The sequence below is a fragment of the Panthera pardus genome, unplaced genomic scaffold (genome assembly GCF_024362965.1).
Source record: "Panthera pardus isolate Hobbes unplaced genomic scaffold, ASM2436296v1 HiC_scaffold_1, whole genome shotgun sequence".
Classification (NCBI taxonomy): domain Eukaryota; kingdom Metazoa; phylum Chordata; class Mammalia; order Carnivora; family Felidae; genus Panthera; species Panthera pardus.
Window position 1 is genome coordinate 53,827,702 of NW_026526654.1, and position 72,089 is coordinate 53,899,790.

Consider the following 72,089-nt stretch of genomic DNA (forward strand, 5'->3'; position numbering starts at 1 on the left):
TCTGTGTCTCCTTCTCTCTCTGTCCTTCCCCCACTCATGCTCTCTCTCTCTCTCTCAAAAATAAATAAACATTATTTTTTAAAAAAATAAGTCAATTGCAATTTGATAAACAACAAACATTCGAAATACTCTAATATCAGTTTGCCTTTGGTAGTGTAGGAGAAAGCATTTGGCCAATGGCCCCCATTTGCCTGGCCTCTTTGTGAAGTGCTCTGGCCCATGTCATTGTGAATCAGAATGCTTAAGCAAAAATCAAACCGTTAAGTGACAAAGGCTTCTATATCTTTACGCTCCTTCCATATCTCACTAAGACAGATAGATACCCTGGAATCAAATTGTCAGGTCTCCTGTTTTGAGTCTTTTGAACCTAAAGTTCTCCCTAACTGTATCAGCAGTAACTGAGTTAAATGTTGTTCGCTCTCCTCTGAGCCGTACCCTGTCATCTGACTCCCAAAGAAAAGCCTCACCCGATGAAAGTGAGAGAGAAAGAAACAGAAAAAGACGGAGGTGGAAGTCCTCAGAAAACCAAATATCTTCACTCAAAGTATCCAAATTAGTGGAAAAAATGGCCACTCAATTTTTACCAGGATATAATATAGGAAACTTGTGTTTATAAAACCTTTGCAATACAGGCTACAAAATAAAAAACCTCTAGATCAGGTCTCCAGAATACATTCCGGTACCTAGCAGAAATGAACATCCAGAGAGCTCACACCACTGGAACAATGAGAAAGGGATATGAGGTCACTGCCATCACAGTAACATAAATAAAATAGTAAATAAATAATAAAATAATAAAATGAACTACCATAGAGACATCTGTAAGTATTCTTTTAAAAAAACTCTAGCTTCTAAGAAGAACACAGGCAGAAATCTCTTTGACATCAGTTGCCACAACTTCTTTCTAGATATGTCTCCTGAGGCAAGGAAAACAAAAGCAAAAATAAACTATTGGGACTTCATCAAAATAAAAAGCTTCTACAGGCGCCTGCGTGACTCAGTCAGTTAAGTGTCCAACTTGGGCTCAGGTCATGATCTTGCAGTTTGTGAGTTCGAGCCCTGCGTGGGGCTCTGTGCTGACGTCTCGGAGCCTGGGGTCTGCTTCAGATTCTGTGTCTCCCTCTCTCTCTGCCCCTCCACCACTCACACTCTCTCTTTCAAAAATAAATAAACATTAAAAAAAAAAAAAACAAACTTCTGCACAGTGAAGGAAATCATCAACAAAACTAAAAGGCAGCCTAAGGAATAGGAGAAGATATATGTGAATGACATATATGATAAAGCATTGATATCCAAAATATATAAAGAAATTATAAAACTCAACACCCAAAAAGCAAATAATCCAATTAATAAATGGGCAGAAGACATGATTAGATATTTTTCCAAGAAGACATACAGATGGCCAACAGACAGATGAAAAGATGTTCAACATCACTCATTATCAAGGAAATACAAGTTTCCCTGGAGAAAGGGACTCTCTTGCACTGTTGATTGGAATGCAAACTGGCACAGCCATTCTATGAAATTGCATGGGGTTTCCTCAAAAACTTAAAACCAGAACTAACCTACAATCCAGCAATTGCACTACAAAATATTTACCTAAGTGATGCAAAAACACCAACTGAAAGGGATACACACACCCCAATGTTAATACGGCATTATCTACAATAGCCAAATTATGAAAACAGCACAAGTGTCCTTTGGCTGAGGAATGGATAAAGAAGAACTATATACAATGGAGTATTACTCAGCCATAAAAAAGAATGAAATCTTGCAATGACATGGGTAGCTGCAGAGAGTAAGTGAAATCAGTCAGGGAAAGATAAATACCATATGACTTCACTCACGTATGGAATTTAAGAACAAAACAAATGAGCAAAGGGGAAAAGAGAGAGAGAGAGAGTGAGAGAGAGAAATCAAGAAACAGACTCTTAACTATAGAGAACAAACTGATGGTTACCAGAGGGGAGGTAGGTGGGGGGATGGGTGAAATAGGTGATGGGGATTAAGGAGGGCACTTTTTGTGATGAGCACCTGGTGTCGTATAGAAGTGTTGAATCACTATATTGTACACCAGAAACTAATATCACACTATATGTTAACTGAAATTTAAATAAAAACTTAAAAAAAATAAAAAGCTCCAACTAGCCTCCTGAGATTCTTTGTATATCCTAAGAATTAGATTTATAGCTTTTCTCTGGATAATGGTTTAGATCTAAACAGGTAATTGAAGATTTTAGTTCTCTGAGAGTTGTAAATGGTTATAGCTCTGACTAGGTCTCTAGGTTATGGCCCAGGATGAAGTGCTATCAGTCTAAGGTATTCAGGCTCCTGTTGCATTTCCTTTCAGGAGAGCAGGACAGCTGCCTCTCTCCTTTCATAAGCTGGAAGAGATCATGTTTCTTTGCCCTTCACCTACAGAATGTCTGGATCCTTGTGTAGGAAAATCTCTACTGGCTCTCATCACGTCACCCTAGGGATAGGAACCAGTGCAAAAAGGGAACCAACACACTTATTTATCATGAAGTGATAAATAAGATATCTGTCTCTGACCCAGAAGGCCTCCTGTGTGCATTCAGAATAAAATAAATAAAGATGAATATTACAAACCCATAATCACCAAAGTAACAATAAGCAATTCAGGGATCCAGAAGCTAAAATACCACAAAACGGGAGACTAGACATTGAAACACTTTTGAAGAAAAACCCTACATCATCATAACTTTCAGTGCCAGAAGAAAAAAATCACCTAGAACAGCAGAAAATTGGGTTCCGACTCAGGTGCATTACCCTAATGTCATATGAAGGAATCCATATTATAATATCTAACTGGCATCCAGAATTCCAGCTATCATGCAGCCTAAAAACATAGTTACGGTTCTTTACTTTCATACCACAAAACACATGAGTGAATGCTGAGTATGTATGCATATACAAACACCTGGTAAAACTGAATTATAAAATGAAAAATCAAATAGACTCCTGTGTTCTTCAGGATCTGAAAATACTGTTAAAGTAACTGGAAGATATTTGGCAGTTGCAATATGGGAAGGAGTTGTTAGCTACTTCAAGTTCAAAATTTTCAACAGATCCTTAGGAAGCTGAGAAAAAATGTTCTTCTATTCTGGAAGATATAATTTATATACGTCTTAATGTATTTATAAACCTGATAAAAATGATACTCAGAGAATAATCATTGGCCAGGTAAATCCTGTATTACACACGTACACAACCATCCTCCAACTATGGGTACACGTAGAATGTTCTGATCAGAAATAAATATCTTTAAACATGTTTTCAGTTGCCATATTTTTATGTTTTATATTTGTTAATTAGTATAATATGAATTTTTCTGTAACAAAAAGGAAAGAGGAAAATGCCTCACCTAGATTCCCTGTAAAAAAACATACATAAGAGATGCTATAATAAGGAAAGAAGAACATGAAATAGGAAAATACCTCAGGAAATGGAAAAAAAAACAATAGAAAATTCATTAATGGCAATAAAGAACAGACATGTAATTAATAAAATCTAGGGCCCATTTAAGAAAAAGACCCAGATTAAAAAAAAAAAGACACTCCCATAACATTCTGAAAAATGGACTATTAAAGTTCTAAGATTTGAATCTGTGAACCAAATTTTGAAGAGGATTTAATGCTCTTGTTGAAAAATGATGATGGATTTATTGAAGAAAGTAGAGATGGAACCACAGACATGGCCAGGAAAGCATTTGGGCTAGAGTTCCAGAATCACACATGAAGACACGTTCCCCTCTTCTTCCCTCCCATTCTACCAACTGAGCACCAATGAATCAAATGTTCTACAATCCACTTTTTTCTAGTCCAAACAATTGTATCTCAACCGTTAAATGCTTGTGGGAGCAACGATTAGGCCTGGCCTAGAAACTCTTTAAGCAGCATGGAGAAGAGATGTTTGAGTTTCAATCTCAGGGGTCAAAGAGTAAAATGAACCTCCAATATGACTTTTCACCCCTGCATCTAAAGAGAAGAAAGAGACGGTAATCAAGCAATGAATGAAAACAAATATCAGCATGAATTTGATAGATTTTATTTTCAAATTTTAAATCACTGGATCAGTTATTTCAAGCATCAAATCAATTTTCTTCAAATGTAGGAAAAAATAATTAAAATATTCTGAAGATTCTGTTGTTCTTCTGTGAAGGACAAACAACAGTTTGCAAGTTCAGCACATCTTGAAACCAGCAGAAAAAATGTCAGATTTCAGTAAAATATGTTGATAATTTCAGAAGAAATATCTTGAGCACTTGGCTTCCTTCAGTCCTCCAGTTAAATGGTAAGAAAAAAATATTTATTAAAAACTAGTCTCTTGGTCAAAACAGGATAAAGCAACTTTACATGGTCATTAATATTTTCTGCCTTCTTAGGGAACATAATTTCTGATGTAGTAAAATGAATCCCCTCACTATTTATCACTTTTTCAAGGAGCCCAAGTAAATAATTTTCAGACTGCACAGAGTTAAGGAAAAAAACAAACTAACTAATTTTCATTAGCAATTAGAAGTCGTCATAATCATAGCTATGTCCAGATTAAATATGCACATTTGGATACCAACCACGATGATTAATATTTCACCTTTGCCAGTGTTACCATGGCAATATTACAATTAAAATTATCCAACTTAAAACTAATAATCTCAATATGCAATTAACTAACAGTGTGCAAATGTAAGAGAATGCACGGATTCAGAAAACTGCAAAAATGTACAGATTTTTCCCCTCCTTTCTCCTCATTCCTCCAGGAAGAGACAAAGAGCAAAATTTAGACAAAAAGGGAAATTATTGATCATTGTTAAGCATTCTATTAGTAAACACTTTTATGATCAGTTAACGACAAACTTTAAAGCAACCTTTCTTTTCACTCCTTCCCTTATGTTCCCTTTTTATTCACTGTGGATTTCTTCTTTAGTCCTGAGCAGAAGTCTGCTTTAGTTAAGCACCCCTTTGTGTTATTTTACATACATTCCTTGCCTCTCCCTCTCCCATTTATAACTGAAGTTCTAATGCTGGCCTCTCTCATAGGAAGTACTGAAGGAGTACTAGCGACAGTAATAACAACAGTTTCGTTGTTTAAGTACCATCATATCTACTGCCTTGGTTGGATGCCTCCTTAGCATAGATCCTAAGGCAAGGATGTAAGTCCAGGTATTTTAACTGAGAAATATAAGTGAAGAATTAGGGAAAGTGAAATAAACCATAAAGTGTATGCCAAAGTTCATTTCCAATATGGGCAATTGGGACTGAATTTCATCATGCACTCTCTAAGATAATGTGTGAACATGCTTCAGAATCAGCCTAATCAGGGACAGAAGGCTAAATCATTTATGTTCTGATTCCATCATCCACTGGTTGAAGACTGCCTCAACCACATGATCTTCTTTTCTGTCCTTTGGTTGTGCCTGCACATAGCCCAGCAAGCCCACTCTGTGCTAGAGAAAACCTCTTGGCAGAGAAGAAAGACATACATAAGCCCTCGTTATTGGCAGCCATCAGATGGCTGTGAACTGTCAGTAACTTCAGATAAACTTAAGTGAACTAATGAGATATAGAGCAGACATCAGAAGGGTCAGCTCTTTTACTTCATGCAAAGCTGCAAGCCAGATTCTGGAATGAAAATAGTTCATAAGACAAACATTGATTCCTCATGAAGTGTATGGAATTTATAATAGCAGACAAGTCTAAACAATTCTGAACATCAACAATTTGATTACATTTGGTACATTTATGCAACACCTGACATTTGTCTTATCCCTGTAATTTTTCAGCTTAGGGGAATCATGCTGCTCTGGCTTCTCTTCTCCACCAAACTATGTAGGAAACTCCATACTGTGACTCCACAACCTACACAGCCATTTATGCTTCATGATTCTACAAACCACTTGAACTCTATCTGGGAAGAGAGATTCTCCCTGTGCTTTATGTTATAGAATTGTTCATTACCCTCAATTTCACAGTCCTCAGCCCAAGGTAGAACAGCAATGAACAAACACAAAACTTCCCTCTTAGTTTATTTCACTGCCTAATTTTTTGTTATACATTTTCTAGTTATTGGGGAGTTAATGTAGGTCCTTTTTGGTCACATCATCTCTTATGCTCTGATTTGTTAAAGACACAGGATTCTCATAAAATGAAAGTCCATTTAAATACACACGCATCAAAAGAGTATTTTTAGCAACTCAGAAGCTCCCTGATGCCTTCTAGTACCTACTAAGCTCATAAGTAGCCACATTCCTGATATTTGTCACCATAAATTTTGTCTGCTTTTGAACATAATATAAATGGAATCAAATAGTATGTACTATTCTATGTAGGGGCCTCTCTTCTTCAATAAAATACACATTATTGTAGGTAGCAAGAGATAATTCTTTATAACTTTCAGATAGTCTATTTTATACATGCATCACAATATATTTCTTCTACAGTGTGTGGATATTTGGTTTATTACTAATTATTAGCTACTGCAAATAGTGCTTCTATGAAAATTATTACGTATTTGGTAAATGTATGTATACATTTCTGTTGTATGCATGCATAAAAGTGGAATGCTGAACCCAAGGTTGTATGTATTTGTTCAGCTTTATTGGATACTGTTAAGATTTTTCCAAAGTAATTTTATCAGTTTTATTTTTCAATTGTTTGTTCTCATACTTATTTGCTGCTAGATACAATTATGTCTGATTGCTTTATAGTGACATTGCTGGATACACGTATCTATTTTAATAGAATGCCAGTCAAATATTTTGGACTTTCTATGTACACAATCATTTTAAGAGCAAATGCTTATAATTTATTTCTTCTATTCTAATTCTCATTTTTAAAATTATTATTTCACTTGCTAGGACAACCAATTTAATGTTGGATAAAAATGTTGACTAAAAATTGTTTTAACAAGCAATTTGAATCAATACTGACTTTGGAATAAAGCATTCAATATTTTATTACTAAATATATTGCTTGCTGAAGGATTCTTGTAGATACTCATCAAAAAGAGATTGACTGTTTTCCTAGTGCTCTGTGCACTTATTTGGGTCATAAATTGGTGTTAAATTTTATCAGATGTTGTTTTTGTCTCTGCAAAGACTATTATTTTCCCAGGGCTGTCATACTAAATTTCCACAAACTCTGCAGCTTAAAACAATAGAAGTTTACTGTCTCACAGTTCTGGAGACTGGAAGTCCTAAAAAACCAAGCTGTCATCAGAGTTATACAAAAGCTCTGAAGGAGAATCTCTCCTTGCCAATTCCAGGTCCTGGGGCTCCAGGCATTCTGTGACTTGTGGCTTTATTACTCCAGTCCCTGCCTCCTTCTTCACATGATCTTCTCCTCTGGGTGTCTTTCATAAATCTCCCCCTCCCTGTGTTTTATAAGAATGCATGTGATTGGGGGAGTCTGAGTGGCTCAGCTGGCTAAGCGTCCAACTCTTGGTTTTAGCTCAGGTCATTATCCTGTGGTTTCATGAATTCAAGCCCCATATTGGGCTCTGAGCTGGCAGCGTGGAGCCTGTTTGGGATTCTCTGCCTCCCCCTGCCTCTCGCATACCCATGTTGTCTGCTGTCTTCTCAAAATTAACAACAACAACAACAACAAAAAGAAAGAATGCATGTGATTGGATTCAGAGCTTACCTAGATAATCCAGGATAAGCTCCTTCTCTCAAGATCCTAAACTTAATCTTATATTTAGCCATATCAACTAATACTCACAGATTCCATTGACCTTACATGAATAACTTTTGGTTGAATTTTTTGGCCACCACAAATTCATATGATTTGTCTCTTTTTTAATATGGTGACTTATATATATATTTTTAATATTAAACTAACCTCATACTTGAAAGATGAATCCAACTTGATCATGATACATTATACTTTTATGTGTTGTTGGATTTGATTAATAATATCTTGTTTAGTTTGTTTTGCACCTATATTCACAAAAGATATTATGCCATAATCTTGTTCTTAGAATGTTTCCTTGTCAAGTTTTGGTATAAAATTTATACCGGCATCATAAGTGAGCTTGCAGTGTTCTTTCTTTTCGTGTATCTGGGAAAGTTGTTCAAAGTTTTGTGTTACTTTTTCCTTGGACATTTGGGAATATTTGGTAAATCTATTTAATCCTGGAAAGTTATCTGCGTGAAGATATTCATTATATATTTAATACATTTAGAACTAGCTTTATTTTCAATTTCATCTTGTGTCACTTAAAATTTGTGCTTTTTCTATGAAGTTTTCCATTTAAAACATTGTCAAATATATTGGCAGAAAACAGTTAATGGTATACTTCAACATATTTTAATATCTGTATGATTTGTAATGATGACTCCTCTTTCATTCGTAATATTGCTAGTTTGCACTTTGTCTATGTTTCTTTTCATCTTGTTAAATGTCTGAAAACTGTATTAATTGCTCAAAAAGCTTGCTTCAAGATTTGGTGATTTTTTTCATTACGGCCCATTTTGTTTCTTTTTCCTTCATTTATTCTTTTATCTAAAACATGTCCTTTACTCATATTTCTTTGGTTTAATATTCTAGTCACATTCTGTCTTCTCAAGATGGATTTTCATGTATTCTCACTTTTAATATATGCATTTATCACTATATTTTTCTCTCTAGTCACTCTAAAAACAGCTTTTAATGATATTTCAAAAGTTTGTGAATTATATTTTTATTTTACTGACTTAAAAAATATTCTAATTCCCATTAGATTTCTACTTTGACCAATAGGCCATTTAAGAGTGTATTGTTTTCCTGTTATTTCTTTATTTTTTCTCTACTGTTAATTTCAACTATAATCAGAAAATATACCATAAACTATGTACATCCTTTGAGATATGCCAAGTCTTGCTTTGTGATCCAGAAAATATCACTAACAATCAGTTTTGGTAAATAATCCATATCAAGTTGAAAGAAACAAGTATTTGGTTTTTACTGAATGCTCTGTTTTATTAATCTATATCAAAAGATCAATATTCTTAATAATGCATGTGAAACCTTTCCTATCCTTATATAATTTTGTTCTGCTTTCTTCTATCATTAACTGAAAGGTTTGTGCTGATTCCATCTACTATGAATATAGAGTCTGCTTATTAATTCTTAATTTCTTAATTTGCTTCATATATATTGAAGCTATGGAATTAGGTGATACAAATATACAATTTTATATTTAGTTGTATAAGAACTTTTAATAATTGTGAGTTATTCTCTCTTCATCTCGAATAGTTTTTGCTTAAAGTCTACTTTAACTAATATTAGCTGGGGCTTCTGTAACAAAGAACTACAAACTGGTTGGCATAAACAACAGCAATTGTTTCATAGTCCCAGAGATTAGGAGTCTAAGATCTAGGTGTTGGCAGGGTGGTTTCTTCTGAGGGCTGGGAGAAAGAATCCGTTCCATGCCTCTTGCTTAGCATCTGGTGGTTTGCTGCTAGTCTTGTGTTTGTTAGCTTGTAGAAGCATAACCCCAATCTCTACCTTCCTCTTCATATGACATGCTCCCCCAGGCCATGTCTGTGTTCAATTTCCCCTTTTATAAAGACATCAGTCACACTGTATTAGGAGCCCACTCTATTCCAGTATAACCTCATGTTGATTAATAACATCTGCAATAAGCTATCTTCAAATAAGACCAGTTTATGAGGTTATGGACTGTTAGGACTTCAACATGAATTTGGGGAGGACACAATTCAACCCACAGCCTAAGATTTGCTTTGGTTGGTTTTTACATGAATAAAATGCAATGCCTGAGGTTTCAATGACTTATTATACAAATATGTTTCATAAATTCTGTGAGTCAGGTGTGATGCCATTGCTCCAGGCTCCATCCAGGCTAGGGGTAGGTCTTTCACAAGTCTTTTCATGCCAGCAATCTTGCTAGAAGAGCAGCTCCTGTGTGGTATGTGCACTTCTAATGGTGATGAGAAGGAATGTAAAATATCAAGAGAAGCCCTAAAAACATGTTAAAAGCCTCTGCCTGAATGCACCACAAGTCGTATCTATGCACCTCATATTGGTCATTGCAAGGAATATCACAAGCTCAACATCAATGAAGTAAGAAGTATAACATTCTCATAAAGTTAGGGAGAAGGAGAATAAATACCTGCTGAAAAATATTATAATCTATCCATCATTCTTTTACTTTTAATATTGCTATTGAATACTTAATACTTTTAATAATTTCTTTATACTTTAAGTTTGTCTCTTATGAGCAGCACATCTTACCTTTTTTCCTCTAGCCTAAAATTGTGTCTTTTAATTAAAGCACTTATTTCATTAAATGACAAGGGCCTATCTATTATTATGTTACATAAGCGATACCACACATGAGACTGGGAAGAACTGTGACTTTATCTTAAAAGTCTTAGGTATTTATAAGAATTGTTAATAAAATTATAAGTTCTTTAAATTTGGGGTGGTTAAGTTACTGTGTGTAGTGAATACAGAATTTTATTGCAACTTGGTTTAATTATATATAAAACAAAAATCACATATTCTCAGGGAATAGTTTGATGGATTTGACAAATTTATACAGTGATCGAACAATACCAGAACTAGATATTACAACACTTCCTTTGCCAAAAAAATATTCCTTTATGCCATTGGTCAGGTATTGTCCTCATATATACACGAATGTATTCAATTTAACATTTTGTTAAGATGCCGATAGCGGTCTTCACAAGGGATATTGGACTCAAATTTCCTTTTTATGTGATGTCTTTGGCTCTCACATCAGGGTAATGCTTTCCCATTAAAATAAGTTGAAAAGTATTCCTTTTCAAAAAATTAAATTAAGGGAGATTGATAAAAATTAAGGGATATTGATGAAATTTCTTAAAGATTTTTTAAAAAAAATCACCAGTGAGCAATTAGGACTAAATTTTACTTTGTGGGGTGAGTTTAATTTAACAATTAAACTCATTTAAATTTATTTCATTGATATAGGATTATTTATATTTTCTCATTGTCTTAAAGCAGTTGTTTTTCATAGAATGTGTTCATTTCATCTAAATTGGCATGTTTATTAGCATATAGCTGTTTATCATACTTATTTATTATCATCTTAATGTCTGTAAGTTATGCACTGAGGTCCTGGCTTTTATTTCAGAATTGGCATTTTTAAAAATTAATCATTTACCCAAAGTTTTATCCTTTGGTTCATGATTTTTTGTCGCTTTTATATATTGCTTTATCTTTTTCTATTTTATCATTTTCTGCTCTGATCTTTTTCATTTTTTTTCCTTCTGTCTGCTTACATTAGGGTTTAATATTCTCATTTTTTCTAGCTTCTCATGGCAAAATCTAGAGCACTGACATTAAATCACTGTTCTTTCATAATACAAACATTAAATGTAAATTTCCCTCTAAGCACTGCTTTAGCAGCATCCCAGAGATTTTTTTGTATGTAGTCCATTGTTAGTTAATTTGAGGTATTTTCTATTTGCTACTATGAGGCTTTCCCCTTGACTTACGATTTACTTAGAAATGTGTTAATTTCTACATATCTGTGAGTTGGCTGAATTTCTTTCTGTTACCAATTTGCAATATGAATCAACTGTGGTAAGAGATCAAATAATTCCAATCCTTTAAACTTAAGGGAACTTATTTTATGATTCATCCAGTGGTATATACTAATTGATAGACTCTGTACACATGAGCAAATACATATCTTAGAGATGTTGGATAGAGTATTCTGTAGATGCTAATTAGGTCAGGTTTGTTGACACTGTTGCCTTATTTTTCTTTTTTTAAAGTTTATTTATTTTGAGAGACAGAGACAGTATGAGTAGAGGAAGGGCAGAGAGAGAGGGAAAGAGAGAGAATCACAAGCTGGCTCCATGCTGCCAGCACAGAGCCTGAAGCATGGCTTGAACCCATGAAACTGTGGGATCATGACCTAAGCCAAAACCAAGAGTCAGACAGTTAACTGACTGAGTCACCCAGGTACCCCAATGCTTCCCTATTTTCTATATTCTTAGAGATATTTCATCTCCTTGTGCTTTCAATTACTAAAGAAAATTACCAAAATATTCGTTTATCATTATTGAATTTTCTATTTCTCCTTTCTATTCTGTAAGGTCTACTTCAAGGATTTTGGAACTCCACAATTATGTGCACATATATTTACAAATGTTATATCATCCTATTCTGTGTATTCTTCTACCATTAAGAGTGCATGTAGTTCTTTCAATAGAAGATGGCAGAGGGAGAGGAGGATCCTAGGCTTACCTTGTCTCATATATATAACCAGATAACTATCAAATCATTCTAAGTACCCCAGAAATTGACCTGGGACTGGCAGAACAAACTCCACAACTAAATGTAGAGAAAAGGCCACATCGAGAAAGGTAGAAAGTATGGAGACACAGTCTGGAAGAGAATAGAATCATGGCCACTGTGGTGTGACTGCAGCCACTGAGCAGGGTAGAGACAGACTAACAAGGGGGGAGTACATAGGGAAAGTGAATCCCCACAACAACTGGCGTGGAAAGTGAGAAGAGCTGAATTTTGGGACTTCTGGCAATCAACAGTGCTTAAAGTCTGAAGTTTTACAGTTCAACAGGCTTGACTGGGATACAGCCTGGAGGGCATTGCTCTGAATTTGGAGAGAAGGCATGCAAACTACCTGCAGTCACAGAGCATGGAATTAGCAATCTGAAGAGCACCTGGGGCACACAGTGGGGAGGTTATTTTCTCATTTTGGAGCACAACACAGAGAGGCAGTGTTCAGAGAGAGACAACTCTGAGAACAAAGGAAATGGCAAGTGTCATTTACCACTCCCACCCATCAGAATGAGCACAGGGCCATCTTCAGGAACCAGCAGGGCACCCATACTGGCTACCTCACTTACACCAAGCCCTGTCCCCTCTCCCATGCTCCAGTGGAACTGGCCTTCCAAGTCTTGCTTGATTCCTTCCTAGAACTGCAGGTGACCTCCCACAGAAGACCAGCCCAAACTTCTGCTCTCAACATGTCTCCCTACTCATGGGTTTTGCAGAGTCTTAGTTCCAACAGCAGCGGTGATAGGTCTCATGTAGCAAGCAGACCAAAGCACTCCTAGTTAAAAAGCATCACATTCAAGCCAGGGACTAAACACTGGCCACAATAGCCTATGAAGATGACTGGTCTAAAAATAAAGCAACTAAGAGAAAACAGCAGAACACACACAAAACACATTGAAGAAACTCTTGGCCCCAGGTCACAGAGAACAGAGGACACTACACAACAGGTCATTATAGGACCACTTCTTCATAAGGCCATTACCCTCAAGAACAGGAAACAAAGCTAACTTTCCTAACACAGAAAATCAGGCATGGAGACTTAGATAAAATGAGAAGGCAAATTTATCCCTGAAAGAATAAGACAAGGCCATGGCCAGAGATCTAAATGAATAGATATAATTAACATATCTGATGGAGAATTTAAAGCAAATAATCATAAGGATACTCACTGAACTTAAGAAAATGGTGGAAGACATGAGTGAAACCTTTAACACAAAGATAAGAAATAACACAGCAGAGAAAAGGGCTCAATAAATGAAGTGAGAAACACTCTTAATGGAATGAACAGCAGGCTGGAAAAAACAGAGGAAGGAATTAATGACCTAGAAGACACAGTGATGGAAAGTAATCAAGCAGAACAAAAGAGAGAAAAGAACTATGCAAAATGAGAATAGATTTAGGGAATTCAGTGACTCCATCAAACGTAATAATATCTGTATTACAGGAGTCCCAGAAAAAGGAGAAGAGAGAGAAAAGGGGCTAGGAAATTTATTTGTGGAAATAATAGCTGAAAACTTTCCTAATCTGGGTAAGGAAACATATATGCAGATTTACAAGGCACAGAGAACACCCAAGAAATCAATAAAAGAAGATCCAACCAAGTTGCTGTAATTAAACTGGTAAAATACAGTGATTAAAAAAAAAATGTAAGGCCTCACAACAAAATAAGTCAATAACATATAAGGGAAAACCCTGCTACCAGCGGATTTTTCAGCATAAATTTTCCAAGCCAGAAAGGAATGCCATGACCTATACAAAGTGCTGAATAAGAAAAATTTGCAGCCCAGAATACTCTATCCAGCAAGGCTATCATTCAAAATAGAGGAAAAGACAAAGAGTTTCCCAGTGAAATCACAACTAAAGAAGTTCATAACCACTCAACCAGACAAGCAAGAAATATTAAGAGACTGTGAGTGGAAAGGAAGAACCAAACGTGAAAGTATGAAAGTAGGAAGCACAAAAGCAGTAAAAATTAATATTTCTTTAAAAAAATCAGTCAAAGAATTCACAAAATAAAAGGATGCAGTTTTGACAACATATACCTAAAATGTGGACAGGAGAGGAGTAAGGAATGAATTTAAATGTAAACAACCATGAACTTAATATAAACTGCTATCTGCAGAAGAAGTTAGACACAAACCTAATGTTTGGTTTATATCAAAAGCCACAAATAAAGTGTAAAGAATAAAGAGAAAGAAATCCCAAATATATCACTAAATAAAATCAGCAAACCATAAAAGACAAGAAAAGATCCAGAAACAAGACAAGTAATAAAATGGCACTAAATACATTTCTATCAATAGTTACTTTGAATGTAAATGGACAAAACACTCCAATAAAAAGACATAGGATGTTAGAATGGATAACAAAAATAATAATCATTTATGTTTCCTACAAAATACCCATTTTAGACCTAAAGATACCCTCAGCCTGAAAGTGAGGGGTTATAAAAATATTTATCATGCAAATAGATGTCAAAAGAAAACCAAATTAGCAATACTTATATTGGACAAAATAGACTTGAAAACAACAAGAAACAAATGTCCAAAGAAGGACACTATATAATAATAAAGAGGGAAATGCAATAAGAATATATGACAATTGTAAGTATTTATGCACCCAACATAAAGCACCCAAATACATAAAAGAGTTAGTAAAAAATGGAAGGAACTAATTGATAATACAATAATAGTAGGGGACTTTAAAACCCAACTTAAGATCATCTAAAGAGAAAATGAACAAAGAAACAAAGGTTTTTAATGACACACTGGAACAGATGGATTTAATAGACATATACAGAACATTTAATTGTAAAAGAGAAGAATATACATTCTTTTTAAGTGCACATGGAATATTCTCCAGAAGAGATCACATACTAGCCCACAAAATAAGCCTCAACAAAATCAAGATGAAATTCATACCATGCATCTTTTCTGACCACAATGCTATGAAACTAAAAGTCAAGCACAAAAAAACAAAACAAAAGAAAAAATCTGTAAAGACCATAAATACATGGAGGTTAAATAACATGCTACTAAACAATGCATGGATCAACCAGGAAATAAAAGAATAAATTAAAAAGCCCATGGAAATGAGTGAAAATGAAAACACAACATTCCAAAACCATTGGGATGCAGAAAAGCAGTTCTAAAAGGGAAGTAGCAATACAAACCTACCTCAAGAATCTAGAAAAATCTCAAATAACCTAACCTTACACCTAAATCATCTAGAAAAAGAACAGCAAACAAAACCTAAAACCAGCAGAAGGAAGAGAATGATAAAGAATACATTAGAAAGAAATGAAATAGAAACTCAAACAAACAAACAAACAACCAATAGAACACATCAGTGAAACCAGGAGCAGGGTCTTTTAAAAACAAAATCAATAAAATCGTGGCATCTGGGTGGCTCACTCTGTTGAGCATCCAACTCTTGATTTCGGCTCAGGTCACGATCCCAGGGTTGTGAGATTGAGTCCTGTGTCAGGCTCCATGCTCAGCAAGGAGCCTATTTAAGATTCTCTCTCCCTCTCTCTGCCCCTTTCCCCCTCTCTCTCTAAAATAAAAAGATTTACTCTAAAAATTTTTCAATAAAATTGATAATCCCTACTCAGGCTTATCAAGCAAAAAAAAAAAAAAAAAAAAGAGAAAGGATTCAAACACATAAAATCACAAATGATAGAGGAGAAATAACAACCCAAACCATAGAAATACAAACTGTTATAAGAGAATATTAAAGGGGTGCCTGGGTGGCTCAGTCGGTTAAGCAGCTGACTTCAGCTCAGATCATGATCTCATGGTTCATGAGTTCAAGCCCCGTGTCAGGCTCTGCATTGACAGCCCAGAGCCTGGAGCCTGCTTCAGATTCTGTCTCTCTTTCTCTTTCTCTCTGACCCTCCCTGGCTCACACTCTTTCTCTGCCTCTCAAAACTGAATAAATGTTAAAACAAAATTTTTATAAGAGAATATTATGAAAAACTATATGCCAATAAGTTGAACAATCTAAAAACAATGTATAAATTCCTAGAAACATATATACTACCAACATTGAAACTTCCTAGAAACATATATACTACCAACATTGAAACAGGAATAGAAATTTCAAACATACTAATAACCAGTAAAGAAATGGAATCAGTAAACAAAAGACTCCCCAAAAAACAAAGGTCTAGGAACAGATGGCTTCACAGGAAAATTCTACTGAACATTTAAAGCATTAACCTATTCTTCGCAAACTATTCCAAAAAAATAGAAAAGAAAAGTAAACTTCCAAATTCATTCCATGAGGACAGCATTACCCTGATAGCAAAACCAGACAAAGACATCAATAAAAGAGACCTACAGGCCCATATCTCTGATGACTATAGAAGCAAAAATCCTCCATAAATACTAGCAAACCAAATCAAACAATACATTTAAAAAATCATTCTTTGGATCACCTGGGTGGCTTAGTTGGTTAGGCATCTGACTCTTAGTTTCAGCTCAGGTCATGAGGTCACAGTTTGAGTTCGAGCCCCACAATGGGGTCCGTACTGACAGTGTGGAGCCTGTTTGGGATTCTCTCTGTCTCTCTCCCTCTCTGCCCTGCCCTGATGACACTCTCTCTCAAAATAAATAAGTTTAATTAATTAATTAATTAAAAATATTCACCATGATCAAGAGGGATTTATTCCTAGATTGCAAGGGTGGTTGAATATTCGCATTTCAATCAATGTGCTACATCATATCAATAACAGAAAGGATAAGAACCATATGATCCCCTCAAAAGATGAAGAAAAAGCATCTGACATAATAAAGACCGTTTACAAAAAGTGCATTGCTAACATCCTCCTAAAAAAACTGAGAGATTTTCCCCTAAGGTCAGGAAAAAGACAAGGATGTCCACTGTCACCAGTTTTATTCAACATAGTACTGGAAGTCCTAGTCAGAGCAATCAAACAACAAAAAAGACCTTATAAGCATCCAAATTGATAAGGAAAAAGTTAAACCTTCACTATTTACAGATGACATGGTACTACATACAGAAAACCCAAAAGACTCCACCAAAAAAACTGCTAGAACTGATAAATTCAGTAAAATCTCAGGGTGCAAAATCAATATATGGAAATCTGTTGCGGTATAATAAATAATAATCAAACAGCAGAAAGAGAAATTAAGAAAACTCTTGCACCAAAAATAATAAGATACCTAGGAATAAACTCAGCCAAACAGGTGCAAGACCTATACTCTGAAAACTATAAAACAATGATGAAAAATATTGAAGACAACCCAAAGAAATGGAAAGACCCTCCACACTCATGGATCAGAAGAACAAATATTGTTAAAATATCTATACTACACAATGCGATCCACACATTTAATGCAATCCTCATCAAAATACCAACATTTTTCACAGAACTAGAACAATCTCAAAATTTATAAGGAATCACAAAAGACCTCAAATAACTAAAGCAATCTTGAAAAAGAAAAGCAAAGCTGGAGGCAACATAATTCCACTCTTCAAGTTATATTACAAAGCTGTATTAATCAAAACACTACTGGCACAAGAATAGACACATAGATCAATGGAGCAGAACAGAAAATCCAGAAATAAATCCGTAACATATGGCCAATTCATCTTTGACAAAGCAGGAAAGAATATCCAATGGGGGAAAAAAAACAATCTCTTCAAAAAAATGGTGTTAGGAAAACTGGACAGTGACATGGAGAAGAATGAAGCTGGACCACTTCCTTACACCAACACAAAAATAAATTCAAAATGGATTAAAGATCTAAAAGGGAGACCTGAAACCATAAAAAATCCTAGAAGAAAACACAGGCAGTAACTTCTTTGACATAGGCCATAAACTGTTTTCTAGATATGTCTCCTAAAGCAAGGGAAACAATAGCAAAAATAAATTGTTGGGACTACATGAAAATAAAAAGCTTCTACACAGTGAACTAAACAATCAACTAAATTAAAAGGTAACCTATGGAATGGGAGAAGATATTTGCAAATAACATCTCCGATAAAGGATTGGTATCCAAAATATAACAGATACAATTCAACACCTAAAAAATGAATAATCTGATTAAAAGTGGGCAGAAGACATGAACAGACATTCCTGAAAAGAAGACCTCCATATGTCCAATAGACACATGAAAAGATGCCCAACATCACTGATCATCAGAGAAACACAAATCAAAAGTAGGAGATACCTCACACCTGTCAGAATGGCTAAAATCAACAACACGAGAAGCAACAGATGTTGACAAAGATGTGCAGAAAAAGGAACCTTCGTACATCATTGGTGGGAATGCAAACTGGTGCACTTGCTATGGAAAACAGTATGGAGATTCCTCAAATAGTTAAAAATAGGGACGCCTGGGTGGCTTAGTCCATTAAGCATCCGAAACTTGACTTCGGCTCAGGTCATGATCTCCTGGTTCATGGGATTCAGCTCTGCATTGGGCTCTGTGCTGACAGTGTGCAGACTGCTTAGGATTCTCCCCTCTCTCTCTGCCTCTCCCTTAATAGCTCACGTGTGTTCATGCACATGTACTCTCTCTCTCTCTCAAAATAAATAAACACTTTTTAAAAAAAAATTAAAAATAGAACTACCCTGTGATGCAACAATCACACTACTGGGTATTTACCCAGAGAATATAAAAACACTAACTCAAAGGGATATATGCACCACTATGCTTATAGCAGCATTGTTTACAATAGCCAAATTATGGAAACAGCCCAAGCATCCATCATAAAAAGAATGCCATCTTGCCATTTTCTAGGACATGGATAGAGATAGAGAGTATAACGCTAAGCAAAGTAAGTCAGAGAAAGACAAATACCATATGATTTCACTCATATGTGGAATTTAAGAAACAAAACAAATGAGCAAAGGGAAAAGAGACAGACAAGAGGAGAGAGACAAATCAAGAAACAGATTCTTGATTATAAAGAACAAACTGTTTGCCAAACTGGTAACAACTGTTACCAAAGGGGAGGTATGTGGGTGGATGGGTTGAATAGGTGATGGACAGTAAGGAGTCCAGTGAGGGAAATCAAATAGCTATATCCTGGGTTAGGAGATTATAGAGAACGCATTGCAAAGCAGAAAACTGCTTTCTGGTCTTGCTGAAAACAGTAGTCATGGTTCACTTACCTAGTTAATGTATACCTAGGGGGCTTTGCTTATCTAGTTAATGTATATCTAGGGGTTAGGTCCTGCCTATGCTCAGAAATTCCTTAGACCATGTTATCGCATGGGATATTTTACCCTGTCTCGTTTTTCTGCACGTATCTATGCATTCTTACTGGCACGTAGCCCACTGAATATTGCGCGATGTTACCCTAAATGTATGCTCAACAAATACAGGAGCTTGAGAGCAGCTCAGGGAGACCTCCCTTAGACTCCCTTCTCACCTCCCTTGACTTGCATGGAGTCTTGAGTAATACTTACTGCCATCCCTGCCTTTGCTGGACAAAGCCGAGAGCCGAACCCACAGTGCAGTTGTCATGAGCTGAGCACTAGGTAATGTATAGAATCGTTGAATCACTATATTGTACAGCTGATACTAACAGTATGTTAACTAACCGGAATTAAAATAAAAGATTTAAAAAAAAAAAGAGTGCATGTAAGTGTGTGTTTCAGTGATTTCTCTAGGAATTGTATTACACATCTTTAATTTATTGCAACATATTTCAGGTTAGTCCTGATTTAAATTTGGTAGATATAGAAAATTTTTACTAATAGAGCTCAATTCCCTTTAACACCTTATTTGCTAATATTGGCATATGTATTATGTCTACTTATTTATATTATATATCCAACAAGATCTTTATATTCTTATTTTTAAACAAACATGTCATTTAAAGAAGTTAATAGAAAAAAACATGCATATATACACGTGCTTGTGCGTGTGTTTGTGTGTAGGTTTGTGTGTGTGCGTGTACTAACAAATTATAACTTCTGGGGTTGTTCTTTCCTTCCCATAGATCACTGTTACCATCTACTTTACTTCTGACTTTCATAGTTTGTATAATACAAGGCTGATAAAGCTGGATTATTTCCATTTTTATTTATCTTTAAATGTATTAATTTCATTTTATTTCTGAAGGATAGTTTCACTGGATATAGAATCCTTTGATAGCAGCTTTGTTCATTTGTTTGTTTTGCTTGTTATTTTCCTTTCAATTTGTCATTCAATTGTCTTCATACTTTTTTTTTTTTTGGTCATAATCAGATGTTTATCATGCTGTTGTTTCCCACTAAGGGATGTGTTGCTTTTCTTTTGGTTCTTCCATGATTTTTGTCTTTATACTTTGCTATCATCAACTTGATAGATAATATAGTGTGTGTGTGTGTGTGTGTATGTAAAATTAAAAAGTATATATGTGTATGTGTGTTTTTGTGTGATTATCCTACTTGAGCTTCTTGGATGTATAAGTAATGATTTTTTCTCATTTGAGAAATTTGACATTATGTTTTCAAATATTTTACTTCTAGCTTCTTTCTCTTCTTCTTCCAGATTCCATTTTAATATGTGACAGAATTCACTCATAGCATATCATAGGTTTTAGGTCAGTCAAAATAAAATCTCCTTTTCCTGGTGTCTACTTAAATTTTCTGGCTCACTTTGCCACAAATTACCTTTTCCTATTTTTTTTCAATATAGCTTTACTGAATGTATCTAAGTTTTTGAAAAACTGCTCTACTTTTCTCACCATCTACTCTTTGAAAGAGCTACTACTTCTTTATAAAATATTCATCCCCAACTTCCTTCACTAAAATAATAAGTATTTATCTTTCATGTGTCAGCTTAATCATTCATATCTCCAATGAAGCTATAGTTCCTGTCAAAACCATCCAAAGTAAAAGAAACCCAAAATTTCAGACAAAGTTTATCCTAACTTATGAAAAAAATACATTTGTGCATTCATAGAAGGTTCTTATTTTTTAAAATGTCCAATAGCTCAAAGTTAGATTCCTAGTGCTTAAATAACAGATACTAGCTCAAAATTTTTGAGAGGGAAAAAAAAGTACTTTGTCAAAATTCTCAGTTACATTGACTTTCCTCGTTTTTGTTGTGTAAATTAAAAACCATATATCTAAACCAAGATGATTCACTACTGAGATATCTGTCATGTTCAAGGGACAAGATACAAATAGACCACTGTGATATTTCCATTTTGATCAACCTTAAAGACATTCAACTCAAGATTCTTGCTTCTAGATAAAGTATTCTGCTGGAATTCCTGAAGTTGGAAAATATCAGTATGGGGACAGGGTGGTGACAGCAAAGATTTCAGTCATTTTGAAAAGTATTATAGATAAGCATGTTGACATAAACATGTGAACTATATATATTTTGATATATATGGAGTATATATCAAAAGTAAAATCATAGTATAGCAAAAAGATCTTGGAAGAGTATATTAAAGTAGATTAATATCAGAAAGTAAACACATAAACAGCATAGCATAGAGATCACTTCCTGAAATATAGAGTGATTTAACTCAAATGACTAACAAAAGAAAATTCTTTGCCAATTTTTTATTGATGCCACGATTATTATAGATTAAGCAAATGTGCTTTCACTGAAAGCCATACTTTATATCTGAAATAGTTGTTAAAGTTTATCTTAATTTGGAAGCTTAAGTATAAAAAAAGTGACTGCTATAAACTGAAATACACCTCTGCAGAACACTGTTACAGTCATCTCTTAAAACATCAATATTAACACGGGGGATTCAAAGATGTATATATTTTCATTCTAATATAGAAAATAAATAAAATAGGGGAACCTGGATAACTCAGTCAGTTGAGCATCTGACTCTTGATTTCGGCTTAGGTCATGATCTCACAGTTCGTGGGATCGAGCCCCGCATGGGCTCTGTGCTGACAGCACAAGCCTGCTTGGGATTCTCTCTCTCCCTCTCTCTCTGCCCTTCCGCCTCCTCAAAATAAATAAACTTAAAAAAATAATAAATAAATAAAATATAATCTTCTATTGATTAAAAAGATTTAGCCAAAGCATATTCTAATTATTAATCTTCTTTTCCTGGGTTCAATATTAATTTTAATAAAGTGATGGACTATTCCTTCTATGAGTGTGTCTCAGGAAGAAAAAATTCAAAAGAGCTAAATAAATAAGTATCCCTAATTTACAATTTAAATAGGAAAATTCTATCTTACCTACAAGTGCTATAGCACAGAACACCATAAAATGGTTGAACTGACTCAGACATTGGGGCTACTGCTTTATTCCATCAAGTCTAGAAAGGTGGAACTTCAGACTCAATTTTATTGCTGTGGTTCTAAATGTAATGATGAGGATAACAAAACTAATCCAAGGTCGAGGATGAACAATTAACATTATCTCCATTGTGAATGATGTCTATCCTTAGTGGAAGGCAATGTTTTAGAGTAATTTCTTTTTTTTTTTTTTTTTACTCTAAATTAAAGGTGGTAAGACATGGTAAAATTTGGATTCTATTTCCATTTCATCTTTTTTTTTTCCCTCATGCATTTATCCAACTGGCCTCTTGTACTGTTTCAGTACAAGGATAATTTGCTTGAATCATTGTGGTGAGCCAAGGAGAATGAAAATAGGTAGATAAATATAACTAGCCCCAAAGTCATTTTGTAACATTGTCACTCTGGTCAATTTCAAAAATTTAAGGCAAAGAATCGGTTAATTCAGGATAATGGACAATGTTAGAGGTCCCTTAAAATTTAGGAAAGCATCCATTTAATATTAAGAATAAAGTAAAGTCACTAAAATCTGGATAAAATTTCAGCTAAGATATGTACTAAGTGTAGTAGATAGAATGACTGAAAAATGTCTACGTGCTGATCCCTGGAACCTATGAATATGTAGTGTTACATGGTAAAAAGGATTTTGCAAATGTAGTTAAGTTTACACACTTAAACAATTTTTTTATGTTTATTCATTTTTGAAAGACACAGAGAGACAGAGCACAAGCAGGGGTGGGGCGGAGAGAGAGGGGGACAGAATCTGAAGCAGGCTCCAGGCTCCGAGCTGCCAGCACAGAGCCTGACACAGGGCTTGAACTCATGAACCTCGAGATCATGACCTGAGCCGAAGTCGGACGCTCAACCACTGAGGCACCCAGACGCCCCAAGTTTACATACTTTAAAATAGGGAGATTATTCTGCATTACCCATCATTCAGGCTGGCCCAATATAATCACATTAAGTCTTTAAAAGCAGAGAACTTTTTTGACTGGGGTCAGAAAGAGGTAGCAAGAGAAGTCAGAGAGATTTAACGTAAAGAGTGAGAAGGACTCAATCCACCAATTTTGGTTTGAAAATGGATGAGGCAATATGATGAGGAATGCCTTAAGAATCCGAGAAAGGCTTCTAGCTTATAGACCTCAAAGAATTGAAACTTCAGTCCTACAACTGCAAGGAGCTGAATTTGGACCATAATCTCAATGAATTTGGACGCAGATGCAGCCCCAAAGCCTCCCAAAAAGAACACAGCTCTCTTAACACTTTGATTTCATCCTTGTGAAACGGCAAGCAGAGGACCCAGCTTGTTGCTGTCTACCCTTGTTTTGTGCCCCATGAACTGAGATAACAAACGGGTGTTATTTCAAGCCACATAAGTTGTGAAGTTTGTTATATCGCCAATAGAAAACTAATACGTTAACATAATAAACTCTTCATAATAGATTCCTGAACTTTAATTTGTACTTTTGTAATAAAGATATTAATATGCTGATCTAAATAAAATGGGAAAGATACTAATCTAAAATATTTAGCAATATAAGTATTCTGTAATATATCTGTCCAATATATAAAACTTCATTTAAATATATTTTCCTGTATCATTAGATCTACTACATAAATCTGAGTATAAACAAGCTATAAAATAATAACAATCATGAGCTACCACAGTCAAAGGAATAAATATCTAATGGTGTAGCTAGGACATGCTTGGTGATGTTGAATGGAACGCTTCCTAACCTTTGCATTTCTGTTAAATGAGGCTTTCTTCCCTATCAGGAAGCTATCCTCCCTTTGAAGACAAGAGGAAGACACACTCAACATTCTGAAATAAGTGACACTGCATGGATGAGATAATTACCAAATTGAGGGTAAAGCCAGGAACACAGTCATATTAACAAAATCATCCTCTAACAATAAAGAACGTTTGCCATTTTGTGAGGACCATTACCAAAATCAAACTTGCTTTGTTAGTAAAAATGCCAAAAATACTTATGTACTTCAACTATGAACACATGGTTCAACAGAAATCGACAATGTGGAACTTGGCATTGATAAAAATATCTTTTTGCCAAACAGATGTACAAGACATGAAGAAAAACAGCTGCTAAGCAAAACAAGTGAAAAGAAAAATTGAGGTCAGAAAATAAAATGAATTTTCAGGTAGGTATATTTTTGTTTTTCTCTAAAGGTAGTAGACAGAAAATAGTTCCTGAAGCAAACACTACATCTTTTAAAGATTACATCGTATGCTTTTAAGTAAGTTCTATAGTAAAAAAAAAAGTATAATAAAAATTCCATAGTAATGTTGTTTATATTAAAAACAATCTTTTTGTTGGTTTCATAAAATTTTGAATTAGGGAATCTCCTAAGTGTTACACTGAAGTCTCAAGCCCAGATTCTTTCATTCAGATAAGGAAGGTGCTCTACAGAATCTTATTCTATTAAGCCTTAGTTCTTCTTTTTATTACATCAAATATTAAAATGCCTTTAGGGGCACCTGGGTGGCTCCGTCGGTTAAGTGTCCGACTAAGCTCAGGTCATGATCTCACAGTTCATGAGTTCTAGCCCTGCATCAGGCTCCGTGCTGACAGCTTAGAGCTTGCTTGAAGCCTGCTTCAGATTCTGTGTCTCTCTCTCTCTCTCTCTCTGTCCCTCTCCCACTCTGCTCTCTCTCTCTCAAAAGTAAATAAATAAACATTTAAAATAAAATAAAAAAAATAAAATGCCTTTAAAAATCCCATATAATGTTGACACCGATATTTGAACTTGATGGCTTTTTTTAATGCTTTCAAAATTGTATTGCCTCCATTTGAGTACAAATGTTTAAAAACTTTGAACCAGTTAAAAATACCTAATATGTATGAAAATTTTTTCTTCAATATGTTATACTTATATAGCTTTAAACAATGTTGGTGAAGAGATTTTATTAAGATACAGACTAAAAAATTTTAGAAAGTCAGAAAGTAGGCACACTTCTACAAAACATATATATCTCTAATATTTAACTTGGAGAAAACATTTTCAGCTATAAATACTGAGTAGTCCAAAGATTAACACTAAATTCTCCAACATTTTGATTCAAAAGGCTTTTTCAAACACATTATTAACAGGCCAACTAGAAGCTACATGTAGTCTTTGATAGTGTGAAAGGATAAGTTGACAATTACCCATCTTTGCTACCAGAAGGACTGACATCAGGTATTATGGAAAGCAGGCTTTCAATAAATATCATTTTATTCATACAAAAATTATTCTTGCTAAGCATATCTTAACTTATTATGAAATATAATTCAAGGAAATATCAGAAGAAATAGAAACACTAATGTCAAACCCTCCCTTCCTTTTTTAACTACTTTATAGAGGTATGATTGCTATACATACATAGGATTATCATACAAAGCTGTACATATTTAATGTATAAAACTTAATGAGTTTGGAGATAAGTATATATCCATGAAACCATTATTACAATCCATGCCATAAACATATCTATCACCTCCAAAAGTTTCCTTCCAACTTCTTAGTTATTATCACTATATTATTTTATAAGACCCCTTGGGGTGCCTGGGTGGCTCAGTCAGTTAAACCTCTGACACTTGGTTTTGGCTCAGGTCATGATCTCCCGGTTCATGGGATGGAGCCCCACATTGAGCTGCTTGCTGACAAAGCAGAGCCTGCTTGGGATTCTCTCTCTCGGTCTCTCTCTGTCCCTCCCTCCTCCATGCTCCCGCTTTCGCTCTCAAAAATAAACTTAAAAAAAAAAAAAAAAAAAGAACCTTAACATAAGATCTACCCACTTAGCAAAATTTTAAGTATACAATTCAATATAGTTGGTTTTTTTAACAGTTTATTTATTTATTGATGTTTATTTATTTTTGAGCGAGAGGGAGAAAGCACAAGTGGGGGAGGTGGGGAGGGGATCAGAGGATCTGAAGTGGGCTCTGTGCTGACAGCAGAGAGCCCGATGCAGGGCTCAAACTCAGGAATTGAACCATGAGATCACCAACTGGGCTGAAGCCGGACACTTAACCAACTGAGTAATTCAGGCACCTGCTAATTGTTTGTTTTGTTTTTTTAATGTTTATTTATTTGGGGGGGGGGAGCAACAGGAGTTGTAACGAGAGAATCCCAAGCAGGCTCCATGCTGGAGACCAACACAGCACAGAGACCAACAGGGGGCTCAATCTCACAAACCATGAGATCATGACCTGAGCCAATATCGAGAGACAGATGCTTAACCAACTGAGCCACCCAGGTGCCCCTACAATTCAGTATAGTTAACTCTAAGCATTATGCTATAACAGTAAATTTCTAGGCCTTTTCCATTTGCATAAGTGAAATGTACCTTTGACTAAAGCCACTCTTTGTTCCCCACCCTTCAGCACCTGACAGCTACCATTTTACTCTCGGTTTCTATGAATTGGACTGTTTTGGATTCCTCATCTAAGAGGTATCATGTAGTATCCCGCTGTATTTAGGTTCTTTCAGTTTTCATAATGACCTCCAGGCTCCTCCAAGTTGTGGCATATAGCAGGACTTCCTTTTTCTTTATGGCTAAATAACATTTCATATCACCTTTTCTTTATTTGTTCATCATTGGAAATTTAGATTGCTTAGCTGTTATGAATAATGCTGCACTGAACATGGGAGTACAGATATTTCTTAGAGATTCTGATTTCACTTCCATTACATATGTATTCAAATGTGGGATTGCAGGGTCACATGATAGTTCTATTTTTAATTTTTCTTTTTTAACGTTTATTTATTTTTGAGACAGAGAGAGACAGAGCATGAACGGGGGAGGGTCAGAGAGAGAGGGAGACACAGAATCGGAAGCAGGCTCCAGGCTCTGAGCTGTCAGCACAGAGCCCGACGGGGGGGCTCGAACTCACCGACTGTGAGATCATGACCTGAGCCGAAGTCGGACGCTTAACCGACCAAGCCACCCAGGCGCCCCCTATTTTTAATTTTTTGAGGAAGCTCCATGCCATGTTCCATAGGGGCTGCGTTGATTAACATCCTCACAGCATATAAGGGTTCCAATTTCTCCAAATCTTTACCAACACAGTTATCTTTGTTTTTTCAACACTAACCATCCTAATAAGTGTGATCTAATATCTCATTATGATTTTGATTTGCATTTATTTCCCTGATGATTAATGATGTTGACCACCTTTTCAAATTGTTAGCCACTTGATGTTTTCTTTGGAGAAATGTGTATTTAAGCCTTTGTTGATGTTTTAATCAGGTTTTTGGTCTTTTTTTTTTTTTTTTCTATTAGTTTGTATGAGTTCCTTGTGTATTTTTTAGATAAATTTTTATCAGGTATGTGATTTGCAAGTATTTTCTGTTTTTTTTTTATATTTGTTCTTCCTCTCTTTATTCAAACCTTCTTTCTCACCATTTCCTTGTATACATATTTCACATATTAGAATGTTTACTGCAATATGACTGCCCTTTATTCCATGCTAATGAAATCAGTAAAACTTTCAACCTGAATATTTTTGCTTCATTAATATGCACATAATGATTTTTGCCACATTTTTCCTGATGAGAAATATCAGGTGCTCAATCAATTTAAAAATAATTTTGAATTTTAAAAATTATTTTACATATTTTCATTGATAAATTTTTAATTTTTAAATGTAATTTAGAAAAATACATGAAGTTTCCTATCAGGAGATTTATATTGTGATTTGAATTCTGCTCTAATAAAATTATACAAATTTGGTGTAGGAATGAAATCTTTTAAATTTCTAGGTTATTGGCTCAGTCTGTTGAGCATCCAACTTCAGCTCAGGTCATGGTCTCACAGTCCGTGGTTTTGATTCCTGTGTCAGGCTCTGTGCTGACAGCTGAGAGCCTGGAGTCTGCTTCGGATTCTGTGTCTCCCTCTTCTGCCCTCTTCCCTGCGTGCGCTCTGTCTCTCTCTCTCAAAAATAAATAAAAAATTTTATTTTATTATTTATTAAAAATTAATAAATCTCTAGGCTATTTTTTCAAGTGTAAAAACACTTAAATTCATTTTTTAAGTCATCTTTCTATTTTAGCATTTTTGAGGATCAAAAATTAAATCACTACCTATATTTCAGCCTTCTATAGGTTTCTTTGATTTGAAAAGCTTTTAAATTTTCATTCAGATTGATAGACGAATTCAGCATTTCCTTGCATTAACTTTCATTAAATAAAGCTCTATTTTCTTCTTATGTAAAAAGAAATTATAGCTTTCCTCCTCTAAAAAAATAATTAAAAAATTTTTTTTATTTCCCTGCCTTCCACTCAACTATGGATGATATAACACAGCAATTCAGGGGTAATTCTATTCATTCTTCTTAGAAAGTATACTGGGAGGTCAATATTTTTATGCCAGTCAGGTCTGCTTTGTGGTTAACATCTTGGATTGTCATCGCTAGCTTGCTGAGTGTTACATGTTGATGGCAGAACTCCAGTGTGACATCTGACAGTTTGGAAAAAAAATCACTGAAAATTCTTTACACACATAAACAAAATGCACCAGAATACCCTTGAACATTTCTAATTTAAATTTCAAAAACAGTGCCTGTTTCATTCCATATACTTGTCACTTTGCTAGTCATTGAAGAAATGCAAAGATGAATACCTATTTTTATCTTAAAGGCTTCACATCTCTCTCTAGCTTACTATTATCTCTTTGAGCCCCTGAATAGGGAGGAACAGTAATATTCTATCTATTTGATGGATAAGTAAACGCACATTTAGAACAGGACTAGCCATAGTAAGGCCAGAAGACCAGTTTTCATCCCTGAGCTGTTGAATAATAGTTTAAGAGGAGATAGTACATTAATTAAAAGTGTTTAGAAACTTTAGAGCAATATGTCAAAGCAATTGCATATTTGTTGAATTTAACAGTAAAAACAGTGTTTATATTTTCTATGCCTTTTTTCATTTTTCTAGTAATTACATATATATTATAGAATATAATTATATATTATGTATAAATATATATAACATAAATATATATGATATATATATATATAATATTGCATTTTACAAAAGTGTTTATTTGTAATGAATGGGGGTAACTAGTACTTTATGAGAGACAGTTTAAGGAATATTGCTCTAGAAAGTTATTAAGTATAACCAACGACATTATTCAGTTGTTTATACCTCTAACATACTCTAGAACAATATATGGGTTGTTTCAAAGTAAAAAAAATCCTCAGCCCAACAACAGCAAACCCCGATATACCAGGTACGAAGCTTAGATATATGTATTTGCAAAATAAAACTAAACCCCAAAAATCTCCTAGTAAAAAAAACAATGAAAAATAACTGGAACATGTGAATCTAGATTTTAGGTACTAGGATCACCCGGTTGTATTCTACTTAACATTCCCTAAAAGAGTTTTCAATGATCACCAGTCAAAATCTCCTCCCTCATAAGTGAGCTCCTGTGAAGGCTCAGACTGGAGGGACGGTGCCAGCAGATGGAGGTTCCATGAGGGATGATATTGGCAGTCTCCAAGGTAACAGTTACCATGGCGAAGGAACAACCTCCAGCAATGGCTAGCCTTAGTGTAAGAAAGGGAAGGCAGAAAATGTGATTGCCTTTGTGACTGCTCTATAAATCCCTTGAGCAGATCGAGGAAGCACTGGTGCTGCACCTACCACCTTCCCTTAATTCTGGCGTATTCTTCCACAGATTGTTTGTTTGGTTTCATAGTCCACCCAAATGAAAACATCCCAAGCCCGTTTGAATAGTCATACTAAACAATTTCCGTTCTTTATCATCCAGCTTAGATGAAGTTCCAGGAAAATACTTTGAAAGTTGCATCACTTAGAAGCTGTAATAACTAATAAGGAAGTTTTACAGGAAGTAGAATCAAATTAGCAATACTAAAAAATCTAGCATTTTCATATAACATTAGAATTTTCACTTTATTTTCACTTTCTCCAAAACGTTGTAGGTGTGACTGGGTACTTTCCAAAGGTTTAGCACTGTTTATTTGAATATCACTTGTGCAAGCTTGATGAAAGGAAATGGAATGAAATTATTATGTACCAGAAATCTTTATTATCACAAATTTGAATAAAAATGAGACATGATTTTGCTTAATTAATTTATTTTATATTTAACAGGGAAATATAAATTATTCTGAATATATTGGAATGGGAACTAAGGATTTAAGGATCCCTCTCCAGTGTTTAAAATTTATGTACGTATGATAAAAGAAAATACATAAGCTATTGCTGAATTATCCACAACTCAGCGTGGAGGTGCTTCAAGAATTATAGGAAGATTAAGAATCCAAGCAACTAGAATACAAACAGGCAAATTTCTGGCAAAAATTACTTGCAGTTATTCTAAAGAAGGTCTGGTTAGCAGGTCATGAATAGACATGGGGAGAATTTTCTTAGTGTGCCCATTTTCTTGAATGGATGATTAATATCCTACCTCTCCTGCAAGTCAGAAAACAGTTTTTAAAAAGTCCACCAGAGTCATAGTGTAAACGTAATGCAAGTTCATGCCAGACCTTACTAGGGTGGCAGGCAGAGTAGAATAGGTGGGTCTAGTCAGATGGGCTAGCCACTGGGTATTGTCTCACTTAATCCTCTCATTACACATTTACTTATAGCTGATTTAAACAAAAGGTGATAAAAAATTAAAAGGTGGTTATTATAAATTAGTAGTACCAAGAAACTCCCCCCCCCCAAAAAAAAAGAATACCTTGTGGGAATGGGGTCCAACTGGAACAGACTGTAATATTCAAAGGACTTTGCCCTGAGGCACCACCCCAACCAACAAACTGAATTCAAATTAGGACAGAGGCTTAGGTGTGGGCTTTTAAACCTCCCTCAAAGTACACCACTTGTGCATTAGGTCACATTCCTTCTTCACTACTTGAAGACATATCTCTGACAATTACTCTTCTCTTTCCTGCACCATCATGTTTTTGCCCATAAACATTACCCATAAAGCATTCAAAATGATGATACTTTGGGGTGCCTGCGTGACTCAGTTGGTTAAGCATCCAAATCTTGATTTTGGCTCAGGTCATGATATCACAGTTCATGAGTTCGAGCCCCGTGTCTGGAGCTGTGAGCGTGGAGCCTGCTTGGTATTTTCTCCCTCTGCCTCTCTCCCACTTATTCTTTCTCTCTCTCTCTTTCAAAATAAATAAATGAACATTTAAAATGCTGATATTTTTCCCATCTTTAAAGAAAAACCTTAACAGCATATTCCTCAGCTTTTCCAAATCCAATTCTCCTCCCTGTTTGAGCAAAAGTCCTACAGAGTTGGCATCACTTATGACTTACAACATCCTTCCTCTCATTCCCTCTTAAATCCATGCCAATCAGGTTTCACCCGTACTGTTTCTCTGAAATAGCTCTAATTAATTTCACCTTTTCAAAATACATTTCCTAGATGCCAAATCTCAGAGTCAACCCTCAGTCCTTATTTTTGACCAAGCTGCAGCTTGTGGTTGAACTCCTAACTCACTGGTCTCTCCTTAAACTCCTTTGCTGCTACTAACTTTTCTTTTTAAGTCAGAGTGCTCCCAGGTATTAGTCTTTGATATTCTTTGCTTTTCTGTCTATGCCAAAGTCCAAGGCAGAATTCATCCTCAGAGCTTAAATACAATTTATACAGTTACACCTACATTTATACCATCAGACACTCCCCTCCCAAACACCACACTTACATCACCTGCTAACTTCATATTTCCTAAGATGTCAATACACATCTTAAACTTATTATGTCCAAACTGATCATCTGATTTCCCCAAAACTCCTTATTCTCTTATCTTGCCCAACTTGATGGATACTCCATCCTTCCACTTGCTTCTCTCCTTCCACACCTCACATAAAATCTACCAGGAAATCCTTAAGTGTATATCCGAAATCTAACCACTGCTCACTATGTCCATTGCTATCACCCTTGTCTGAGTCACCATCATCTCTTGTCCTAATGGTCTCCTTCCTTCCATTCCCGGACCTTAACAGTTTTGTGTTAACAAGTATTTATTTTGAAATTTATCATTTCATGTGTGTCTGTGTCTGTGTTTAACTCTGCTTTAAAGTCTGAAACAGTTCCCCATTTCACTCAGAATAAAAGCTAATGTTTTAAAAAAGCTGACAGGTCTCTGAATGACCTGCGGTGCCCTGACTTCCTCTTCTGACACTGCTTTACTCATTCAATTTTAGGTGAATTGTCATCCCTGCTATTTGCTCTAGGTTTTTCCTTTGCCTAGTCAATTCTTCCCCTAGATATCCATTATAAATGTCCCCTCTATCTACAGCTCCCTTTCTTTAAACGACTATGTGTCAAACTTTTGACCAAACTCAAGTCTCTATTAAAATCCACCCTACCTGTATCATCTATACTTGTAACCTGTACCAAACCCTATCACAGGCATTAGTATACTAAAAGAAAACAAAATCTAAAACAAGAATTCCAAACTAATCAAATATATTCACCAGTAACAGAAATAGTATTTATGGGTGAATATAAACGATATTTTCTCTTCTATTAATTTCTACAATCGATAATTTTATATTTTTTACAAAAAAGAACACCGATGCATTGTGGACTTTTTAAAGATATGCGGAAATAAAATGAATTAAAAGTATAGCACAAAAGATGAATGTGATAGTTAATTCTACGTGTCAGTTTGATTGGCCACAGGGTGCCCAGATTAAAAATTATTTCTGGATATATCTGTGAGGCTGTTTCTGGATGAGATTAGCATTTGAATCAGCGGTCTAGGTAGAGTGCTCTCCCCACTGTGGGGGAGGGGCATCATGTAATCCATTGATGATCTGAATAGAACAAAAGGAAAAGGAAAGAGGAATTCACCTCTTTTTTTTTTTTTTCCCCCTGCCTTTCTACTTGAGCTGGAACATTTCATCTCCTCTCCTCTTTTCTTGCCTTCAGACTCAGACGGAATTACACCATTGGGTTTCCTGGGTCACCAATTTGCAGATGGCAGATTGTGAGACTTCTTAGATTCCATAACAGTGTGAGTGAATTCCTCATAATATATAAATCTCTCTCATATATATAGAGTGTGTTGACAGATTTATAGTGGAACAAAATTTTTCTAGCACTTAGAATTGATAAATATTGAATTCAAAACATCACAGTAACCCAATATGTACATATATGTGCATTTTATAGGTATTTTACTATATGGAAATATATGTATTTACCTTAAAATCATACTGTTGAGATTAATAATGAATCAAGAAAAACTGTGCATATTTTATAATGTTTTTATTGTGGAATATATCTAAAGCATTCATCTTAAAATTTAGAAGTGTAACTATTTATATCATACAATAAAAAGAATACTTAACATTAAAAGCATATATAATAGGGGTGGCTAGCTGGCTCAGTTGGTTAAACATCCAACTCTTGATTTTGACTCAGGTCATAATCTCAAGGTTATGAGATCGAATGAGCCCCATGTCAGGCTCAGTGCTAGGCATGGAGGCTACTTAAGATTCTCTCTCCCCCTCTCTCTCTCTACCCCTCCTCTGCTCACTCCCAATCTCTCTTAAAAAATATATATATGTATATATAATAAATATATATATAGAATTTTATATATTATAATAAAAGTATATATATGTATATAAACACACATGTATATGTGTGGATCTCCTATTGATTCTGCTTGTCTAGAGAACCCTAACACATGGGACATGGGAAAAATGCACTTATACAATTTTAGGAGTCTTAATGATAGGTAAAGTATATAATATACTTTATGGGAGACTATAATGAGTTAAAAGATACATACTTATAAACCCTGGAGTTGCACTCTATGCAATAGTCACTAGCTACATGTAGGAATGTAAATTTAATTTAAATTAATTAAATTACAATCCTGAACTGGACACTTGAGTTTTAAAACATTTCCATTATCATTGAATGTTCTCATATGTATCACTGCCTTAGAGAACCGCCCCCACACACACAAAAACGCAGAAAGATAAAATAAACAAATAGAGATAATAAGATGAATGCTAGAAATACTCCGTCCAAAAAGATGGCAGAAAAAGAGAAAAAAAACAAAGAATGAGACAAAAACACTTACCAAGATATTACAACTAAATTGCACAACCACATCCAGAATTACACTAAACATAAACATTTATTCTTTCCCAAGGAACATGGAACTTTATCAATGGAGACAAATATGATGGGTCACAATAGAAATCACAGTAAATTTGGGGCACCTGGGTGGCTCGGTCGGTTAAGCGTCCGACTTCGGCTCAGGTCATGATCTCACGGTCTGTGAGTTTGAGCCCCGAGTTGGGCTCTGTTCTGACCGCTCAGAGCCTGGAGCCTGTTTCAGATTCTATGTCTCCCTCTCTCTCTGCCCCTCCCCTGTTCATGCTCTGTCTCTCTCTGTCTCAAAAATAAATAAACGTTTAAAAAATTAATATATTAATTAAAATATATTAATAGTTTAATTAAAAATAATTAAATTAATTTTTAAATTTTTAAATAAATTTATAAATATTTAAATTAAATAAAATTAATTAAAAATAAAATAAAAAAATTAATATATTAATACATTATATATATTATATATATATTATATATATATATATATCTCAAAATTTGTGTGGTGCAGCTGAAGCATTTCCAGAGGGATACTTACAGCTTTTAAAGTTTATATTAGAAAACAAGAAAAGTCTAGAATCAGAAATCTAAGCCTCCACTACAAATGTCTAGAGAAAGAAGAGAAAATTATACCCAAAAGGAAGAATTAGACATAAGAACAGAGATCAATGAAATAGAAGATGGCCTATCAATGGAGAAAATCAATGAAACCAAAGTGGTTACATTAAAAAGATCAGTAATGTTTATAAACCTTTAATTTGACTGATCAACTTAAAATGGGAGTGAAGATAAATTACCGAGATCAGACAAAGAAAAGGGGCACTCTTCAATATCCTATACCAATCAAAATGATAACATAATATTTCTGCCTATAAATCTGACAATCTAAATGAAGTAGATAAATAACTTGAAACCACAAATGATCAAAACTGACATAAGAAATACTTAGAAATTTGAAGAGCCATAATGGAACATCTGAGACACAATAAGGCACACAAACATCATTAACTTGGTCTCATTTTTACTGCTCAACTTAATACCTAAATTATCAACCCACAATAGGACATGTGCTCACTCAGGTAAAAATCCTATTTGAGTTAACAAATCACCAGAACTAGTAAGAGTGTTCATAAAATTTGCCAGATAGAGGAGATCTCTTTGAAAAATAAAATAGTTTGGGCACATGAGCAATAGTAACTAGAAAATGTAGAAATAACTTCAGGTAGCAACTAATAAGAGATATTTTTTGTAAAAGATTTCAAAACTATTAGATGTAAATTTTAAAGGATCTAGATAAACAGGAAGACATGTCAAGTTCATAGATGGAAAAACTTAAAAATATGTTAATGTTCCTCAGCATAAACTATAAATTTAATACAATTTCAAATGGAATTCCAAATATTTATTTTTATATTTCATGAAACTCATACTAAAATTCATATGGAAGAATAAATATCAATAAATACCAAAACAAATTGAAAAGAGGTTCAAAGATGGAGTAGATGCCCTATATGTCATGAATTTTGTCTGGCATAAATATAGCAATAATTATATACAGAAGAAGAGGTAAATCAATAAACTATATTTTAGAAATATAGAGTTCAGAAATACCCTTACTTTCCTGTATATTGTTATTGAGCTTTTAATTCTCATAGCTTCATTTGATTAGTGTTTCACCCTTCTGCTAGAAAAAATATTGCTGATTATTACTATATTATTATCATAAAAAATGTAGGGTTAGGGCAGGGACTTTGACCCTAGCTATATGTCCAGGACTTCTAACAGTGATTATTAAATATTTGTTGAAAGAAAGAAAAGATAATGAAAGGCATATGATAGAGGTTGAACCACCAATCAGTAGAAGACTTTGGGGAAGCCACTCACCTTATGTAGAAAACATAAAGTTAACTATATAATACATGCCAAACATTGAAGCAAATTGTAGATGGATTTAAGATTTAAATATCAGCAGTAAAAATTTTTAAAACTATGGGGAAATAAGAATATGGTAGTATCTTTATTATCTTGGGATAGGAAAGGACTTCTTAAAGAAGAATCCAGTATAAAGAAAACACTTCAAATAACAAAATACTGAAATAACTGGATAGAAATTTTGAGAAAATAAGATGCATATGATTCTTGTTAAAGATATACACTGGAAAATTAATATGTCTTAATTTATATTGGGGAATTGAGAACTAACTTAAAATTCAATATGCACAGCTTTTCAGAACAGAATATCTAATACAATGGGTTTTTTTAAATAAATTTTTTAATGTTTGTTTATTTTTGAGAGACAGAGAGAGTGTGAGTGGGGAGGGGCAGAGAGAGGGAGAGGGACACACAGAATCAGAAGCAAGCTCTAGGCTCTGAGCTGTCAGCACAGAGCCCGATGTGGGGTTCCAACGCATGAACTGCAAGATTGTGATCTGAGCCGAAGTCCCAGGGCTAATGGCCTGAGCTACCCAGGCGCCCCTGTGAATGTTTTTCTGTGACCTCTTTCTTCTTCTATGCTGTAGACTTATTAGACTATGAACCCTTTGATAATGTATATAAGAAAATCATTCCACAAAGATGCACAGGATAGAAAGTCCATAGTCACCATACCAGTTGAACTTGGAGGTGACAAGTCTCCATTTTGTTTTTGAGCAGCTGCATAATATGCAACCACCTTTTATACATAGATTACAGTTTATACACAGACTACTTTAAACAATTGAGAGGTACTGGTGTACTGTTTCTTCTGATTATATATTTTTGTAGTTAATGAGTTATTCTGGGCAGTGATATTTCCTATAGATGCTTTTCATTGGATATTGTAAGTATTGAAGATACTAAGGCTTTTACTGAAAGCTTTCATGAGGAATCTCAGGATTATAAAGATGCTTATTTGTTCATCTAATTTTAGTAAGGCAGTCACCTAAATTGCTTTTGTTGCAAAAGAAGTGAGCATGACAGCTAAAAGAGGTGACACAAAAACCCTGACTTCTTTCATGCCTTTATGGAAAGAATGACAGTTAATGGGTAGAGAAAAAGCATGCATAACTTTTTCAAGGAAAATTGTATAAATGGGGCTTCTAACTGTAATTTAGAAAATCTGCTTGTCATGTACCTTTTCTACTAAGCAACATTCTAATTAATAGCAAAGTCTGGGTAATATTATCCTGTTACTGTAAATTGCAGAAATTGTGTCTATGAGAATATGTGTTAGGAAAGAAGGTAATGTTCAAATTCTGGAAAAGTATTTTGCAAACACAGAAGTCTGAAAGGCTACAGGGTAAGTCCTAGCCTAGCAGTCATAGCAATGTATTCTTTTTAGACTGTCATGTGAAGTGTACATTACTTTGAATTTGTCTTTTTTTTTCCTAGAAAAAATTACATTGGAACAAAGTTTTATATTTTTCATATAGGCTTATTTAACAGATAAATAATGCATGCAAGTGTGAATAGCAGTACCCCAATAACACACATTTCTTTTTAATTTATAAACCTCAAAGTTTACATCTTTAAATGTCTTTCTGATACATTGGACATCCCAGGTTAGAACATTTTTATTTCTAGTCCAAGTAAAGATGGTGAGGCTGTAATTTAGAATACACTGGTAAGTGAAATTACTCCACTATCAATAAAACAATAGTTACTAAAGGACAGATTTTGAAATAAAAGCAGTTACCAAGTTTGTAAACCCAAACACAATGGTTTTAAAGAAAAAGTATATGTACATATAGCATAAAAAAGTATTCACCAACTCTACTATCATTGGTACCTCCTACTGAATGCTTTGTGATATACAAATTAGTCTTATATAATAAACAATATTAAAGAAATCAATTTGGGGGGTACCTGGGTGGCTCTGTCAGTCAAACATCTTACTCTTGATTTTGGCTCAGGTCATGATTCATGGTTTGTGAGAACAAGCCCTGTGTTGGGTTCCATTCTGAGCATGGAGCCTGCTTGGGATTCTCTCTCTCTCTCTTTCTCTTTCACCCTCCCCTGCTCGCTCTCTCTCTCTCTCTCTCTCTCTTTCTCTCTCTCAAAGTAAATATATAAACTTAAAAAAAAAAAAAAACAAGGAAAGGGATACTATTTAAAAAATCAATTTTTTTTTAAACAAAGCTTAAGTTACGTTCAGGATAACAGACTTCAAACTGGGAGGCTATTCATATAGAACACTCACTTCTTATTACCTTCTTTACATTCTGAAACAAAGCAGGAAGAGTCATTTCTAGGAAATAAATGGAAAGCAAATTGTAGCAGACCAAAAGTTTGAGAACGTGATCGCTCATGTGAGCTAAAGTTAAGAACATTCTTTTTCTGCCTCCGTAAAAGACCAGAGAAGGAGACTCAGATTTGGGTTAATTATGTAGAGCCAATTTGAGCAGCTTTCATCCCTGTGAAGAACTAAGATGATGGACTCTTGAGTTGTTTTAGAAGGCCTGAAAGAATTCTTCATTTAGAGAAATGTAGGAGGGGTGGATACAACGTGTACTAATGTAAAGAGTGTATTCTGAATTTAGAGTCAGAACATGGAGGTAAATGAAAAAAGCAAAGCTCCTCGGATAGCCTGCATGACCCTGTGTGACCCAGCATCATTACCCTCTCTCCCCTCTCTCCCTGCCTCCTGCTCTCCCCAGGCACCAGGGCTGGCTGGGGACAGGGGAGCTGGCCTCTTGCTATTGTTAGACTTACCAGGTAGACTCCTGACTTGAAGCATTTGCACTTCTGCTTTTTCTAACTGGAGTACCTGTCCTCAAAAACCAGTTTGCTACCTCCCTCATTTTCTTTAATGTCACCTCTTATCGTGAGTGAGGCAAGAAAAAGATCATATTTTGTTTGTATTGGTTTTGCCTCAAACTCTAATGTGGTACTTACTATATTTGACTTCCTCAGAGGTTTTAAAGATAGGAGACAGGAAAAACGAGAAGTAGACGAGATTTTTCTTCGCCGGAAACCATCGATGAAATTTGGACTTTCACTGCTTTGATAATGAAAAAGTGCAAGTCTAGTGTTCTTTGATTTGACAAATCCATGACAGCATTCATTCTTCCTGCAGCTGAGTTGAGGAGAAGAAGCTAAAGTCGGGGGAAGGGACTTAATCTCCAACATTAATTTTCATGTTCAACTAAGTTTCCTGGTTCTGATAACTGGACAAGAATATATATCTATGGCAATACCATCGGGTTAGCATTCCCCTCACCTAATCTGAAATGCTATCTAATTTGTATCAGTGAAGCCAGTAACTCAGGATTGTGATGGTCCTAGCAAAGTGTTCAGGCCATTTGTTGATTTTAATCACCTGTTTTTGAATAAAGAAACTAGGAATCCAAGCTTAGAAAAAATGAAAGGTCGGAGCAGTTTACTTACGTTATTTAAGTAACTCATATTTTTCAGAAACGTCATATTCTTCTTTAGATATAAAGGGTAGGAGGAGACTTGCAGGAGACTTTTCTGAAATGAGATGACATAAAGGGAGAAATAAATACCTAGGACAAAAGATGAACTATAAAGCACATCATTTTGACTTTAATATTGTCCCTGTTAATGCGTGTAAGCCAATAGATTCACTATGTGTTTGGCATTACAATTTCCTTAATGATGACTACATTACGTCGATAATAAAGTGGCAATGGATTTTGGTGAAAAAAATATCAAAACGTTGTAAGCTGACTAAAGAAATTATCATCTCTTACCATTCTGAGCAATTCACAGGCTCTTGAGGTATCAGCAATTTCAATAATTACTCTGAACTATTCTGTATACATACTAATAGGCAGAGAGCAAATACATTTTTCTTATTGCACATTCACAGTAAGAAAAAGGTTCTGAACAAATGTTGACTGAGCAGTTTGTCTCTGACACTCTCAGCTCACCCACAACTTAAATCTTCCTTTTTAATGATGTACTTATTCCACGTGCGTTATCTCAAAGAGATAATGGAAATTAAAATAAAGTGTATTAAATTTTTCTACGTGGTAAAATCATACTGTGTTTCTAGTCAGAGATTTACTCCTATTGATCATGACCTATACGCTAAAGAAGGAATCTTCTCAGTAAACCAGAGTCCTATCAATAGTTCCCCTGTCATAATAATAAATACATGAAGCCATGGTCATTTTCAGAACACAAAACAATAACATCTGGACTTGATAAGAGTGATACAGTTGCAATTGGATTTTAGAGATCACCTATCCCATCACCTCATAGCACAAGCAAGGAAATTGAGATAGCAAGGTCAGAGAGCTCGTTAATGGCCTAACTCAGAATCCATGTTCCTAAGTGACTCCTTAAATATCATTATGTCCTTTGCCTGTAATGTTTCTTCTCTACTTGCTGACCCAAACCACCCTGACTCAGCCTAGTGAGTTCCTTTTCATCACCCGAAATTCAAATAAAATGTTAAGGGGAATTCTCTTTACCACGCCTGTCCCCACTCATTATATTTGTCCTCACTGAGCATCTACATATAAGCCCGTAATTCTAAGATACATTTAAGCCTAAATTGCAATTAATTAAAAAAAACTGCCTCTCATCGTGAGATCAGCTTAAATAAGAACAATATATTATTTATGGCTGAATCTCTGTGCCTGACAAGGCTGCTGTCACAGAGGGGACACACAAGAAATGCTCCTTGGCAGCTGGAAGAAAAGTGTATGTCACCAAGTGTGATGGCTCAAATACAAAGTTCCCATACTTCACTGGACAAGGAGAGCTTTTGGTTGAATGATGTTAAATATAGTATAGACACTATGAAGTTGTGCTTAGATTGAATACCATTCATGTTCTTTTACAGGCCTCTATGCTACCCACAAAATCTATTTTTCCAGGGCTTCAAAGAAACACAGCTTTCTTGGCAACTGGACAGGTATAAGTGGAATCCAAGTAGAAGGAAAACCAAATCTCATTAGCATCTAGTTTCTGAATAGGCAATGTATGGTTGAAATAATGAGAAAAATAAATACAGCAATATTGAAATCATTGGCAAAGACTGAAATATGAGAAATCAGATATTGAGATTTCTATGTAGTTAGAAATTACAAAATCAAATGACCAGCGTGGTAAAAAGTAGCATGGACAGAAAAGTACATTGAGGACCAGTGACACATTGGGAAACAAACAACAAACAAAGAAGAGTCTGAGAAATAGATCACAAGCAGAACAATTTCCATTAGACACACCTACCTAAATTGTCCACTGGTACCATCAGCCTATTGTCCTATATTACCTTGGAAACTTCAGTTACTTTTTCCAGGGATACCATCCATGAAATCCTTCCAACGTGGCTGAGCTTAACCTTGCTCACTCTTTGAGCCTCATCTAAACTTTTACTGACACCCCCTACCCCAAACAGTTACACAACCAGGTTGACTTTAAGTCAAATGAAACATGACTGAACTCCTATTATTGTTGTGAAACAATTACCCATGAGTCTCATATTTCTGCATACCTCTGATTGAAGGCATTGCAGCCTTTTGTTCTGGATTATCCTTTCAAGGTTGTTTACAGAGCAAACAACATTGGTATATAGAGATAGTTTCTTACAGAGGAAAAGAGAGTAGATTTATTTGCTGTCCAGAATAGTAAAGCAAATGTTTCCCTCTGGGATAAAGGCTGAGCAGGTTTGCCTGACGTTTTTTAGAGGATTGCATTTCCCAAAGATCAGAGTTTCTCAGTTATGCCACAGACACACTGTATGTGCACAATTCATGTAGGCTATCTCATATCCTTCTCATGGTATTTGAGGGGGTAGTAAGGACTCGAAAGTTGGAAGCACATGCTGCCTGGTGTACTGTATATAATAAAGTCCCTTGTTTCTGACCCAGAAACCTCATGTCTTCTGCTAGCATCTAGGCCGTGGAGGCAGACTAGTTTGTAAGTTTTCAAGCAGGGAAGAATCTCCCACCCTTCACAGTTCTTGATAATTATACGTTCAATATGATTCCAGTGCTATAAATACAGTGATGGGTGACCACTATGCTTGTCCTCCAATAAGGTTTGCATTTTACAGAGGGAGAAAAACAAAACCTCGTTTAAATAATAAAGACTGTGGTAACTACAGTTTCACACAAGTACTATAATGGGAAGGCAACAGGGAGCTGTGAGAGAGAATAAATGCAGACATAGAGGGTAGGATAGCGAGGAATAAAGATCTCTGAATTAGTAACTTTTAAACTAGAACATGAAATGTACGAAAGAGTCTTCCACTGGAAGTATGAGATAGGAGTGTTCTAGGTATGCATCAAAACCAAGGGTTCTAAGGTGAGAAAGAGTTTGGGTGTCAGAAGACCAAGATGGCTAGAATGAGGCAAGAGCACGGGTAAAACTGTTTGAAAATTATATAGGAGAGGCTGGAAGGATCCACAGCAGATGAGAAGTCTGGAAGAATTTGTTAATCATTGTGTTTCTCCTAGCAGGGCACCTGTCGAAGATTTGGCTCCCAATAATCACTACCTCCCAAATTAACACTTTCTTTCTCTGTCAAAAGCAGTGTTTTCTTTAAAACAGAAAGGCTCGCAGAATACGATTTTTTTTTAACTTTAGGCTCACTCATAAATAATTTATTTTTCCTGGCCTCGGTCCACTCTCCTGTGAATCACTGCTTCCCTTGACCTCTCAGTACATTCTTGTTCAGCTGGATTTTTGCCACCTTCATACAAACTTGCCTTTACTTAGCCCACCCTAAAAACATAAGGACAGTTTTAAAATTCCACTTGGCTCCAACACACCTCCTCCAGATATTGCCCCATTTTATATGACACTCTTCAAAGCAAAGCTGTCAAAATAGTTGTGTATGATGACTCCTTCTTCATGTTCTATTTGTTCTTTATAAACATTGTCAATTTGCCCTTCTCTCTGTTTTCCCAACCAGTAGTAGAAGGGGTATGTTGATTTTATTATTCTTTTTTTTATGTTTTTTTAAAAAAATTTTATTTATTTATTATTGAGAGACAGAGAGATACAGAGCATGAGCATGGGAGGGGCAGAGAGAGGTGGAGACACAGAATCCGAAGCAGGTTCAGGCTCTGAGCTGTCAGCACAGAGTCCCACGCGGGGCTCGAACTCACGAACTGTGAGATCATGACCTAGGCCAAAGTCAGTTGCCGAACGGACTAAGCCACCCAGGCACCCCGATTTTATTATTCTTTTAAAAGAAGTAGTTTTGACTTGGTTTAGATGTGTTTTATCTTTTCCTAATTCATTTCTGCCCTTATAATGATAAAGGCTAACCACAAAGTTCTAAGCAAAGTCTTGGTGCCCTGTATCTTTTATATATTTTGATTCATTCAATCCTCACAATTCTGCAAGGCAGGTGCTATAACTATCACCCATACATTATAGATGAGAAAATAGAAGAGCTTATGTTACTTTCTCAAGGTCAAAAAACTATCAAGAGGGAAAGCAGAGATTCATTATGTAGACAGTCTGGCTTCAGAGGCAATGAATGCCTCATTATTAAAACCTATCTCCTTCTTTGGCTTTATTCTACAGGTAATGTTTTTTAACTTTAAAGCTGACTATATAACTCATTAATTTTAGCCTTTCTCTTTTTGTCTAATATAAAAATTTAAGACTATATATTGCCAATTGGGTTAGACTCCATTTACATTACATAAGTTGTGATATGTAATAATTTTTTAAATCAGCCCCATTTTTTTTTTTAATTTAAAAAAAAATTTTTTTAACGCTTATTGATTTTTGAGACAGAGAGAGACAGAGCATGAACGGGGGAGGGGCAGAGAGAGAGGGAGACACAGAATCGGAAGCAGGCCCCAGGTTCTGAGCCATCAGCCCAGAGCCCGATGCAGGGCTCGAACCCATGGACTGCGAGATTGTGACCTGAGCCGAAGTCGGACGCCCAACTGACTGAGCCACCCAGGCGCCCCAAATCAGCCCCATTTTCTAATATCCATTTTGATTTTTTTATTTGCTCTTCCCATTGTTCAGAACAATGTTTTCAAATTTCTAAACTCATGGAAGTTTCTTGCTTTTCTTGTTTATTACTAGATTTCTAACTTAATCAGAACTATTGTCAGACAATGTGGTCTATATGACACACCTTGTAAAATTGGTGGAGGCATGTTTTTTTTTGTTTGTTTTTTTAAAAAATTTCTTTTAACGTTTATTTACCATTGAGAGACAGAGAGGCAGGCACAGAGTGTGAGCAGGCGAGGGGACAGAGAGAGGGGGAGACACAGAATCTGAAGCAGGCTCCAGGCTCTGAGCTGTCAGCACAGAGCCCGACGTGGGGCTCGAACTCACAAACTGTGAGATCATGACCTGAGCCGAAGTCGGTCACCTAACCAACTGAGCCACCCAGGTGCCCCGACTGAGGCATGTCTTAAAGCAAAGAATGAAGTCAATTTTCAGAAATGTCCATGTATGTTTGAAGCAGATTGTTGAATCTCTACTGTTGGGTATAATGTCTTTCATATGCTCATTAGATCTAGTTCCTTGACTGTGTTAATTCTCCAATATTCTTACTGATTTTTGGCCTGTTTATCAATTATTGAGATAAGGAAAATAGCCAAATGTAGGTGTATATTTTCTATTTCTTTTTGTGGTTTTTCAAATATTTATATTATTTACTTTAGAAATTCTTTTGTAAAGGTATACAAGTATATAATTTTTATATAATTTGGATGAATTGAATTTTTTAACATCATGCAGTGACACTTTATCTTCAATAATGCCTTTTATATTAGAAAGTACTTTGATATTGATATAATAACACAGATTTCCCTTGGTTATTATTTTTCCTATTTTAAAATTTTTACCCTTATCATTTGTATATTTTTATTATTTTAAAATTACCTTTTATAAAAAGCATATAGCCTGATTTGGCTATAAAGTGGAAACATTTTTGCGGGTTTTTTTTTAATATTTAATCCAATTACATTTATTGTCTTAACTGGTAGCTTATTTTTGCTATTATTTTATGCTGTTATTTATCTGTTTTTGTGTTTTCTTTTTTCTCTCATTTCTTGACTTCATTGGATTAAACATTTTATTTTTCTCATTATTCTTCTGCTATTATATTTAGAAAGCTATAAACTCCATTTTTTAATTTTGTTATCCTAGAAATAATAAATATGTATAATTAATATATCAAATGTTCAAATCCATCAATAGATCAACCTCCCAAATAATATAAGGACTTTAAAAAGCCTTAACGCCAATAGCCTCTTCATGATTAACATGGTACTATTTGGGAGGATTCTTTTACTTCTTTCTTGATTTTTTAAAAATTCCATAGGACATTCTTATTATCATGTCTTCATATACATCCACAGCTGAACTTTTTATTCCTCTTTGCAAGTCAAAATTACCAGTTGTGATCACTTTCATGCTGCCTAAATGAATTCTATAAGAATTCTCTTTTATAAGAGGGTTCTATTGTTAAAATCTCTCATGTGTCTCTCATGGAATGTTCTTTTTGAGTCTTTTCACTGGGTTTCACTGGTTTCTGTTCAAATTTTATGAATCATAGAGGTTATTCCAGACCCCCACACTTACTCTCTATCCTGCTGATTTTCTTCACACCAATTCTCCTCATCTCAGTTGTTTGGGTGTTTTCTCTTCCTTCCCTCCTAGAATCTCAACTCCAAAAGGAATACTATGTTTTATTCACTAATGATTTTTCAGGCACTAATACAGCCTCTTGACTGTGATAAGCCTTTCATAAGTATCTAGTTTAAAATAAAATCTTGAATTGGGAATCTTTAGGACTTAATGATACTATTTGCCATAAATACAGGAATCTCTTTTGTCTGGTTCCTTTGTATTCTCATTACCTAGGCTGTGTTTATATATGACATATCTTTAATAAGTAATTATGGATTAATAAAAACAAATCAGTGAACAAACCTTACATACTTTATTTTCCATAAACAATGTTGATGGAATCACAAGAATATTGGATAATGGAGATAATGGGCAATTGTGAGGCATTAAGCCCCAAACTCTATCTTCTTCCATTTAGATTCTCTGACATGGATAGTTTATCCAAGAATTCTTGGACTCTGCCCAAGATGTGGCAGCATTAGTGAAAGTTTCCTCATATTCAACTAGCTTTTTAGAAACAAAGTGTTCTCTCTTACATTTATATCCTATCAGTTCATACCACAGGGATACAAACCTATTAAGTAACCTAGAAACGAATAAACAAATTAACTGGTAAAAAATGAGGATGTGCAGATAAATTTTGGAAGTTAATTTTGCATTAATTTGGGTGGCAAATCTTCTAAATCTAATGAAATGAAGAATAACTAGTATACAATATGTGAAACAAGAGGAAAAAATGTTTTAAAAGTAGCTTAAAAATAGGCTCACCAATAATAGCAATGGTCTTGAGATTTTGGATTTCCAAGACAAGTAAGATTTTACACATACCACCATTTATCAGTAGAACATACAGAGTTGTCTTAAAAATGTTTTGCCACATTGGGGCGCCTGGGTGGCTCAGTCGGTTAAGCGTCCGACTTCGGCTCAGGTCACGATCTCGCGGTATGTGAGTTCGAGCCCCGCGTCGGGCTCTGTGCTGACTGCTCAGAGCCTGGAACCTGTTTCAGATTCTGTGTCTCCCTCTCTCTCTGACCCTCCCCCGTTCGTGCTCTGTCTCTCTCTGTCTCAAAAATAAATAAACGTTAAAAAATTTAAAAAAAAAAAAATGTTTTGCCACATGGATATAAAAGCATATCAAATTAACACAATATTTTCACACAAGGATAAATTAATGTTAAAATCTAGAAAGGGAAATAATCCCAAAATAAAATATTTATTTAAATTAAATAAATCTAGCTTATGAAAATCTCACTAACTTATCTTCCTTATTCCCATTTTGTCTTTGTCCAGAGAAAATTTTATCACAGAATCTAGCAAGCCACAGACAAATACTGGGAAACAAAAATTAGAAATATGTATTTTAACATCTATTCTCTGGCCTAGCAATACCCAAAATGCTACATCAAACACTCCTTTCACCCTTGCTATGAATAGTCCAATGAGACCTAATAAGAATTGATAATTAGAAACTTGAAGAGTTGGATGTTTTGATGTTGTTTTTATTGTGTTCTGATCTTTAAAATCATGCACTTTTGGGGCATCCGGGTGGTTCAGTCGGTTAAGCATCTGACTTCGGCTCAGGTCACCATCTCACAGTTCGTGGGTTTGAGCCCTGCATCGGGCTCTGTGCTGACAGTTCAGAGCCTGGAGCATGCTTTGGATTCTCTGTTTCCCTCTCTCTCTGCCCCTCCCCTATTCATTCGTTCTTTCTCTGTCTCTCCCTCTCTCTCTCTCTCTAAAAAAAAAAACAAAAAAAAAACAACAAAAAAAACCCAAAAACATTAAAAATTAAAAAAATAAAAATATATAAAATCATGTATTTCCTTATTTTTCCAAGGAAAAATTCAGATATTAAGGAACCATGAATAATTTTTTTCCTGAGTAAAATTTTTAAGTGAAGAAAAAACATGGTAAATATGGGAAGAGCTAATGGAGGAACGTAAGATAGGCATTTGGCTCCAAATGAGCAATTAATAGATGTCTATGATGGAAGCTAGCTAATTCTGTTGTACCAAACTGAAAGCGTTGATGATCCATGCTGCATTAATCAAGGCAGTTTTGTATTAAATGTAGTATACAAAGGTTATGATTAGAACTTGTATTTTCCTCTGTATAACAGAATGGGTCAAAAGAGAATAACAAAACTTCAAGAATTTTTAGTTTTATTTGTATAAATCAGAAACAAATTGTATGTGCTTTTAATAAAAAGATATAGCAAGTGTGAAAAATAGGTGTTCATTGAAAAAGTATTTTTAAGCACTTCTTCTATGACATATACTGTTAAGAATAATGGAGATAGAGCAATAGGTGAGATTAAAATCCCACCTTCATAAAACCTAAAAATCATCTGGATCACCTAGTTCCAGAAAATTTTGCAACAGATTCTAAAATTACAGCCATATATAGTGAAGTCCATGTGTTTATAAAAAACAATTGATAAAACATCTCCTACATTTTTCTAGTATATGTAGTGTGCCATTCATTACATATGTGAAATGTCAGAAGTTTGCTAAAATTCTTTCATAAGTATATTTTAGGGTGTGTTCATGTATCATTAGAAGCGATAGTATAAGAACAAATGAAAAGACAAGTCAATGACAGAACTTACTGTAACAGAAGACCATATTCTAGTATTAAGTCATTAAAAAATTTTAAATATAGTTAACATTCTGATACCAGTTTTCTTAAGTGTAATAAATATTTAAAATGTAGATTGAATTATCAGACACTAGCAGAAACATGTTTTATAATTAAAAACAAAGTTTTGATGACTATCGAATGACTTACAAATAAGTATAAAGTCTCTTCTGAAACATATATAATGGAGACATAATTAACTAAACTCTATTAGATTACTCTGACACACTTTGAAAGATAGTAAAAACATGTTCTTTGAGACTGCGCTAATCACCCATTTGCCTCAATTATCCACTCCATTGCACAGAACAAAATTATAGGACTTTTGAAGTAAGCTTCAGTACATAAATTCTGATACGGATTTAGAAATAATAACCCCAAAAAACACCCCAATTTATTTCTTTAATATGATAGTTCCATACTCCATTTAGATCTTCAGGAGTTCTATGGCTATAGCTAAATGGAGTGTTTAAGGTTTTAGAATATGCATTATTTAAAAACATAGTTATCTGACTTCTTAGTTAACTCTTTCCTAACATCCCAAGGACAAGTTAACTGGATTGTTTACTAAAAGTAAATGGGTTTCCAGAAGAGTCAGAATAACAGTCTTTACCTTTTAATATGTTTGGATACCAAGATTGTGCCTACTCAACTCCAGAAAAAGTAACTCTCCTATCCATTTTATAATTAGGTCTGAATTCTTTTTAACTGACTCTTACTTTAAAGCCTCTGGGGATTGGATTACATGCATTGAATATGAAGTCTACACTGTTTGATATTATTTCACTTAGTTATAATGACATTGAAATAATGTAGCATGAGTATTATAAATGTATACAGAATAATGCAGTATTGAAATAACAATACAAAATCCATGAATCTGGTTAGTTGTGTTCATATCTTTCCTTCTGTGTCTATTCCTCCTACTGTGATCCTCGAGTCCCCAGGGATTTGTAAACATTTTCCTGTGAGTCCAGATTTTGCTATAATACACATACTTATAATTTGTGTTTTATTTTCTATGAAAACTTGAGGCAAATGGATGATTAGTGCAGTCTCAATAGAAAATGAAAATTTCTATTTTCAAAACATACCATTTTTTTATTGACATCTGTATGGTTCTTATATCTGAGTCCTATACACAATTTCCTGACTTACCGGTTTACCTGCTTATGGTATATTGTTCTGCAAATGTGCACCTGTTCCAAACATAACAACATCCAAAGGAAATAATAGAAGTTGTTAAATCTACGACTGACCAGTAATTTCATTTAAATGATAATCAGCATTATCTAGAGGCTCTTTCAGGGCCAAGAACTATCATAGAATATCAGAGACCCTGGTCAGGCTCCAGATACCATGGCAGGAGAGCTATACAAAATGTAGTTAGGCACAGGTCAGATTTTGAGAAGAGCCAATGCATGTGATTTAAAGATTTAGCTTTTCTTCTGTCTTTCTTGCATGGAAAAAGTATAAAAGAGACGTTATAATATGTTCTTCAAAATTACTGATGATGAAAAACTTACCAAAATATTTATATAAACATACGTACATCCCTACTAAATAATGGCTATCATATAAGCATAAAACTTTTTCAAAACTAAAGAAATGCAAAAATGTACACAGCTATGTTGTTAATGTGGAAATAAAAGAATAACAACACTGAACTTGGGGGATGTGAATTATTTATAATGTGTGATTTTGCTACATGGATAATTTCTCAATCTTCACCGATTGTGTACAAATAGCTCTAAAATTTGATAGAATTTGGAATGGAAGTTTGGAAATTCTGAATAACCTCATAGCAATTAAGGACCAAGCAGAGGCCAGATCACACATTCATCTGAGATTCTTTTTTAAGGCTCTTAAATAAAGATGTGGTAGCGGGATTAAGCAACAGGCAATACTGAGCCCCCTACTGACTAACAACAGCAGTAAGACAATATTGCTTGTAGGTGCAGGTACAGGAAGTGGCATTACTAGGATTTTTTTTAGCGCTGGAACCTTAAAGGAAGGGCTGCCTGTCAGAAGCTGTAGACAGAACAGAATTTCTGTAAAGACTGTGAGGCCGTGGAGAAGGAACAAAAGGATCAATTATCCCAAGTCCTCCTTCCTCCTACACTCTGATCTCTTGTGGATAACTTCAATTGGTCAAACCCCACTGGGAACCAGTGTGCCAGGGAGGCTGGGGGTGGCACTCCATAAAGAAAAATCTGACAGGCACACAGTAGGGTAATGAGGTGGAGCATAGGTGGGGGGGGGGGGTTAGGGGGTGAGAATAGCCAATAGAATGCCCTCTGCAAGATCTGATTGACCAAAATAAATAAAAGAGACGTATACAATGAAAAACTCAACAGATGGACATGTCATAATTGTCTCAATGGTAAAGTGGTCCTATTGCTTTGATACCCTAAAGTATCTCTCATTAGAACTGCAGCAGTGCACCCTAACCCAGATGAGTTAGACAAGCAGTTATTTTGAAAAAGGTGCTGTGGAAGCTTCATCTGTTCCCTTCGCCGATCACATTCTCCTCTCTCCTTGAAAAGAGCCATTTTCCTAATTTCCTGGTAAGTATGCTCTTGCTCTCTTTTCACATTTACATATATATATGTATATATATTATATATATATATATATATACACACATATATATGTAATATATATGTATATGTATGTAATATATATGTGTATATATATGTAATATATATCTGTGTGTGTATATATAGAGGGGGGGCTACCACTGACTCCTTTTTAGATTTATAGGAATGGAAAATTTTGTATATTTTATTTAGTTTTGTTTTTCCATAACACCTTTATTGAGATATAACTTTCACTTCATAAAATTCACTCTTTTAAAGTGTTTTTAGAGGTGCCTGGGTGGCTTAGTCAGTTAAGCATCTGACTCTTGTTTTCGGTTCATGTCATAATCTCACAGTTCATGATTTCGAGCCCAGTGGAGCCTGCTTGGGATTCTCTCTCTCTCTCTCTCTCTCAAATAAATAAACTTAAAAAAAAAAAATAAAGTGTTTTTAGTATATGTACTGAGTTGTGCAACCATCACCAATTTTAGAATTAGAATATTTTCAACATGTTAAAAAGAAAGCCCATGCCCATCAGCAATCATTTTCAATTTTTGCCTTCCCCTGGGCCCTGGCAACCACCACTGTACTGTCTCTATGGGCTTGCCTATTTTGAACAGTTCACATCAACAGGATCACACTACATGTGTCATTTGGGGTCTGACCTCTTTCACTTAGCATAATGTTTACAAGATTCATCCATGTTGTATTATGTATTAGCATTTTAATTATTCTTATGGCCAATTATATTCCATTCTATGGAAACATCATATTTTTTAACCCATTTATTAGTTGATGGACATTTGAATTGTTTCCACATTTTGGTTGCTGTGAATGATGCTGCTATAAAATTCATGTATAATTTTTATGAGGACATCAGAATTCCTAGCGGGTAAGAATGCTGACTTGTGGTTTTCATTTGCATTTACCTAATGGCTTATGATATGACTATCTTTTCATATGCATATTGGTTATTTGTATAATATTTGGGAAAATTTCTATTCAAATCATTTGCTCACTTAAAACAATAACAGCCATATTTAATTCACTAATCATACATGTCTTGGTCAGCTACAGCTGCCATAACAAAATACCAGACTGGGTGACTTAAACAACAGAAATTTATTTCTCAGAGTTCTGAAGGCTCGAAGTCCAAGATCAAACTGCTGGTAAGGTAGGTTTCATTTTGAGCCTCTTTTCTTATAGAAAACCACCAGCTAGCTGTGTACTCACATGACCTTTTCTTTGTGCATGAGAGATGGGAAAGAGAGAGAGTGATCACCCTAGTGTTTCTTATGAGGACACCAAGCCTATCAAATCAGGACCCTACCTACCCTTATGACCTCATTGAACCTTAACTATTTCCTCAGAGGCCCCATCTCCCAATACAGTCAAAATGAAGGTTAGAGCTTCAACATAACAGATTTTGGGAGACACATTTACCCTGTAACAATACTATTTACTCATTTAAAGAGTACAGTTCAAGTATTTTTAGTATATTTACAGAGTTATGCAACCATTACCACAATTTTATTTTCACTAGCCCCTCTCCCCCCATGAAAAAACTCATAGCCACCTACAGCCATTCACCATTTCCCCCTAACACTCCTCCCTAACCGTTGGCAACTATTAACTATTTTCTGTGCCTATGGACCTACCTATTCTAAACATTTAATATAAAGAATGCCATACAAGGTGTGGTCTTTTGTTGTTCTCATTATTCACGTAGCATGATGCTTTCAAGGTTCAATCATACTGTAGCACATATCAGGATTTCATTTTTTTTCTATGAACAAATAATATTCCATTGTACAGACATACCACATTTTTGCTTCTCCATTCTTCAGTTGATGGACATTTGGGTTGTTTCCACTTTTTGGCTGTTGTGAATAATGCTTCTGTGAACATTCATGCACAGGTTTTTATGTGAACATATATTCACATTTCTCCTGGCCACACACCTGTGATTCAAGTGAAACTGCTGGATCGTATGGTAACTGTGGCTTTAGTGTTCTGAGAAACCATCACTGAAGCCCCATGGGCCTGAGGTTTATTTAATGGACTTTTAAAAATTGCTAATTCAGACTCTTTGCTCAGTATAGTTCTATTCAAATTTTCTCTTACTTCTAAAGTCAGTTTCAATAATTTCTGCTTCCCAGGAATTATTACATTTCAAGTAGAATATCTAATTTGTGTCATAAAATTGTGTACAGTGTTCCATTTTTATTTCTGTAAAATTAATATTAATTGTGCCTTGCTCATATCTGATTTTAATTATTTGGGCATTCTTTCTTTCTCTTGGGTCAGTCTAGCTGAAGTTTGTTACATTTTTTTTTTATCTTTTCAAAAAACCAATTTTTGGTTTTGTTGATTCTGTTTTTCTACTCTAAATTTCATAAACTTCCACTTTAGTCTTCATTATATTCTTCCTTTGTTTGCTCAAATTTAGTTTACCCTTCTTTTTCCATTGCTTTAAGGTAAAAAGATAATAGACTACTGATTTGAGATCTTTCTTCTCTTTTAAAACTATAAATGTTAAGGCTGCAAATTTCCCTGTAATTGCATGATTCCACAAGTTTTTACATGTTGTATATTCATGTTCACTCATCTCAAAGTATTTTTTAATTTCCCTTGTGATTTCATCTTTAACCTATTAGCCATGTTAAGTAAGTGATGCTTAATTTCCACAGCTTTCTGAACTTGCCATTTCCTTCTGTTATTATATTTAATTTCACTCCACTGTAGTCAGAGGAAAGTAATTTATAAGATCCCAATCTTTGTAACTTTATTTAGACTTGGTTTATGGCTTATCATATGTTCTATCTTGGAGAATGTTCCATGACATGTACAGATCTTGTTAGGTGGAGTATTGCACAGATGTTTATTGTGTCTAGTTGGTTTATAGTGCTGTTTAAGTCTTCTATTTTCTTATTGGCCTTCTGCCTACTTGTTCTAACCATTAGTGAAAGCAAGGCATTGAAATCTCAAACTATTATAGTTGAATTGTCTGTACCTCCCTTCAGTTCTGTCAGTTTTTTCTTTATATATGCTAGTGCTCCACTGCTAGGTAGGTGTATATTTACAATTGTGATCTTTCTGATAGATTAAACCTTTAATCAATGTCTCTCTTTATCTCTAGTCCTTTAGTTTGTTTTAAAATTAACTTTGGTCTGGTATTAATATAGCCATTTCAGCTTTCTCAACACTTGATCTGTTTGCATCTTTGAGCCTAAAGTGTGTCTTCTGTACATCGCATATATTTGGTCTTGGTTTGGTTTTGTTTCCATTCAGTCTGACAATCTCTGCTTTTTAATGACACTGTTTAATTCATTTACATCTAATGTTGTTATTTATATAGTTAGATTTAAGTTGCCATTTTACGTTTAGTTTTCTGTATGTCTCATGATACTAATTTCTCTACCCTTCCTTTTGAATCAAGTAAATATTTTCTGGTGTAGTATTTTAGTTCCTTTAATGATTTTTTTTAATAATACATAGATGTATGTATTCATTAGAGGCTATTCTAGGGCATACTATATATATCTCCTCAGAATCTACTTCAGTGTATACTGATTTAACTTCAGCGAGACTCAATCCTATCTCATGCTATTCCCTTTTCCCCTTTGTGTTATTATGCAACAAATATTTCATTTATATATGTTACAAAACCAATAAGACATTGTTATAATTATTGCATTATATTTTATGTCTTTTAAAGAAGCTGAGAGCGGGGTGGTGCCTGGGTGACTCAGTTGGTTGAACGTTCGACTCTTGATTTCAGCTCAGGTCATGATCTCGCCATCATGAAATCCATCTCTGCATCTGGCTCTGTGCTGAGTATGAAGCCAGCTTGAGATTCTTTCTCTCCCTCTCTCTCTCTCTGCCCCTCCCCTGCTTGTGCACACTCTCTTACTCTCTCTCTCAAAATAAATAAATAAATATTAAAAAAAACTAGAGAAGCTGAGACAAAGATAAAGAAGTATATATTCATAGAGTTTGTTATAATGGCCTTATTATTTACCATTTCTGGGTTTATTCCTATAGATTCAATTTACTATCTGGTACCATTCTGTACTCTAATACGGCTTTTCTCCCACCCACACGCTCTGTACTGTTATTGTCAAATCTATTCCATTTCTAAAAGGTGTTAGGCTCTACCATGCACTTAATTACATATATGTTGCTCTATCTAATTGTTTTTTTAAGTCAGGTAAGACAAGATAGGAAAAGAAATACACATTTTTACTGGCTGTTTTTGTTTTAATTAACTTTACCAGGGCTTTTAATTTTTGTCATGGGTTTGAATTACTATCTGGGGTAATTTCCTTTCACCTAAAAAAAAAAAATTCTTTTAGTACTTCTTATAAGTATGTTTGGCTAGATATGAAACCTCTTTTTTTGGATCTGAGGACATCTTTATTTCAAATTAAATTTTGAAAGACAATCTTGCTGGATATGAATCCTAATTGACTTTTTTGGTGTTTGTTTTCAACACTTTGAATATGACATCACCCTGCATTCTGGCCTTCACTATTTCTGACAATTAATCTCATTGGAGTTCCCTTGTACAGGATTAGTAAAGGAACTGCTGCTTTCAAGATATTCTTGAAAAATTTCACCTTTCATCAGTTTTACTCTGTATCTGAGTATAGATTTATTTTCTGTTATCCTACTTGGAGTTGGTTGTGCTTCTTAGATGTGTAGATTAAGGTTTTTCCACAAATTGGGGAAATACTCAGTCATTATGTTTTCAATTTTTTTAAATCCTTTTCTCTCTCTCTCATCTCACTCCCTAAAGGGTGTAGCCTTGGGCACATGACAATCATTCAAGGATGACAGTGGTTTTAGCAGGGCTATCTTGGTCTGCCTCTTTATGGGATCTGTTAAGCTGTAGGCCTTTCTTGGTACCAAATAGTTAGGTTCCATTAATTGCTTGCTCATTGCACTATTGTTTTGACAATGTCCTAGGGGCATAAATTGCAGCACATTGTGATCCAATTAAATTAAGGCACCTTTTCAGGGGTAGTTTTGAGGCAAATCTTCAAAATTTGTTGTGACTACAGGAGGGCTCTTCTTAGCTGTATCTCTCCCTGATTCTTTCTTGTATATTAACTGGCCTACAGTTTAGTTTGTTACTCTCATGGAGCTACCAGGTTCCTATAATTGCTTAAAAAATAAAGTCAGTGAACTTGCGGAGAGCTTCAGAGCTCTCTGTTCTTATAGCCAGGCTCTCCCCCTGGGCTAAATTTCTGCATCACTGCTCCGAAGCTGGAGATGCAAACAGCTGCCTGCTTCTCCTTGAATGACACCCTGCTTTAAGAGCCGGGGGCTGGGTGCAGGCAGAGGAGGTAGCCTCTAGTCTCTTCTGGTGTGGAACCTCTGTCATACAAGCAAGCTAGGGCAAGGGTGAATGGGATCTCAGTATTTTCAACCTTCCATGACTGGGGTAGAACTTCCAAACTACAAGTGTGGGCTAGGTGAATGCCCTGAACTCTCAGGGCTGGAGGAGGATGAAAAAAAGCTGACAGCTGGGAGAGATACCACACTCACTGAAGGAGAGCTGGGGAAGCGAAGCTCTATATTCTTTGCCACAGCCATCCAGAGTGCTGACTGGGGAGGGGGCACGTAGGGTGGGAGTGGGTGTGACAAGTGCCGCGCACTTGCCATTCGTCCCGAAATTTAGTAGATGTTCTCGAATAAATAAATGTTTCCACTTGTGCTGCATGCCCGTAGGACGATTTCCAGAGACTTTAGATAATTGTTTCATTTTCATGAGTCATGGCTGCCTGGGGAAAGAGTCCACGGACTCCTCACAATGCCTTTTGGGAAACTGTTCATCTGTAAGCTTTCTTTCATGACTCTCTTCCTCTCCTCAACATTGACTGTATTCACCTACACTGACAAATGTAGCATGTTGTGTTCATTGTGACTTTTTTGCATTTTTCCATTTTATGATTACACCATGATTATTTTTTCCCTGATCTAATACTGATGGGGCTTTACAATATAATAAACGTTCCTATGCATATTACTGCCAATGTCTCTTCAGGCACAACTGATGAGGTTTTCGGGTGATGGTGTGGAGGTCTGGAGCCGACGACCAAGAAAGAATTCTTGAAGACATCTTTGACGCAAAAAGGTGATCTCAGGGACAGGGCCGTGGGCAGAAAGAGCTGCACTGGGGTTGTGAAGAGTGGCTAGTTCTATAGTAAGAAGTTGGGGAGGAAAAGTCTAAAGGGAGGCCTCCAGAGGGACTTTCATCTGCTAAAGAGGACTCCTAAGCTGTCCGAGGCCTTGCTATTGTCAAGCTAAGGTTGTTTTCCCTCTAGTAAGACATTAACATTAGGACACTAGGGGGTTCCTGGAAAACTCTGTATTTGTCTCAAGTATTTGGCTGCAGGTTATGAGGAAATTTAATTTTACCTGCCATTTCCTTCTTGCCTTTGTTTCCCGTATCACTATGAGGAGTGATGTTGGGGCTCCAGGAAACTGAGTCTATAGGTTTCTGGAGAGTAGGCTACAGATCGCCTTTTTCTTGTAATTTACTAAGATATTTGCAAACTGATGGAGATCCATGTCCTGTATGACTGTGATCTCTATCAGTTAGTCATTTTTTTCTTTCCTTTCCATTGTCCTTGGGCAGCCAAGAGTGCCTGAAGGATATCACACACATCCCACCTGGGGGGAGGGGGTGTGTGCTAGCTTGCACTCTGTCCTTAGCCTGCCCCATGCTCACTCATCACAACTAGGAGACTTTCTGTAGGTTACATGCCCAGGATAGCAATAAGCAGATTTTATGAGACTAACCAACTGTTATTACCTAAAGCCAAATTCTTTTCAAAATAGACTTTCACTGGCATGTTCAAGAGAGTTCAGGGTGGCTCCCTAACCTTGACATAATTTAGTATTGTAAGCCATTTGTGATTTTTGTCTATATCATTTAGGTTTCATTTACTATTAGTGAAACTAAATGTTTTTTGTTTCACGGCCATGTAGATTTCCCACTTGGTAAAGTGTTTGTAGAACATTTGTTTGCCTATTTTTTATGTTGAGTTATGAGAATTGCTTTAATACTCTGGAAACCCCTGGTACTTAGACTGATATTGAAACACAGTTCTTGAAAATTTTTCAAATCTTTATAAGTTTTGGCTGCCCATTTCATTTAGAATGTGTACATTGATGACTAGAACATCTTAAGCTTATGTAATTGGATTTGTCATTTTCCTATAAGGGTTTATGTCCTATCCACAGTGTTCTTGCATTCATCACCACAGGTAGCCCTTTGCCCATTGTACTCATCAAATGCAGAGCATCAAACTTAGGATTCTTCCATTTTTCCCCACAGGCTTTTCACCATGTCACCTTTCCATTCTTCATCACAGGCAGTGATTCATCTATAGCACTTTCAATTTATTTCCAAAGACACCTCTTTTCCTGCAGTGCTCTGGCACTTGTTACGACAAGCTCCATCTGTAATGGTTTCCCACTGCTCACATCAGGCTCTGCTCCTTCCACAGGCTCTTCATTCTTCACTACTGGCACCGCTCCATCTGCAATGCTTTTTCATTCTGCATCCTGGTTAGTGTTTTGTCCTTAGTGTTCTTTCTTCCATTGCCATCTATAGTGTCTTTTGATTCTTCACCAAAGGCTGGGTTTCATTCCTGGTGCTTATGCTCTGTGGTCGGTCCTTCATTCATAGTGCTTCCCCATTCTCTACCTTGGGCAATTGTTCCTCTGTAGTGGTTGTCTATATTTCTTCACAAGCAATGTTTTTGTTTGTTTGGTTTTTTGTTGTTGCTGTTGTTGTACTCTTCCAATCTTCACCAAGCACTACTTCATGTACAAAACTCTTTTTCCAAGTCCACAAATGTACCGAGTTTTCTTCTCATTCAGGGTCTATCTGCTATTTTCTCAGCTTCTCTGCTTCATTATTGCATTATACAATTCCTTTGGTTTCAAATGTAATGAGCCTTCCTATGAAAGTCCATTTTGACCCCACGATGTAAATTTCATCATCCCTTTATATTCTCCCTTGTTATTCTATATTATTTTTATAAAACCTTATGTTTGCCTTGTTCTTATATCATTTCATGTTTTTGAAGTTAAACTATGTGTTTCATGTGAACATTGGTCAGGCCAGTACATTTTTTTTTTCTAATGTTGAACACAGTGCCAGGTTACAGACAATGAGTAATAATTTTTTTAGAAATGGGTGGGTAAATGAGGGAATAAATAAGTATTAATTATTTCAAGCATGTTTCTATATTTAGCTTTTGCTTAAGCAGGGCAAGAATTTTTAGTGATTTGAGGTTATACTACTTAAATGTATTTTCACCTGCCAATCTTTTGATATAGAGGTTAAGTCCTTTTTGTTGATAACTAGTTGCATTCCTTATCTTTTTTTTACCTGACTTATGATTTCCCACTTTCTTCTAAGATACATCTATATAAATTGAACACATTTTCCTAGAAGTCTTAGAATTATTCTAAAATTTACAAGGTATTTTACCATTTACAGTTATCCACACTGAACTTTAAATTATTTCAGTTGCCTTGTTTGTATTCTAATCATCACCTTCATCACAAATCTTATGTGTACCGAATATTTAATTAATTTATGTAACACTATAATAAATTCAATTGCATGAACTCAGTTGGGAATAAACAAGATAGACGTTAGTAAGCATTCAACTCAATGAGTTGAAAAAGTAGTGTATGAGTACAGCAGAGTACTATCGCCAGCCCATGTACATGTACATCATGTTCTGGGAATCAGTAGTTTTTGCAGACTGTGAAGAATAAGAGTTAATCTAGTAATTCAGTTAACTGCATATCAGCTCGTAGACTTCTACTGTTATTTTATTCAATAGGCTATGGAGACATTTCAAACTTAAAAGATATAGGGCAGTTAAAAGATACCATAAGCAGTTATATAAATGTGTCAGCCTTTAGTAGATTCTATTCTGATTTTTTTTCAGTGCTTATAGGGTAACAGTACATTAACAGTAGAGAACTATCACTATCTGAAGTATTTGTGGTTTTAGCTAAAATGCTATTCATATTATTAAAATGTATGACTTCATTATAAAACATGAACTGTTTCCATTGGAACAAAATTATCTTTAAAAATAAGAGTTCCTACATAAGTGATCAGGGTTATACATCACCATCAATAAGTCATGTTGATATCATATACCTCCTGAAAAGATGCGATAAGAAGGGCACATCAGCTTGGGGGTGTTCTTATCCAAAATACATAACCTCATCTAATCATGACAAAACAGCAGATTGGTGGCCATCTGAAAATATATCTGACCAGTGCTCTTCAAAAAGTGTCCAAGTCATGAAGCACAAGAAAAAACCTGGAAAAACAGTCAGCTTGTAGGAGATGAGTCATGACAACTAAATGCAACAATAGTATCATGGATTGGATCCTAAAATGGAAAAACGACATTGAAAGAAACTGGTGAAGTCTGAGAAAAGTCTATAATTTCCTTTATAGTACTGTACCAATGTTAACATCTAAATTTCAATAAATGTACCATGGTTGTGTAAGGTGTTAACATTAGGAGATAGTAGGTGAAGGATATATGGGATTCCTCTGTACTATCTATGCAACTCTTCTATAAATACAAAAGTATTTCAAAATAGGAAAGTCTAAGGATTTTTCCTTCTGCGAAGGTTTTATAATATGTAGCTCTTCACCAAATGTCCATTGATGGATGAATGGATAAAGAAGATGTGGTATATATATACAATGGAGTATTACTCAGCAATCAAAAAGAATGAAATCTTTCCATTTGCAACTATGTGGATGGAACTGGCAGGTATTATGCTAAGCAAAATTAGTCAGAGAAAGATAAATATCATAGGACTTCACTCATATGAGGACTTTAGGACACAGACGAACACATGGAAGGGAAGCAAAAATAATATAAAAACAGGGAGGAGGACAAAAAAAATAAGAGACTCTTAAAGATGGAGAACAAACAGAGGGTTACTGGAGGAGTTGTGGGAGGGGGGATGGGCTAAATGGGTAAGGAGCATTAAGGAATCTACTCCTGAAATCATTGTTGCACTATATGCTAACTAACTTGGATGTACGTTAAAATAAATTAATAAATAAAATAAAATAAAATAAAGTAAAATAAAATATAACATGTAGCTCTTCACGTGTCCCTATAATTGACAACTACTTGAAGAGATCAAAGTCCAATCCATGTCATGTGTGCTATTGCCTCAGAGTACTATTATTTATACCATCTCTCATTGCTAAGGATGCCTATCGGGGAAAACGAGGTTCTTCAAACCTACTTCTGGTTAACCGTGAATAAGTCATAGAAGTTCCAGTTTTATTATGGCTCTGATCTAATTTTTCTAAAATTATTTTACCCAGGTTAGGGGTGCCCGTGTGGCTCAGTCGGTTGAGCGTCCAATTTTGGCTCCGGTCATGGTCTCACGGTCCATGAGTTCCAGCCCCACATTGGGCTCTGTGCTGACGGCTCAGAGACTGCTTCAGATTCTGTGTCTCCCTCTCTGTCCCTCCCTTGCTTGCACTCTGTCTCTCTCTCTCTCTCTCAAAAAATAAACATTAAAAAAAAAAGTTTAAAATTATTTTACCCAGGTTAGCCTTCTGCCATCTGAAGATCATTTATTTTCTAAAACTTGTGGCCAAAGTTAGACATGTATGCATTCTAATGCTGAAGGGAACACCCGTGGAGGGGAATAGCCTGGTTCATCTAGTTTTTTTCATGTTTTATCCCACCATATAGCACCCAGCTTGATGAAGGAGTTGGACTCCAGCACACTGAACAAAAACCTTGCTCTGAACTTGTTGGCTCATTTAAACTTGTGAGACATCTTACACTGTCTCCCAACTTTGAAAATGTATATTGCACTACCATTTGGAAAGACTTGTTAAATGTTCAAATAAACTGACCCTGAGATCCCACATCCTGGCATACAAATAATAGCAAACTAGTAATTATAAGCTATATTCAAGAAGAAGCCATCACAATCTTGTCAGTAAGTTAAAAATATTGAAACAGCCTACACATCCAAAGGAAGAGTAATGGTTTAGTTAATTAGGTATAGATACATAATTAAATAACATACAAACATTAAAAAACCACTAATATAGACTGTAATTTTATATTTTTGACATGTAAAATAAAAAAATAAATTACCACCTCAACTCTCAGAAATTACAAAATAAAAATTAAAGCAAAATTAAGTAATGTTAAGTAAAGGACAGCCTTGCTACTGCTTTATTTGATTTAAAACTTAATTCACAGAGTTTGGCTCCCATTATTGTAAAAATCTGAATTAATTTTGAACTCAACTTGAAAAATTGCCATGATAAGTCCACACATAAAACATTTTCTTATACTTTAATTCTAAATATGAAGAAATTTTTGCATGTTGTTAGATTTATTTCTATTTTTTATATATAGCCTTTATGAAAAGTAATGTCCCTACATCATTCAGATACATTGAAGAAACATAAATATGTTTATTTACTATATAGGCAACAAATAGTTATCTATAGAAAATGAAAGGTTGAAATGTCTGATTTAGGTCTATTCAGCCATCAACCAATCTAATTTATTATTAGATCTTTTTAAAATTTATTTTAAAGTGAGCAAAAGAGAGACATGAGGGGAGGAGAGGGGCAGAAGCAGAGGGGGAGACAGAGAATCTTAAGCAGCCTCCATGCTCAGTGTGGAACTCAACACACGGCTCTCTCCCACACCCTGGGATCAAGACCTGAGCCAAAATCAAGAGTCAGTGGCTCAACCAAATGAGCCACCCAGGTGCCCCTATTATTAGATTTTTTAAGTTATCTTTTTTCTACCTGGATTCTGGGCAAAGTGTGTGTTTCTATTTTTAATTTACTCCCCAAGATAAATCATTTGATTTGGTTCTGTGTTATTACCAACAGATCAATTTACTTTAGAGGACTTTGTATGAGATATTCTGGTTAAGGTGAAGATAATTTGTTACCATGGAAGCACAGAAGTAAAAATAGCACCTGATGAGCTGGTACACTTACCCATCATCTGAGAGAGATATATTTCAAACAAAGTAGCATTAGACTCAGAGATTTCCCTTCATTATTTAAACCCCACTAGTTGAAAGATAGTTGCTCTTTGCTTCTCAAACAATAATGCAGTTGAAAGTTTAGATAAAATAAAACATACAACTACTGCTAATATACAAGAGGCTACAACCTGGCACATTTCAACAATGATATATATGTACTGAGGAAAACATCCACACTCACTACCACGCCTTTAAAACATTCATGATTTAATAATTGTTTATTAAACAGTTCACAATAAATATTAGTGAAATATTTCAATCTAATATGAATTTCCCACTAGCTACAGTTTTAATTTAGTTTTCCACAAGAGTGACTGTTGCACCAGGTAACATCATATGATTTTTAGGGATCACTAAATCATAGATGATTTTCATGACTTATTTAAAAACATATAACATAAAAATTTCACAAAGCCCTGTAATACATTATTAGTCTTTTGAAGTTAGGAGACCATTAAACTTTGAACCTATTCACTACTCTACATTAGGTAGTAAACTAATTAGGACCCATTTATTAATCACCAACTTATGTCTATCAATAAGGACAAGTAGCAAAATAATTACTGTAAAAAACAAACAGCACCTTATGAGAAAAACTGATTTTCATGTCTAAATATCAAAGTACCCAGGAATGAAATGTCCTACTCTTATTTAAAAAAAGAAGAAGAAGAAAAAGAAGAAGAAGAAGAAGAAGAAGAAGAAGAAGAAGAAGAAGAAGAAGAAGAAGAAGAAATATTTCCTAGGTTTTTTGTCACAATTTTCTCAGTCATTTATAATTCCTTAATCAGTTTTGTATTCTATTTATATTTTGTTTTCAATTTTCATTCTTAACATTCTTTTTAAACTCAGAGCTGGATATTTAAATTTACTCTGGTGAACAAATTTCCTGAAGAATTCATCTAGGCATACATAGAAAATTAAACATATCCCCTGGGTGGCTCAGTAGGTTAAATGTCTGACTGTTGATTTAAGCTCAGGTCATGATCTCACATTTCATGAGATCAAGCCCCATGTCATTGGGCTCTGTACTGGGAACATGGAGCCTGCCTGAGATTCTCTCTCTCTCTCTCTCTCTCTCTCTCTCTCTCCCTGCTCCTCCCCTAGTCTCTCTCAAAATAAATAAAAACTTTAAAAAATAAAAATTAAAAAAATTAAACATATTAAGTATTTTATAAAATCCTATTTTGACCTTCAAATTTACACCTGAGTTTAGCAACAATTGCCAGTGATGTTTACTTTATTCTTTTATTCACTATAATCACCTGTAGTGGGGGGGGTGTCACATTAATTTCTTTAAACTTTTGAAAATATCTGTTACTTAATCTTTTCTAGCATTAGCAGTGTCTTAAACATTATTATTGATTTCTTCTGTCCCTGCATGACTATCCTGCACTGTGAACCATACAAAATTCCTCAAAAAAATATTTTGCACCCAAGTGACTAACAAATGACTCACTGTCACAGAACCTACAGGGCCTGTGCAGAGTCATCTAGCTGATACACTACGTGGGATAAAAGTAAACATACTGTATTCTCTTAATGGGTGTAATGGTTATTTTCCCAATAGCTATTTGGATGAATTTCTAAGGATGAAAATGGGGACACGCACTTTGAAATCTCATTTATTCATTTATTTAATGTTTGTTTGTTTCTAATTTTTGAGAGAGAGAAATAGAGAGCAAGAGTGGGAGACAGAGAATTGCAAGCAGGCTCCACACTGTCAGTGCAGGGCCCACCCTTGGGGCTCAAACTCACAAACCGCGAGATCGTGACCTGAGCCAAAATTAAGTCGGCTGCTTAACTGACAGAGCCACCCAGGTGCCCCTGAAATAGACAGCATTTATAGTGGACAGCCTAAAATTTGGGAAACTGGGGAGATAAGGAGAATGTTACTGATTTTTTATGAAATAATAAATAGTTGCCTTCTGCGAGGTTCTGTCAGCTCTATAGACAGCAGCTTTAGCAAATCTGTTTGGTTTTTTAATTCTCATAAAGAAACACCTAGCATTATTTGATATTCCAACTTCTGATACTAAATCTCTATTTTCTCATACTTCCTTGGGAAATTCTGATGCTAAATCTCTACTTTCTCATATTTCCTTGGGAAATTCTGGAGAAAATGGGGGAAAAAATGCCACTCTCCAAAGAATACGGGAAAATAAAAAAAAGTAGAGAGAAAGTGAGGTATTTGGGAGAAGGTAGGTAAGAAAGAAGATTGCAGGGAAGAGATGGACTAGAGCAGAAAAATAGTGATCTTGGTGATACAGCATATATACTTGCTTTATTACCAGGACAACCTTTGGTCTAAATTACTATACCCATTCAGGAAATGGAAGTTGTGAGATCACCATCGCAATCAACCAATTTAATTACTATATACAGATGAACTACTTTGCAAGCATTTTTCTGTTCATTTGCAAGAAAGTACCATGAATTTTTGCCATGTGTCTCTGTGTCAGAACTACTTAGAGTGTTTTAAAATTTAACAATTAAAAATACTTTTTAATTCATAACGTGAAAAAGGTTTAGCAAAACTTATGAATTTTTAAAACCTTGACACAGTAATTAGGTCCCTAATGTGACTGCATATCTGCATTTATAGCATCTGAATTTATAACATATCTGTATTTCTGACAGGGTCCATCGGTGATCCTTCTGCGACAAGATCACCAAATATTTTCTTTACGTACTTACACCGGTATGTTCTATGAAAAGTTGATTTATTTTATATAAGAGCATAACCACTCTGTAGAACTAGACACTTTTCCGTGCTAACATATCATTACATAAATCTCATTGAATCTGTCTTGTACTACAGGTAATTCTGGGCCTACTATAAACTTTTATTCATGTGGATACAATCTATTTGCTCTTTCATTTTTCTAAACCATAACTGAATATTTCCTTTATAATTTCAAAGGTAGGGCTTTGATGGTATTTATTTTAGTTTTATAATTCAACTCCCTGAGGGTATTATACAGGGAACTGGGAAAATGAATACTTATAACCTGGGAATATGTGTATGTGAATTTATTTCTGTACCTCATGCCAAGTCTACTATGTAAATGTCAGTTTGTTCCCTGCTTTTGGGTGAGTAAGTCACTTTGATTAGAAGTCAAGCTAAAATAAATCCTTCAACTCACAGGCCTTGTTTTTTTCTTTTTGTTTCTAGGTCAATGCTTATTTTTCTGCAGGTACTCACCTCCGCTCTGAGCTGCCAAACAGGCTTGTCTCCAGGATTCATCTCTCCTAATTAAGAAGCTGAGTCCGAGGAAAAAAATAGGCCCCGCCCCCACCAGTTCCTCCTCCAGCCGCTTCAATCCTGATGATTGCCCCTTTGCAAACACTTCGAGTTGCAATCCAGGGAATCTTGTAAAATATCTTCCACTCATTTGCTAAAGCTGAAAGTATGTTCATATATCAAATCCCTGGAGATGTCCTGTCTTTCTCTCTTTTGTTCAAATTATACTTTATTTTGTGAATATGGTACACAGCTTGTTAAATGGTGATGAGATCATTCTCTAGTTGGATTTAAAAGACTTTTCCTTTGATAGATGCACATGCACTTCCTCTGCCAATTCTCTCAAAAGCTTTCTCTTACATTACAGAAGATGCTAACGTTAAAGAAGAGTTGGTGTCTGTTAAGACTGCACCACTTGGATTAAATTATTCTTTGTTTTCAGTCTGTTTTACATATGGTTGTACACAAGACTCCATGTGCGCAAAAGTAGCCAGCATTATTAAACAAGACACGTGAAATGACAACAGGTAAAATGATGCAAATGGCAGAAAACTATTCGGGGAGTTATGACGAGTCTAAACCAAAAATATACATCCAAATATTACATTACTACTGTCAGGGGCAACAGAGACGAAAACGAAGTTCACAGGTAGTTCCGTATTACATTGAGTATCAGGACTATTCAGATTTTGAAGAGTTCATGAGAGATTGCAAATTAGAAAAAGGGATAAGCTTTTCTTCTACCCCATACCTCTGAAAAATAGTTTATATTTCTTTCATGAGAAAATGGCCCTAGAAATATTATTTTGATTAACGAGATTCTTAAAATCACTTGGGAGCCTCATTGAGATACACTATCGCAGGATTACTACTTTGCAAAATGTTCAGTACTGTTAACAACAAGGACCTTAGGCACAACGTACTAGGGTTTTTGAAATTTTCTTATTAGTCAGAAGTATTTTTTTAGTGCATTAGACTGTTTCTCCAGTAACTCTGGAAATACCTTTTAAACTTTGAGTCCCATATGTTTAAAAGTTAGGAAATATCCTATTTATCCTTATTTAGTGAGCAAAGAACACATAAACATTCTCATTTAATGTAGGTATGACATTTGAAAAAAGTGATTAACAACCAATCTGTAGAGCTAGACAAGTTTCTGTATTAATATAGCATTACATTAACCTCGCTGAATCTTTCTTTTACTATAAGTAATTCTGATAAAATAAATTTGACACATGCTTTAAACGATTAAAGAAACAAATCTGACTTAATCATTTTGGGCAATATACAAAGTGGAATTAGGTGGAAACAAAGAAAGCTCCAAAAATAAGTGTGCATCTATCTGGCCAGGTTATATTCAGCATTTTCTCACTTCTACATTTCTGTACTTCAGAGAATCCTTCTAAGAGGTCTAGGGTCCACTAGACCATTCAAAACATGCTGCCACATATTTAAAAACTATCAATAGAAACCCCCAATTAAAATTTATCTTCCTTCTGGTTCATTTCCTGGGAAACTTTTTCTATCCTAATTTTAACTAAGTTAATTCATATTCAAAATTTAACTAATTTACTTTAACAACTCTTACTCAGCTCTTTTCTTTCTTCCAAACATTATTATGTGCTCATGATATTTTTGTTTTATACAGCCTATGATTAAAGATATAAGGCACATTTAAAACACCTAGACTATCAAACAAAACCAGTAAGTGTCCCAGAGAGATGTGAATGTCCTCTTTGGGCAGAGATGACGTTAAAAGGCTTCTGTAAAACATGGATGCAGAGAAAGAACACTTTCCATAATAATTTTTTTTTTAAAAACACATGATACAGGAAATTAAGCATTTCTTGAATAACAGAATATACTATTGCAGTTTGGAGACAAAGGACATTTTTTATAAAAGGGTTGTAAACAAGGCAAGAATGTACATACGTAAGAAGAATGTACTGGGAAGCATGCTAAGTGAGACAGTGGGGGATGACAAAACTAAAGTTTTTGTTTTAAAAATAATAATAATAAAAGCTTTTCTTGCTTTTGTTTTTTTTTTTTAACGTTTATTTATTTATTTGAGAGAGAGAGCATGAGCAAGAGAGTGGTCGTGAGAGAGGGAGAGAGAAGATCCCAAGCAGGCTCTGTGTGTCAGAGTGGAGCCCAACCCAGGGTTCAGTCCCACCAACTGTGAGATCATGACCTGAGCTGAAATCAAGAGCTAGTCAGTTAACCAACTGCGCCGCCCCTGTGCCCTGCTTTTATTTGTTTTTAATTGATGTACTCATTATGTAAGCTTTCAGGCAGAGATTTTATTTTATTAGTAACTTGGCTCACTTAAAACCAAAATTTCAATGACAACAGAACTAGTGCCTCTAAGAGTGAGATTTCCCTCATTTTTACTGTTCATTTTAAGATAACTTCTTATTGGGGCACCTGGGTGGCTCAGTCTGTTGAGCTTCTGACTCCTGATGTCAGCTCAGATCATGATCCCAGGGTTGTGGAATTGAGCCCCGCACTCAATGTGGAGCCTGCTTAAGATTCTCTCTTGCTGTCCCTCTGCCCCTCTTTCCCTCTTGTGGTCTCTCTATCTCTAAAATAAACAAGATGATAAATGATAGATAGATAGATAGACAGACATAGATATAGATAGATAGATAGATAATATATAGATAGATAGATATAGATATAGATATAGATATAGATATAGATATAGATATAGATATAGATAGGTAGGTAGATAGGTAGATAGATAAAATAATTTTTTATTGAAATACATTTCACCACGGGTATCAAAAAGATTAAAAAAATCATGAGCATACAGCTGAACGAATGTTAACCAAATAAACACATTTGTGTAATCACAGCACAGGTGATGAAACATGACATTTCCAACATTCCATACTTGGCTTAATCTCCTTTAGTTACTGTATCTCCTACAAAGGTAACTGGTATACTGCCTTTTATCATGACAGATTATTTTTGTCTATTTATACATGGAAACCTATATTCTGTACTAATTAGTATCTGTTAAGTAGGCTTGTAATATTCATACTTTGGGTAGCAAAATTTCTTTTTTTTTTAATTTTTTTAATGTTTATTTATTTTTGAGAGACAGAGTATGAGCAAGGGAGTGGCAGAGAGAGAGAGAGAGGGAGGCACAGAATCCAAAGCAGGCTCCAGGTGCTGAGCTGTCAGCACAGAGCCTGACGAATTGTGGGTTCGAGCCCCACGAACTGTGAGATCATGACCTGAGCTGAAGTCGGATGCTTAACCGACTAAGCTACTCAGGTGCCCCAAAATTTCTTTATTTATTGTTGCCCCATAGTCCTTACTAAGAAGGAAAACAAAATACAATTATCCATTTTACTGTTGGTGGTTACTTGGGCTGCCTCCTGTTTTTGGCTACTGTAAATAGTATAAAAATAAACAGTCTGTTGTGGACTGAACTATGTCTCCTCAAAATTCATATATTGAAGTCCTAATCCCCAAATGTGACTGTATTTGGAGATAGGGCCTTTAGGGAGGCAATTAAAGTGAAACGAAACCAAAAGAGTGGGGCTATAATTCCATGGGGTCGACATCCTTGTAAGAAAAGAAAGTGAGACAAAGACATCTTTCTCTCTGCCTCTGTGCCACAGATGTGGTGATGACACCTCAAAAAGGTGGCCATATTCATGCCAGAAAGAGAGGTTTCATCCAGAAACCATCCCTGGCACTTTGGGCTTAGACCTTGGTCTCCAGAACTGTGAGAAAATAAATGTTTGTCAGTTAAGTCACCCAGTCTGTGGTATTTTTGTTATGGCAACCCAGGTAGACTAATAAACACTCATATATAAATATTATAAAATTCTTATATTCATTTTAATATAGAGGTTTTGCAAATATCTCATTAGTTTTATTTTTAAGTAAATGAAGTTATTTACTACTACTAAAATGCTATCAATCCTTAAATTTCACGTTTGAATTTTCATTGCCAATTTGTAAAAATATAATCATATTTTTAATTGGCCTGGCATACAGTTCCCTGGAAATTTTATCCTCTTCAGCTGTAACAGTTTATTTCTAGATTATCTTGGATTCTCTACATATACTCTAAGTCATTTCCAAATAAGGAGCATTTTATTTTTTTCTTTTCTAAATCTTATAATTTATATTTTCCTGCCTTATTATGCAAGCTAGAATTTATAGTAATATAATAAACAGGAGTGGTAATAATAAGCACACTTGCCTTATTTCTGATCTTAAGATGAATACTTTCAGGGAGCCTGGGTGGCTCAGTCGGTTAATCATCTGACACTTGGTTTCAGCTCAAGTCATGATCTCACAGTTAGTGAGTTTGAGCTCCACATGGGGCTCTGCTCTGAGGGCACAGAGCCTGCTTGAAATTCTCTACCCCCTCTCTGCCCCTCCCCTCTTGTGCTCTCTCTCTCTCTCTCTCTTTCTCAAAATACATACATACAACTTAAAAAAAAGATGAACACTTTCAATCTTTCACTGTTATGTATGGTATTTAGTGGAGATATTTTAGAAATACTCCTTAACAAATTAAGGTAGTCCTTTGCCATATTTACTAACTACTAACTCTTACACACACACACACACACACACACACACACACACACGATAAAATGCATCTACTGAGAGTATCATTTCTTTTCTCTTCCTTTGAATGGGTCATAATTTGATTAGAGAAGGAGAACTACTAAAAGTGATGTCAACTAAGGGGATTATTATATAAATTTGACCTAAAATAGTTAATTAGATAAGCAGTTTATGTAATTCTGTTGAGTTGATGTCGAGTTGATGTCTGGTCCAGCACTGGGTAGCAACTGCATCTGCAGTGCAGGCATTTGGGAAGGAAGATGCATGAAAGGCAGAGAAGACGGAACACAAACTGGAACCCACGCTACTAGTTGGAACTCACAAGGATAAAATGAAACCCACATTAGCCTCCCACCATATATCTAAGCTTCCAACTTCAAAGGTCTGAGTGACCTGCAGGAGAAAATGGTGATGTTTCAACTGGTCCAGGAGTCCGAGAGGCAGAAAATAGTGACCTAGATGAGGCTGGATGACCTGCCACCATGTACCAACATCGAGTGTCAGCTGACTGACCATAGCATACATGAATTGCAACAGTGGCTAAACTTTGATTCCCAAGCATAAAAATGGCCGCTGTTTAGATTTCCACCTTCCAAATACTGTGCAGATTTCTTATAACCAATCTGAGAGAAGCTACATATGAGGAAGGAAGTTCTGTTGCAGTTGAGCTACACTGACACCAAACAAATCCATCTTGGCATCCATACATACACAGCCA

At 35.2% G+C, this 72,089-nt stretch overlaps 1 long non-coding RNA gene across 1 annotated transcript; it reads left to right on the top strand.

Annotated features, from left to right (window-relative positions):
* Positions 1 to 19,706: 19,706 nt before the first annotated feature.
* On the top strand, positions 19,707 to 57,573 carry LOC109247185 (uncharacterized). The gene is made up of 3 exons (XR_002071625.2): positions 19,707 to 19,824; positions 24,625 to 24,708; positions 57,485 to 57,573. It is a non-coding gene; the product is annotated as an uncharacterized LOC109247185 (long non-coding RNA).
* The last annotated feature ends 14,516 nt before the right edge of the window (positions 57,574 to 72,089 follow it).